We start from the raw sequence: 72,089 nt of genomic DNA on the forward strand, positions 1-72,089 counted from the left end.
TTGTAGCGGTCAATGCACATGACCAAAATTCCTTTGACATCTAGAGCATAGTATTAACTTTTAAGTAATAGGGGGAGGAACCAAGTATTCAAATTGGTACCAAGTGATATAATATTACTACTGCTTCTATCTATCTTTTTTCCTTCATGGTTTAAACTATTCATTTTTTCTTTTTTGCTTTGTGTTTTGAACTATTCATTCAACAACTTATTGTCTTTTTCTTTAGTTCTATATACTTTTTTTATGCATCTTGTATTTGAAAGTGCATCATAACTCACATCCTCTAACATATTTTTCTACTACTTGCATCCTTGAAATTGCATGCAACTTTGCAAATGAATCACTATTTTTCTGCCACCAAAATGAATTGCCACATTGGAGTTATGTGCCTCAAAAAGTAGAAACCATGCCTTGGACACATTCAATTTTGCTCGCCTATATAGTACTACTTTCTTTCTATTTGTATTCCCCATAATTTGAGTCTTTCTCATACTATTTTTATACGCTTTCTCATCGCCTAGAATAATGCATAAAGTTCTATCATAAGCTAGATAGTTTCTCATTGTTGAAAATAAAACCTTTGAATAGTAGCATACTATTTTACCATCTTATAACAAGATGACTCCCATGACATCCTCAGTAGCATTTGTGTAAGATTTAATAAGCAACAAAGAATTAGGTGAGGTCAACATTAGAGCATTGTGATGTAGAGCATCCACCAATCTCAATCAATTAGGGAGATCTTTCTCCCAACTCACCTATTCAATAGGGAACAAACCCCAAGCCCTCACTAGGCTACTAGCCCCTCAAGTTGCTTCAACATCCCAAAGACTCACTCCATAGTGCCATACAACCACTGACATACATCACATAGGACATTCTCACCTTTCCCAAATATATCTTGAGGTCTTCCAACCCTTGAATCACACCAACTCACAAAATCTTACTCCCTCAAGCCCTTCTCTAATTAGGACTCCTAATGGCTTTTGGACACAACTCCTAATGCCAAGTAGGCACACATCAACCCAAGGGTACTCAAAGACATCCCTTCTATTTTGGCTTTGGTTTCATCCAAAAAGATATTCCAATTTTTGTAAAGCACTGTCAAAACCCTTCATAGGGTTAATAGTGACCATAAATAATGTAATGCATCATTTGTAGCAATAGGAGAACCACCAAAACTGGTGGGAACTTGTAAAATAGCACGCCTTTTCATATTTTGGTGTTTGTAGGGGCTCATGAGTAATTTTGGCATGTGCTAGTTGAATGCAAGGGACCGATTTCTGAGTCACAGTCTGAAAAACAGTGATTTCATGGAGTTTGAAGTGGTGTGAATGCATAAATGGTTCTTGGGGAGTCTAGTGAAGGGAAATAGGAATGTGTGAGGGCTCCATTGACAAGGGAAAGGGTCACCAAGTTGAAGAACCAATAACTAAACAAACCTTTGGCTGTCCTAAGTTAACAGTGACTGCGACTGTCTTAGCAAAACCAGTGAGACAACAATTTCTTCTTTGCCATATAGGGTGTGATGGGAAGTTCAGTGGTTGGAGTTTTGGGAAGGTTAGTACGTGGACCCTATAAAGTCCTAGAAGTTTTAGAGGCACGGAGGAGAGGGGAGGAAGGCCATGTTCATGATTGTCCCAAGCTTACATGACTGGCACAAAAGGATAACGGTGTAACAATAAGACTTCCTTTGTACTTTGGTTGGTTGGTGGAGTAGAGACCCCTTTTGTGTATGTTGAGAATCCTTCTTGGGATGCCTATGGAGTATATGTGTTGGGGTTATTCATTGTATGCTTTAAATGGGGATTGGAAGTCCTAATTGAGCATGTACTTGGGTGATTGACTAGTGGAAGGTCTTACGGTGTTGGAGTGTTAGAGGACATGGGGTTTGGATTCATACATGTTGGAGAGGTCTATGTGAGCATATTCCAATGAGTGAAAGAGGGCTAATAAGCATGAGTGTGGTTTTGGATGTATTGTACTTTGTGAGTATTATCACTGCCTCTTATCTTCATCTCAAATAACAAAAGGAATACAATAAAAAACACAATAAAGGAGTTATTAGAAATAGGGTACGTTCAACCTAGATTTAGCCCTTTTTCTTCCTTGGTGGTCTTGGTAAGAAAGAAGTACGACACAATGAGAGTGTGCATTAAATACAAAATATGAAATAGGTATCTACAATAATAAATTGGTACCTAATCCCTAGGATTGATAAGGTAATAAACAAATTCCATGGAGTAATCTATTCCTAAAAAATAGTCCTTTAATTGGGTCACCGTCAAACCCATATCTGAGAGGAGGATATATATAAGACAACTTTAGATGCAACTATATGCACTATGAATATTTATCATTTTATTTTGCTTGAAAATTGTGCCTACAACATTCTACTCTTGTATGGATTGTAAAATATTTCAGGAAATTTGTCCACATTTTCTTTGATGACATTCTCATTTATAGCGAGACATTGGAAGTGCACCTAACATACATATCTGAAGTGTTGGGGTTTTTGGATTCATAGACTATTTTTGATAAAGAGTCTAAATATGGAGTTTCTATGACATAAATTACATATTTAGAGCACATCATCAGTGTAAAGGGAGTGCAAGTAGATTGGGAAAAGATCCAGGTGGTTGTGGGTTGTGGGTTTGCCTCTACCCCTTGACCTATAGAGTTACTACAAAATATTTTATAAAAGTTTATCATAGCTAACCACTCCCTTAACCAACCTAACAAAGGAAGGAGCCTTGGAGTGGATGAAAGTGAAACAATAGAATTTTGACAAGCTAAAGGTGGTAATGAGGTCATATCCTCTATTAGCTATTACTAAATTTTTTCTTCCATTTATTTTGGATTTTTATTATTTTGGAGAGGGAATCAAAGTCACACTCATGCAAAAGTACCCCATTGCCTTTCAAAGTTATAAATCCAAGTAGGCAAAAATGAGATTCTCAATCTATGATAAAGATATTTTGGCCCTCATGCAAATATTGTCAAATTTCAAGATCAAGATGGACCATGAATCTTGAAATATTTCCTCAACCAAAAATATTTGAATGAGAAACAACAAAAAATGGTAAACTAAACTTCAAGCATTTGATTTCGATCTCAAGTATGTGAAGGGAAAAATAAATAGTGTTGTTAATTCTTTATCTATGAGAGCAACCTTGAACTTAATGTCTGACATCTCCGCAAATTGGAAGACTAATGTGACACACAATACACAAAGAATACATTAAATATTGGTGTTCTAGAAGTGAAATAACAGATTAAAAGTACTTAATATCCAATGACCTCATTCTCTAAAGGACAAGATTATAGGAATCTAAGATTAAGACAAAATTTCTAAGGGTATTCCATTACTTGCTTTTTGTGAGCCACTAGTAGTATTTTAAAACTGATAAGAAAATCAAAGATAGGTGCACTTAGAAGGGACTCATCATATTGTCATTGAGTTGAACCCCTTCATGATATTATATGGGTATGAAGATTAAAAATTTTGTTGACCCTATTTATTTTGATAATAGGTTCCAAGGAGCAAGTGACTTGATCCTACAAGGCTACTACATTTCGAAGTCACTCAAAAATAAGCTCCAACAACCATAAAATCAACAAAAATATGTGTCGATTGCCATCATATGGATGAAACATTTGAAATAGGAGAGTTGGTATTTTTTTCATTGTAGCCTTGCAAGCAGTCATTCGATCCCTTTTGCCAACCCCTACCTTCAAACCGCATTCCTCTCATTTTTTATTACCCCTCTCAACCTACCACCCTTGGCATTATGAATACCATTAATGGATAAAATATCAATGTGGCTTCATGTGGGATTTGAAATGGCATTGAAATTCATCCCAGTATACTTGAAATCGAACTACTTGGGTCCATCTAGTAGGACATTCTAAAAGGGAACCAACAAGCACCATTATAATTGGCATGCGTATTTTTATTTTTTTTAAATATAAATCACCATTGGAATTCTGACATCCTCCCAAGTTTGCACCGGCGACCAAACCGTCAGATAAATAGCATCCTTGTCGGTGCATAGTTCCTAGTAGGCATCATAATTCTTATGCCAATTGACGAAACATTCGACGAGGATGCTGTATGTCCGGCGACACTCTATTGTCGGACGCTCGTCGCAATCCTCGTCGGTGCAAGTTCCTGGTAGGCATTAGAATTCCAACATCCATTCGACAAGGATGCTTTATACCTGATGACATTCTCTCGCCGGATGAGCGGTCATGGCCGTCGTCAGAAGAGTTCAAGGTCGTCAAAATTCCAACGTTAGCTGGCACCATCAGAATGTCCGACAACGAGTTTTCAACTGGTTCGTTTGTCGACAGTTCGACGAAAAATAGTCAAAATTTTGACGATAGGCTGTCGGAAATGAGACCCAAATGTACTAGTGAATAGAGGACATGAGACAAGCTTTGGCATCTTCATATTATATATCCAAACCTACCACTCCAACTAAATCATGACATAATTAAGAAAAAAAATGAATAAGACAAGCATATCAATCTCCCCTACATCTCTTCTCACTTCTAAACCTACTAATTTGTGGAAAAAATATAATCTAAGTGAATCTTTTTAGTTGAGTTAAAAATAACTTTTGAATAACCAAATTCATATAATAGATTTTGCACATCAACACTCTGTAAGATTGAAATAATTATTAACCACTGGCATCTTCATAAGTTTAACCATAGCCATTTGATAGAGCTCAAATGCAAAGGCCATGGATTAAATAACTAAAATAACTTTTAGCTATTTAATTAGCTTTTTAAAAGTAGAATTTATAAAACATTTCAATAAATTAAAACTAAGTAAATAAAATTATTTTAGGATTATTATCTTCAAAAGTGTGTATATATATCCCTCATTTTTAATATTTATGTACACTATCCTTATAATGTGTTTTTAAGAGAGAATGATATATAACAATTCTTAAGCAAATAAAAATAAATAAATAATATAGTTAAAATAAAATAATTGAAAGTGAAATAAATTACTTCTTAAGTAAATAAAGCACAAGTGTTTCAAGGATCAAGGGTCAAGGCTACCTCATACCCATATCACTTGTTAAGGATCAAGAATTGAGAGTATGGTATGCTTCACTGTCAAAATAAACAAATAAAGGTACCCACACATCACTAACTTTGAAAGGACATGTGAAGTAAGTTATCAAGATTTGAAGATCAAAGATACCAATTAACTGTTTCCATGAGGCATGTAAATGAGAATAGGTCTGAACTCGCAAACTCAATTAACTATAGTTTAAAATGATGGGTATTAAAAGTTAAGGATGCTTAATAAATCCTTCCAGATATAGCACATTAGAGGTATTCCTACATCTTTGACTTCAAAAAGGTGTATGAAGGGAAATGTCAGAAGTCGAGGATCAAATATACAACATTACTCATGCCATAAAGTATGTGGGTAAATGGATGACCAATTCCGAAAGGTAACTTAGAATGAAGGATCAAGGAGTCGAGGGTCTATGGAAAATCATGTCAATAAGATAAATTTTGAAACTCTAACAAATTAAAAGGAAAAAATGAGGCTTGAAGGAAAGGGATGTCGAGAAGGAAAACTTTGAAATCCAAATAGGAAAAGAGGAGAATGGTGGGGATCGAGGAAAAGGTATTATAGGATGTGAATCTCTACAATCCTTAGAAATTTGAACATAAAATCTCCACACTCAGAACCTTTTTTGTGCTATCATGAATATGGTTTTATCCCACTCACATAGCTTAAGTTTACAAGGGTGGCATTCTAGATATCTTTATAATGGGGCCATATCCCTTTATTAGATATTAGTCACTTAGTATTTAAAATTTTACATAGTGCATTTGATATTTGTAGTAGGTAGTTGGTTGTTAGCTCATACCTCATCACACTTTTGTTATTTATACGAGTGTTTGTACATTTTGCATCATCTCAATTTGATTTCTCACATTAGTGAAATAACATCATTTAAATTGCTTCTCTATGTATTATGAAGGTTATGAAGGTTGTTTGGTTTGCAAGTTGTTCTTATTGAAGTACACCAACATGGTATTAGAGGGTTGAACCTAGCAATCCCTTCCTAGTTGAGAGTTTTCTCTAGTATCTGTCTTTAAGATCTTGGAGGTTTTTGTGTAGGTGGTTGAGTCTATTCGATTGCCGCTAAATGCGTCATTGCATTTGCCACATGCTTTTTCATTCACAATTTGTTTGAGATTTATCATATGTCATTGTGTTTTAACTAATTTGAGGTTAGTTGTTTGCTTAGGCCACTTAGATTTGGCAGCAATGTGAAGATTGTTTGGCCTCACTCTCCATTGGTGTCAAAATGGTAAAATGGTTAAGTAGTGTTTTGCTAACAAGAGGCGGCATATTTTTGTCGGCTACATAGACGTTGCCGTATGGTGATCAGCTATACTGTTTGGAGAGCCCGCAACCTTGATATTGTTTTGGTTTTGCATCAGGTGCATGGTTGTTGCACGTTTTTCCTGGTGCGAAGGGAGTTTTTTGCACAGCAGTGTTTGCCCTAGCCGTAGTTTATGTCTTACTTAAGCCTTATTCACTCGATCCGTATCTTTTGTTAGGTTTGTAGAGTTTCACGACTTGACCTCTGTATTGCACCTTCAAACTCTCTACGTCAGGGTCTTTTTGTAGGGTCTTTGGTGATTGGGATTGGTATCTTGTTCACAGGTTTTGTAGGTCAGTCTGATCTTGAATGTGAGCAAGCTCTCCTCATGCGGGCTCCTTCCTCGCATGTACTTATTTCTTCCTGTCAGGCTTCTGTCCTCCATCATCGACGGCTTTTCTATAGTTTATGTTCATTTGTCTAAAGTTTTTTCATATTAGGCTTCATAGTTTGCAATTTCTAGATTAGTTTGTGTGAGTTTTTGCATCAACCTTTGGGACTCATCATAATAGAATCTAGAGATTGCAAACTATGAACATAATGAATTGTGGAAATCTGATGCCATTCATTTTAAACTTTTTAAGAGTTTGGAGGTGGGCCCACATGTCACAGAGTCTGAACATTTTCTTTGGGGATTTAATTCCACATTGGCTATAAAAGAGTGTGTTCTACTCTTTATATTTAAATTCCCCTACTTTGTGGTGTGAGTTGTTGTGTGGGTTTGTTGTTCTCCATGGAGTGTTGGAGGCCCTTGATGGTGAGGGTTACCTGCCACAATATTGCATATATTTAGATTTTTTCAGCCTAATGAGCCTATTTTTCACCCCTATGATTGGATGTGGTCACATGGAGGAACTAGTCACTTCTAGTTAAGTCCTTAGGTGCTCATATCGGCCTTTCAAAGTACCTAATCTTTTTTCAAACTTGCTCAACTTATGTGAATGGAGGTTTTTTTTGACAAACAAGATATTGTCAAAAAGATACTTTGGCAAACTACAATGTGGTTTTGCCATTTTTTAAAAGTTTATCCAATTTGAAGTTGCAAGTTTCTTTCATTGCTTCTACTTGGTGCCATTTGGTAAATTGGTTTTGAGATTGCAAATTCAATTTTTATCCATTTTGGGGAGTGTTAGCTACACTATAAGTGCACAATTGTCTTTTTATTTATCATATCAAAACAAAATAACATTGAGTTTCTCACTCCACACAATTATCATACATGGATTTTCAAGATGTCACAGTTGTTACGATCTGGGGTCTTTGGCAAATGTTAGATGCAGATCAATCTGAGTTTACTAAGGTATTTGAGAAATTTGTCCATAGAAACGAAATGGATGAGGCAAAAGGACTCATAAGGTTACATGTATCTGATAATTTGTTGTTTCACATTGCAAAATTTAAGACACATATTTTGCAAGACAAATAAGTGTGGGACAAACTTGTTGAGTTGTATGGTAATGTCAATTAGTCTAGGATCTTGTAGCTTGAAGTCGATCTTACTTCTCTTTCCCCATATGCATTTCCCATTATTCAAGATTTTCTTGCATAGTTTAAGTTGATTTTGTCACAATTGAAAGGATGTGGTCATGACAAGTCTAATAATGAGTGTATCTTCTTGATCATGTCTAAGATAAGAGGTGTTTTTCAAGTGCTTGCTTCTAATTTTTATTCTACTATGGATTCCATGGAGAATATCATAAGATGCCTTCCTTTGAGGTGTTTTGCAATTGTCTTACTAGGTAGTGTGCCAAGTTAATTTAGGTGGATGCTCTTCTTAAGAGTCATGCTTTGATGGATGAATCTTCCAAGAGTAAGGGTAAGAATAAGAAGAAGCCCATGACAATTTCTTCTATAGGTGGTGATCATCCCTCTAAGCCTAAGGTGAAGAATGATCAAAATTATACTCCTCTACCACCTCCTCCTTCTAACTTAGGGGACTCATCCTCCAAGTGCAAGAAGGAGGAGGAAAATTGTTCATTTCATGGAAAATCAAGCCATAATGATGCACAGGGTAGGTGCACCAAGATGGTGAACATAAAAGTGGTTACGTGCAAAAAAAAATAAAAATTTTGGTAACCCATGCGTGTTCTGGAAATTCAAAAACGTGCTAGGCTTGGTAACACCAAGCCTAGCCAAAAACAATTAAAAAAACAAAAAGTTCCTCAAAACCCGTATGGGCTTTGAGGAACATTATACTTTATAATAAAAAATCAAAAGTTCCTGAAAACCCGTACGGGTTTTGAGGAACATTATATTTTATAGTAAAAAATAAAAAGCTCCTCAAAACCCGTACTGGTTTTGAGGAACATTATATTTTATAATAAAAAATGAAAAATTTCTCAAAACCCATACTGGTTTTGAGGAACACTATATTTTATAATAAAAAATGAAAAGTTCCTCAAAACCTATACGGGTTTTGAGGAACATTATACTTTTTAGAAACCTGCAGGTTATGCAAAACTATAAGTTTTTGTCTTAGTTTTGCATAACCCATATGGGTTATATAGAACTAGGAACCAGAGAGAGAGAGAGAGAGAGAGAGAGAGAGAGAGAGAGAGAGAGAGAGAGAGAGAGAGAGAGAGAGGAGAGGGAGAGAGAGGGAGATTGGGAAAAGGAGAGGGGGAGAGGGAGAGAGAGGGAGATTAGGAAAAGGAGAGAGAGAGAGAGAGAGAGAGAGAGAGAGAGAGAGAGAGAGAGAGAGAGAGAGAGAGAGAGAGAGAGAGAGAGAGAGATAATAAGATAAGGAGAAGGGGAGGGAGGGAGATTGGGAAAAGGAGAGCGGGAGAGGGAAAGAGAGTTAGATATACAAAGAGAAGGGGAGGAAGAGATGGAGAGAGATAGGGATAGATAGAGAGAGAATAGGATAAGGAGAGGGGGATGGAGGGAGAGGGAGAGAGAGGGAGATTGGGAAAAGGAGAGAGAGAGAGAGAGAGAGAGAGAGAGAGAGAGAGAGAGAGAGAGAGAGAGAGAGAGAGAGAGAGAGAGAGAGGGTGAGAGACATGAGGTAGAGAGAGAACAAGAAGGAGAAAAGGGTGAGAGACTCGACAAAGAGAGAAGTGTGAGGGGGAGAGAGATGAGATAGAACTCAAGGAGGATAATTAGGGCTTAGAATAGACAAATACAGTGATGGGGAAGGAAGATGAGAGAGAGAGAGGAAAATAAGGGAGACATGTATACAAACATATATACATATATCTATATTAATATATGTATATATAACTATATATATGCATATATACATACATAAACACATATTATATATGTATGTCTATACATATGTGTAGTAAATGCTATGTTTACAAGCATACATTATTATGTCTTCATAACCTGTGCGGGTTTTGTGAAACACAAAATAATGGTTTTAGTTCTACATAACCCGTACAGGTTATGTAGAACTATGAATAGTACTTTTTGGTTTTCAAAACTCGTGCGGGTTATGAAGAACTATGAATAGTACTTTTTGTTTTTCAAAACCCGTGTGGGTTATGAAGAACTGTGAATAGTACTTTTTTTTTTTCAAAACCCGTGTGGGTTTTGGCTTGGTAAGAGGGTTGGAAAACGACCCTAAGGCTTGCAAGCCCATTTTCCCCCCATTTTTGTCCCTTTACACGTTTTTCATCTTCCAACATGATTTATCGACTTTGTCATCATCAGGTTTACAAATAATCAAGTGGTTATCTCTAAAATTACCACCATAATCTCACACGTCTTCTCAGTTTTCTGACCATATAATTTTTTCTATTTTTGGACAACATTAGCATAGTAAACTTTAATTTTCTTTACCAGTGCCTTGACAGTCCTTACAAACATATGTCTACCATTTTTTAATAACTTTTGATATACTTGACCAAATTCAAAATAAATTACATACTATTGTTCTACACTAGATTATAAATACTTTAAAAAAAATAAGTTTTCATTTTCAATTATTTTGATGCAAGTTATGCCTAGCGCACAAATAGGTACCAAAATTTTCAGGATGCGGTCACTTCAAAAAATCATAAAAAAAAAAAATCCTCAACAAAAAATTACAAAAAAATACACAAATTCTAGATCTCACTCTTACCTATCATCCTACCAGAGGGTTTTGAAAACTAGTAAATCTAAATATATATTTTGTGCAGCACACGAAAATAGCTATGTTATATTTTTTTGAAAAAATCAGGAACAATTTTTTGTGCGTGAAAGGTTTGACCCTCTTAATCTTATCCAATTTTAAATTTTTTTAGTAGTTTAGAAACTAGATTCAGAGTACTACAATTCTTATTCTTTTCTCAACTCCTAGTTTTTAGTGCATGACCTTCAAATATCTCTTTGAAGTTCAGGTTTACCCGTTTTCAAAAAAAAAAAGTGGCCACCTATACCCCCCTTTTTGTTCACCATCTTGGTGCACTTAGCCCACAATGTTTCATGAGGTTAGCAAATTTGGAGGAAGCTATGATGAATCATAATATTTTCATGAATAAGTCTTCTTCCTTAGGAAAAAGGCAATATGATATAGCTCAATCTTTGTCCTCGACCAATTGCACTTGGATTCTTGATTTAGGTGCTTCACATCACATGACTCATTCTAAGGATCTTCTTGATATTATTTCAGCTAGTAGTACTTCTCGTATTGTAGTTGGGGACTCTTCATAGATTCCATTTTTAAAGATAGACTCAATTTTTAGATTAAGGATGGTTGCATTGATGATGTTCTTCTCATTCCTTGTTTTTTGCAGAATCTCCTTTCCATTTATTAGATTTTTCGTACCGTTGATGGGAGGCTTGTCGAGTTTTCTCCCAATGACATGACTCTTCAAGAGTTATGGGACCCTGATAAGGTTGTTGCTACAAGCATAGTTTATCATATGGGTCATTTGAATAGGTTTGATGGATTTAAGTCTTCATGGAGATCATCCTTTATTGATCATGTAGATATACTAGGTAAGCTTTTAAACAAATGGTTTTGGGCGCTTAAACTACAAATATCTTTAGCAAATGAGCACACAAAACTTGGTGATAGGTCTTCCTCACATCTATTGCACAAATGGAGTTTTTCAAGGTTGTGTGCTTGGTAAACATCATAAGGATCCTTTTCCTAAGGGTGTGGCCACACGTGCTTTGGCACCCCTTCAGTTGATTCATAGTGACTTCATGCCATTTTTTACTCCATTTTTCAAGGGCCAAGTATGTGATCACTTTAATTGATGACTTCTCACAATGCAAATGGGTGTACTTTTTGAAGTACAAGAATGGGATTCTTTACCTTTTTGAGACTTTCAAAGCATTTACAAAGAAGTGGATAGATCTTTCTCTTCACAAGATACACACAGATAATGGGGGGAATATGTCAATAAGATATTTTAAGACTTTTGTAGTGAGCATGTTATTCTTCATCAACACATAGGCCCTTACACTCATAAAAAAAATGGTGTGGTTGAGAGAAAGAATAGGACTTTGAGGTAGATGGCCAATTGTATGCTTTAATCTAGGTCCATGGCTCCAGTACTTTGGGTAGAGGCTATCAATTGTGACAAGTACATTCAAAAGTGCATGCCTCACATGGAAGTGTGGAATATGACTCTCTAGCAGGCTCAATCCCATATCAAGCCTAAGGTATCCTTCTTTAAAGTATTTGGTAGCAAGGCTTGGGCATTCATTCTAAATGGTCGACGTAAAGCGATGAAGATGAAGAGTCAATGGTTGATTTTTGTTGGTCATTGGGAAGGATGTGAAGGGTTATTGTTTCTTTGATCCTAGCATGCAAGGTTCACTTTCATCGTGATGTTCATTTTGACGAGTCCTTAAAACAAATTGAGTCAAAGTAGAAAACAAAGATCACAAATTTGGCACTAGTGTGATTAGAATCAAGCATAATCAAGGCATATAGAGTAGAAATGCTAAAGTGAGGCCCACATGAGTATGAAATTGTATAAGGATACAATTTACGACACTGCACCTACAAAACTAAAAAGACATACATTGAGTAACTTTTTTCACATATCTAGAACATGGATAAGGAGAAAGAGTAGAGTTAGAGGTTTTGCATGTATGAAAATTGATATAATAATACTTTGCTCGATGTGATGATACAATATATGTCATATTTGATGCAGTCATGTGGATAGACTCTACATGATTATAGAAAATTATAACAATTCTCCATGAGATCTGGCAACAAGCCTCCATTCAATGTAGACATGTAATATGAGCAAATCTCCATCTAGACACGATGTGCAACATTTAACTATAGAAAATCATGCCTTCACTTGAAGCCTCCACCTTTATTTAAACCTTTCCTTCATTTGAACCCCATTTTTATGTGGTAGGTATTTTTTCTTTGAATGAAGGACATTCATTTGTAGGTGATCAACAATTTTTGTCTTACAAGCTTTTGTGCCCCATTCCATAAGTGGGACACACTATTGTGGGAGTTCTTGAGAAACCTATAAAACATCAAACTTGTGAAAGGAAATTACAACAAAATATACCATTTCCACATAACTCTTACGAGAGAAACAATTATAAAACAAGTATTTGGAATGTACAATGCAAAAGAATAATAAAATTACCACAAGTTCACATCATATGTATAGATAAGGAAAACCCTCTAAAACAAAATTAGCCTCCAAAAGCACTCACACTCTCAATGTATTATTTTAAGAATAAGATTGAAATACACTTGTAGATTCTCTATGTAAAGCCTTTGAAGCATTAATCACATTAGTTGCATTCCTCCATGTGAATAAGTAAATGATAACCATGTAGCTAGACATTCCAATCCATGCTTAAACATATGCAACATACAATATATGATCAATCCAATCCTAGCCAACACGCCAAAAGTTCAAGAAACCAACCTCAACAATTACTCACACACTTTCTTTTACAAGACAAGATTACTAAAAACCACTTTGTGGTTTTGCATAAACCAGTGCTTGAAAACCATGAGCTCACTAGACCATGACTACAAAATTAAATAATTGGTACTACGTTTTATAGTATTAAATATTTCCCCAATGTGACACCCATATCAAATTATCCCCATGTCTCATACAACATACATGTGTCACCAAGAGCGGCTAGCCCAAGTGGTATCCACATTTCTAAGATGCACACTAATTAAATATTTATTTTTACATTACTAGTATTATTATGTAAGGTGTACAACACACACTTACCAATAAATTGGAGGCAACTAATAAAATTCTATGCTCAAGCTAAGGGTGGAGAGTATGATTAACTTTTAATATTTTTCCATTGATTCATTATATCCGTGGTGGGGGTTAACAATATTGTTGCACTCCTTACATATTTGAGGGTCTTATAAGTCTTTGGCAAGAGGTAATTGTGGTGTGCCATCTATGGAAAATGAAGAGATGAGAGAGGAAGTCACATTTGAGCTCCCCTATAGCCTCCTTAACGACTTTTCTATAAGTTCTCTTCTTGAGATTTGGTTGTAGACTTGTTTCTTTGTCAACAATTTTGTTTAAAGCTTTCTTCTCAAGTTCTACTACTATTACTACCACTCCTTTTTTTCCTCCTATGCATCGTTGTCATTTTTGCACACCTTCACCCTAGCCAAGAATCCCATGTATTAAATAATATACGCAAATTATTAATCAATGACCAATATTATTTAGATCATATTTAATACTATATAATGATTAATAAATTAATATATTTATTTATAATCAAAATAATTATTAATATTATATTAAATTAATTATATTATTTTTATTCAATATAACACATTATTGATTAAATATATATAATTATTTGTATAATTATTAACTTGTAATGAAAAATAAATGCTTTTAGTAAAATTTACTTAGTGCACAAACAATTAAACAATAAAAGAGAGATTTTAAGTTGAGGTTAATAACAAACAATGTAATAAATATAATAAATACAAAATTAAAATAAATAAAATAAGATACTTGGATCAAATCTAGATGATAAAATGTCTTGTTGAAGATCCTAAGACTTGATTCACTAATGTGCTAATAAAATAGCACTTTGTCTAAGAGAGCCTCAAAATCATTGATTTTATTTGATTTTACTTTGATGTAGATTTGCAAATACAAAATTGATCTATTGTGTGGAATTGAACCTAGACTGTGAAGATGAACTAATAGGAAATTTATTAATGTTACAAGATGTGTTTGGGATTGTTGTACTTGTGTATGAAGTGGGGCAATGCATATAGACATTGTTTGAGAACTTACTAGACAAGGATTGATTCTTCTTTGGTCAAGCTCATAAGAAAACTAACTCAACAAATTTGAACAATGATTAAAGACAAAAAGCTTGAACATGCAATATACATAGGTTGATTATGTGAGATAATGATGTAAAAACCCAAGCCACTTGAAACTGCTCCAAAGTGATAAAATGGCAATGTTAGGGCAAGGAGGGGATATGTGAAAACAATGACAATAAAATAAAATAGAGATGGATGGGTAGTGAGTGTACTAATGTATAAATGACCAAAGTTAAGTCTTAGTTCATGATATGACAACTTACATCTTGATGATCTCCTCCCTTATCCTTAGTACATAATTCATAATTCTTAAAACAATTAAAAATATATATTTTGACTTGTCTATGTACTTTTTATTTTATTTTTTTGCTTAGTAATGGGCCGAAGCTGAATCGCTTTTGGTTGGAGCTATGAACCAGTGAGACCATATTTTTGAGGGACCTCATCCTCATTTTTGTTCACTATTAACACCCTTATAGCTACTGATGCAATCCTATCTATTTCTCTGACTTCCACACCCATGCATCACCTTATCTCTCCAATGGTGATAGCACAGACTCCTCATCGCTCCAATGGCACATGCACTCCTTATCACTCCACCAAACTCCATTCTCACCACAGTTGGACGAGTGTGCACCTACCTCCTCATTCCTCCACACACACTATACGCACCTACACCTGGAAGAAGACGCATTCACCTCCCCACTGACAGTCATGGTCAAATCACATGTCCTTAGCTTGCAACCAAGCCACGTCATTTCCTCGCAACATAGCTGGATGGGGTTCAAACAGGGCATTGGCTATGCAGCGGACAAAATGGCCTGCCCCATGCGATGCCTTCTCCATGCCCATCATGTCATTCATTCCCAGGCTCGTACAATCTGTCATATCCGTCAGTTACATTCGTCCTGCCCACTGCAACTTTTACCTTTGTTTTTTTCATTCATTATGTTTTTATATTTTTAAAAGTTATAATGAGTAAAATAATAAATATTATAAATAATGAATTATATATTTAATTTTTTTATAATAATTTATATATTTAAATTTAAATTTTTTAATTTATTTTAATAAAAAGTATATTACAATATATATATTATATATAAATTTTAATAATATTATTTTAATTTTTTAAAAATACTTATATAAGTAAATAATTGTTTATTTTTTCTAAATACTTATTTATTTCTTATGTTAAAATAGTTTATATTATCTTATTAAGTTATATATCATGTGTAGTCACATAAATCTGTCCACTTAATTAAATGAATACTTAGTATTTATTTGATTATTTAACCATCAATTAATAATTAATTAAATTAATATTTATTTAATTCATCTTAACCCTCTTCTCCTATTAATTAAATAAATTATTCAATTTATTTGATTTAATTCACTTAACCAAATTCATACCATTAATTAAATAAATAAATCATATTTGTTTAATTAAATCTTCTCTCACATTTAAATAAATTAATATTTATTTAAATCCCCCAAAATCCCACCTCTCACATTTAAATAAATTAATATTTATTTAAATCCCCCAAAATCCCACCTCTCACATTTAAATAAATAAATCATTTATTTAAATCACCTTTATCCTCCACCCACTTGTATTTTCCTACAAAACCAAGTTGCACAATTATTTTAAATAAATAATTTATTTAAATCACCTTTATCCTCCACCCACTTGTATTTTCCTACAAAAGCAAGTTGCACAACTATTTTAAATAAATTATTTATTTAAAATCCTATTTATCCTCACCCACTTGAAACCTTTAATGGTTTCCCTTAAAGTATTCAAACTTGATGGCTTCCTTCTATAGTCTTCTTAAGACTTTAATGGTTTTCCTTAAAGTCTTCAAGCCTTTAATGGTTCCCCTCAAAGTCTTCAAGCATTTTAATGCTTTATCTTCCTTTTTCTCATTTAAATAAATTAATATTTATTTGAATATTTATCCAAATACAACTTGCACACATTTATTGAAATAAATGAATTTTTATTTTAATAAAATCCTATTTTCCCTCACCCACCAAATCCACTTGCAAAATCTAATCCCCTTCTAGATTCTTCTAACCCCTTCCTAATTAACTTAATCCATCCCCTAATTATTGTCACATTCCTAAGCAAAATGGAGTCACTTCTCAAAGCCTAAAAGTCTTTGATAACCATTAAAGGCTTTCAACCTTCAACCACTAAATGTCTCAAAGTCTTGGATAACCTTTGAAAGCTTCCAACCTTCAACCACTAAATGGCTCAAAGTCTTTGATAACCATTGAAGGCTTTCAACCTTCAACCACTTAATCCCCAAAGTCTCCAATAGCCATTAATGGTTACCTCAAACCCTCCCACATGGTTAAAACATTTGTTTTGACTCAACCTCTACCCAACCCAAGGGTCTCATCAAGCCTTTACTGCTTTGACCATGATTATCTCTTAATCATTTGCACAAAGGTTTATCCTTGCATTAACTCCTAATCCAGTGGGTAATCCTAATTTAGGCTTGACCCTTACCTTCTAGATAACCATGAGGTCTCCTCAGGCATTTAATGCCTCCAACCTCTTCTCTCAACCCAATCTTATGTTGACACTTGTCACCATTTCATTGGTGCAAATTTTGCACATGGATCCCCAACTTTCAAGCTTGACCCTTGATTAAACCTTTCAATCCTGGCCATCCATTGCTCCATTTTTCCTATAAATAGAGCCCATTCCTTCATAATCCAGATCCTGAAAACTTGTATGCATTTAGGCTATAGACATTTTTAGAGAGCATTTAGCATAGCATAACTAAAATCTTGTCTTTTTGGTAAAATCAATCATTTTAGCATCAATAGAATAGTATTTAGCTTTTCATTTCATATTTGAAGCTTAATATTAAATCTCAATCCTCCATAAGCATCCATAGTGCAAAAAGCTGCTGAGAGCTACACTCATTTGGGACTTGGAGAGGAGAGGAACAAGGGAGGAGCAACTATGAGCATCTTGATTAGCTACTTCATTCTATGTTTATATGCTTTCTATTTCATGCTTAATATCTCTCTTGATATGCTTGTTTAGGATAATCTTTTGTTGCTAACACTAACGTTTGTTTCTTGTGCTCTTGTGTGTGTTGCCATCAAACAGATTTTCTAATCCTTTTTGCAGAGCATCATCATGTATGTTAAAACTTAGTTATATGCTAAGATCAGTTAGTTATTTTTTATTTTAAGAAACTTTTATTTTCTATCTTAAGTAATTTTTATTTTTATATGTTTTTGATATTAAAAGCAGCCAAAAAAAAAGGGGGGTTGACCCATAGGAACATTAAGAAGGCCAGTGGCAGGACCACAAATCATTTTGTTATTTCCTTTGTTAAGTAATTTTTATTTTCCATACTAAAAGTTTTGGTGAAATTATTGATTAAAACCATAAAAGCTATTTGGATTATTAGCTATCTAGCATCCATTTTGGTATTTATATTCTTCGACCAACCATTAAAGATAAGTTTCACACCACATCACAATTGAAAATTGAAGAAAAAAAAGACAAATTTGAAAAAAAAAAATTAAAAAATTTATATGTTTATATTATTATTTTATTTGTTTTTTTTTATATAAATTTTTAAATGTGTATATAATATTTTTTATTGTTATATTTTTTTGATAAATATGATATAGAATATTTTTCATATGTTATTTTCTTATTGTGTAAATAAATATGCCTAATTTTTTAATTTAATTATTTTTTATTGTTATAATATTATTTATTTAATAGATTTATTAAATTATAATGTTTAAATTTTAAGGAAACTTAATAAAGAAATAATTTTAAAATTTACTTTTAACTTATAATACTTAAATTTTAAGTAAATTTATAAAATTAATTTTAAGTAAATTTTTATAGTAATTTTTTTTCATATTGGTTTATTTTTATAAAATCTTTGAAATTGGATTACCGTCATTTGATAAATCTTAGGGTTATGTCAATTCGATTAGAGTTACAATAAAAATTTAAGTTATATTTTTATAGATTTACTTAAAACTTAAACATTATAATTTTTATGGTAGCTCAAATTCTATTTGAACCTTAAAATTGACCCTAACCCTAAGATTTATCAAATGGTAATCCCAACTTGAATCATAATTAAACCCTAATTGAACTCTTACTTTAATATATATATATATATATATATATATATATATATATATATATATATATATATATATATAACCCTAGTTGAACTCTAATCTTTTTTAAAAATTTAACCATAGTTGACTTTATCTATTGTATATAGTAATATTTTTTTCCATAATTGTTAATTAAATTTTAAATATGTTTTAAAAATAAACAATTATGAAAAAAAAATTACTATAAAAATTTACTTAAAATTAGTTTTATAATGATACTTAAAATTTAAACATTATAATTTTATAGATTTCCTTAAAATTTAAGCATTGTAATTTTAAAGAAATTTTTGTAGTTATATTTAAAGTTTAAATATATTTTAAAATTATTTATTTTATAGATTTGCTTAAAATTTAAACATTATAATTTAATAAATCTATTAAATAATATTATATACAATAAAAAATATTATATACACATTTAAAAATTCATATAAAAAAACAAATAAAATAATAATATAAACATATAAAAAACTTCATATTAAAATGAACAAATAAAACAAACATAAAAAACAAACTTCCTTTTCAAAACATGGAGTAGTCTGCACAACAATTGAGATATCTCCATTCCCGAGTAAAAAAAATAAAAAACATTTTGATGGGACCGTTTGAATGGAGGGTGATGGCATGGGGGATGGGGATGGGAAGGCATGGCATGGGCGGGCCGTTTTGTTCGCTGCGTAGCCATTGCCTTCAAACAGAGCATGGAAGCTCGAGTAAACTTTAACCCCCAACCTCCTACAAAGGAGTCTCGCAGCTTACCGTTGCGCCGCGAGGTCATCTCCTGACTTGTTTGTGTACTTGTTAAAAATAATTACTAAGACCCATTTACATTGGGTTGCAAATAATTGTAATGCACGAAACCATACGAAAACATGATTAACAATATTTTTGCATAAATGATTATAACATAATAGTGTATAATACACATTCAAACATATGTATTATTATTTCCCATGACAATCAATACACATAGGTGGAGAAGCATGATCACCTATATCCACCAAAAGTTAGCACACATGTACCAATACAACATTCTTGAGCTTACACCATGCACCAGTGAAAGATTTTTTATGCCATATAAGACACTCATTATAAGGGCCAAGAAAGAATAATGACATGTATCAAGCTAAACTAAGGATCTCAAATAAATGAGATGGGGTCTCACTCTATATTATTGATTAAGTACTCTTACCCATTGCCTAGTTACACAAGATACAGATTAACATGAATAGGAATGCACTGTTCATTATATAATTCTTTGGTTAAGTGTAAAAGAGAATGTACATGAATTGAGCAACATTAATTAATTCATTTCAATTCCACAAACATTTTAAATAATGGAATGAAATAACATAAATATTTTTTCTCAAATCCTAATACACGAATAACAAACAAAAATACAATTATTTCTAGCATACTATGACACATACACATGCACATGCTCTTTCTTACCAAAGAGTAAAAAATATGATAAAAGTATATTATATTTGAGCATTTCAAGACATAAAATTAAATATAACTAGAATTATTTTTAGTTTCTCAGATTCCTTAAAAACATGATAAATATTTACCACTTTTCAATTTAGACAGAATGCAAAATTATAACTGACCATTTAACCATTAATTTGAAATATCACACTTTTTGACCCATCATCCTCAATCTCTTGCAACTCACTCTCTTTTTACTTCTAGAAAATATGACCCACAACATTGATGCAAACAAATTTTACACAATTAAATCTAGAAACAAAATATAATAATATGAACAATATTCAAATAAAATGTATTATAATAACTTTTCATCAACCACAAAATAAATTAGGCATTTTCATCAATCCTTGTTGTACTTGTGTATGAAGTGGGGCAATGCCTACATACATTGTTTGAGAACTTAGTAGACAAGGATTAATTCAACAACTTTGAACAATGATTAAAGACAAAAAACTTGAACATGCAATATACCTAGGTTGATTATGTGAGATAATGATGTAAAAACCCAAGCCACTTGGAACTACTCCAAAGTGATAAAATGACAATGTTGGGGCAAGGAGGGCCCACATGTGAAAAACAATGCCAATAGGACAAAATAGAGATGGATAGGTAGTGAGTGTGCTAATTTGTAAATGACCAACGTTAAGTCTTAGTTCATGAAATGACAACTTACATCTTGATGATCTCCTCCCTTATCCTTAGTACATAATTCATGATTCTTAAAATAATTAAAAAAATTATCTTGACTTGTCTGTGTACTTGTTAAAAATAATTACTAAGTCCCATTTACATTGAATTGCAAATAATTGTAATGCATGAAACCATACAAGGGCCAAAATGGAAGAAAACATGGTTAATACATTTTTTTTTGCATAAATGATTATAACATAATAGTATATAATACACATTCAAACATACATATACTGTTATTCTCATGACAATCAATACACATAGGTGGAGATGAATAATCACCTCTATCCACCTAAAGTTAGCACACACACCAATACAACATTCTTGAGCTTACACCATGCACTAGTGAAAGATTTATGCCATATAAGACACTCATTATATGGGCCAAGAAAGAATAATGGCATGTATCAAGCTAAACTAAGGATATCAAATAAATGAGATGGGTCTCACTCTATATTATTGATTAAGTACTCTTACCCATTATCTAGTTACACAAGATAAGGACTAACATGAAAAGGAAATACACTGTTCATTATATAAATTTTTGGTTAAGTGTAAGAGAGAATGCACATGAATTGAGCAACATTAATTCATTCGTTTCAATTCCAAAAACATTTTAAATTATGAAATGAAATAACATAAATTGTTTTCCACAAATTCTAATACACGAACACCAAACAATAATAGAATTCTTTCTAGAATACTATGACACATGCACATGTTCTTTCTTATGAAAGAGTAAAAAATATGATAAAAATATATTATATTTGAGCATTTTAAGACATAAAATCAAATTTAACTAGAATTTTTTTTAGTTTCTAAGATTCCTTGAAAACATGATAAATATTTATATCTTTTCAATTTACATGAGATGTAAAATTATTTTTGACTATTTAACCATTAATCTAAATGATTAGTGACATTAGATTTTCACAATCCATATTGATTATTACATCTTGTTTTTGGACTCAACTGCATAAAATTTGTTTGCATCAACGTCTCAAATTACACTTCATGATCCACCATCCTTAGTCTCTTGGAGCTCACTCTCTTTATACATTTCTACCACTCTCTTTTTAACTGCGTAAAATTTGTTTGCATCAATGTCTCAAATCACACTTCATGATCCACCATCCTTAATCTCTCGTAGCTCACTCTCTTTTAACATCTTGATGATAGATAAAAAAATGTGATTCCAACATTAATACAAACAAATTTTACACAATTAAATTTAGAAACAAAATATAATAATATAAACAATATTCAAATAAAATATATTATAATAACTTTTCATCAACCACACAATAAATTAAGCCTTACTCCAAACATAAAACTAAAAATTTCCACAACCACCACAAGTATGGTATATGTTTCTTCTTCTATTGTAAAAATAAAATCAAAATAACAAAAACAAGGAACGATAAGGAATTCAAAAACCATAGAAAAATCTAAAAAAATTCTGCATTCAGTCCATCCGGAATGTTATATTGAATTGCAGGACGGCGTTGGCAACGAGAGATGTTTCAATGGTGCTGATAACTACAGAGCCCCTTGCATACCTAAATTTGCCGGTGCCCCCAACAATGGCGACCTCGCGCTGGTCCTTGAGAATCGTATCAGCGCCATGGATGCAGAGCGTACTCCCTCTATACTCAGGGGGCTCCTCGAAAATGACGGTGACGAGAAGCAAAACATCGGGCTGCGTAAGGTCCAGAGAGTCGGAAACATACATTCCTTTGGCCCTGCCGAGGCGCGTGGAATTAGGGTTTGAGCTTTCAGTGAGGATGTCGTCGATAACTACTATGGCTCCAAACCCCAGCCTTGTGATGCTTCCTATGTTCACTGGAACTGCCGTTCGGTTGCTTCCCACCACCACATCATGCATGTAAAACATCATTTTTTTTTCTTCCGCCATGCCGAAGCTGCTCATCGCCATGAACAGTACCGTCAGCCGCCAAATTATTAGGGTTTTTGCCATTGTTGCTCGCTGTTAGTGCTTGCTCTGAATGGATCCATGGATTTAAGCAGTAAAAATGGGGAAAGTTAGGCAGCGGAGATCAACTACCAAGGAAAATCGACAGACGATGGAAGCCGATAATGATGATTTGTTCTTGCTGCTGCTCGCTCACCTCAACTGCTTGCTTGACCACGTGAAGCCATTTTTTGAATTCATGCTCGTACGCCACTGTTGGAGTGCTTTGCAGAACAAGACGATTGAAACTCTTTCAACAGAGGAAACTGGGTAAATGATTTTCCTTTTTTCCTCGGAGAGAAGGTCAAAGGTTGGTGAGAATTTGTATTTTATTTTTATTTAGAAGTACTTTCATTTGAATTCTAATTTTACAAATTAGATCCACCATGCATTGAACACTTAAAAAATGATGTAATTTAGAACCTCTTTTATGGAGAATTTAATATCATTCTTGATTGTGTTTTGCAATTCGATAGTGGTTAGAGGTAAATATTGAGGGATATCAATTGTGGCACCAGCTTGACTTCATTCCTTATATCATACAATTGGGAATTTAAATCTTGGTGGATGATGTACTTGAGGAACATATCATCATCTTTGTCAATTGAGATACAACCTTTTGGTATTCAATGATTTTTCATAAAAAACATATTTTCAAAACAAGATATTTTTTTTTATGGAGAATTTTTCATCCACAAATTCGTTTTAGCTACCCAATATAGGAGCACAACCCTTAGGTTGAAACCTTTTCAACTAAGAGCCAAGGATTGGTGGGTACCCATGTTGTCGGATTTGCCCATAGCACAATCTCGACCTCATTGCTTATGATGTCAAAGCCTTGTACTCAACAAGACTTGATCCCTCGCGTGCTCATTAAAAAATCATTCAACTTCACCAGCAAACCAAGATCCTTTTGACAAAACAAGAATTTTGACTTAAAATACAAGAAATAAATACTTGTAAGCTTATTATGTCATCAAACTTTTTCTTTACTTAAAAATAATTTTAAACAAAAATTATTGAAACATTTAAAAATAAGTGAAAATAATTTAAAAATTCTTCTCATTCAATTCACGCAAATTTAATAAAATCATTGAGTTTTACTTAAGAAAGATTAATGTGCTTCATTTTAATTTTTTTCAAGGCATTGCAAGTGAAGAATTGATCAGCAAAACTTAGTCCATTTAATAAAAAAGGTAACTCTTTTTTAACAAAATATCTTCCTTAAGTTGACAACGTTCTTAATAAACAAGTCAACACAAGCTGTGAAAAAGTAAAAATTACCATCAATTATGAACAATCTAGTAATGCAAAACAATGTTCATTATACCAAACAATATGTAGCATGAATAAGGAGGCATAACCACTAGATAAGTTGATGAGAATTGGTGAACGCTTATACTATTTAAGTAAGAGAGTTGATCCTCTATTTACATCATACTCAAGCTCAAGTAGATCACACTCTCCAAGTTGCTATAGGTTGAGGCCCTTATAATCTCTTTGGTAGGAATGACAATTCTGTAGAATATGCATGTAGCATGACTCTTCAAATAAGCTCTCCACAATCAGTGATATGCCAAGCTCATTATCAAAGGCCTTTTACAGGTAGCATAGATCTATTCTCAACATAGGCAAACAATTCTGGTCAAGACAACCTCAAAAGCATAAGAAGCAAAAAAAAAACCAATTTCCTCTTCTAGATTTCTCATGAAACCATAAAAAATGTTCTCATTTTCTCATTGCAAACGCTTCATGCGCTCATTAGTGAGACCTATTGGTTTACACCCCCTAAAGTGTAAAATTTAAGCTCTTTCATTTTGCTTAATCTTTGTAATGGAGTGATAGGATGAGCTCCAAAAATCACGTTGGTTTGGTTAGTCTTATTATAGTTCACATGGCTAAAATTTAACAAACTAAAGCAAAATATAGATCAACTTGTAGAGGGTATCTTATATCCATTGTCCATTCAGTCTAGTGTTTGTTAGAACCCATTTTCCTTTTTGGACCCTACTAAGTAGTTGTTTGAAGTTCACAGTAAAGACTTTATTGTGCCCATGAACTTACTAAACTAGCACTTCACTTCAATGAGATGCAATGGTTATGGCGATAGCAAGATATGCTTTGGGTAATATATTGGAGGGCAAGCAAAAGTTGAAAGAAAGCAACATTGCCTTTGTTGGATTAATTATTTAGAATACAATTGAGTTGATCTTGAAACATGGGAAAAATTTGAATATGAAAGGATGCAACTTATAATTTGATTGGCAAGCTATGCGAAATGTTTTTACGATGTATGAGGATGATTAACTTAGGATATTGATTATATTGAGTAGATTTGTTTTGTGCTATATTCAAGAATGTGATTGTCCAACCATCGAATAAATTACATCACAACCAAATTTGTAAAACACACATAATTATGTGATGTCTAAATGTGTGACATACACTAATTGTATGATGACTGACCAACTCTAATGTGGTTCAATGTCTTCCTGAGATTTCTTTCTTCCTTTAGTTGCCCTATCCACTATCCACAATGAATTTCTTATGAGAGGTACTCTAGTCCAGTGTTAGTATTTTGGCTTGGATTTACACTTACAAGTTATTTGGGTGATAGAATTTTAGCCTGGATTTACATTTACAAGTAATTGGGTTATAGTCTTTTGGCCTATTTTTATATGTAAATGGGTGTTAGTATTCTAACTTGAATAATTTACATTCACAAGTAATTTGTGTGATAATATTTTGGTCTATATTTACATCTACATTTAATTGGTTATATGTATTTTGTCCTTGATTCACATTTACTTGCAATTTGGGTGACAATATTTTTGACCTGGATTTAATCTCACAAGCAATTGCACATTGCTTTTATCTGAATTCTGTTTTGCTTTTGATTTTTATTTGTGAGTAATTTATGGTATTGATTTGCATATACAGTTAATGGTGTTCTTCATAGAATAAAACCCTCTACTTCATTTGGTTTGTCATTGAATTGCATTCATATGTAATTGGTTTAGTCACATATCAAATATGTTTAAAATCATGATTTAAATTCATAAGTAACTGTTTCAATCCTTTATCCCATTATCTTGAATTCGCTTAAAATCTTGTTCTCTGTGTTGATGTTTTAGATTGTGTTTGTTATTCAAAAACTGTAAAAAATCCTCCATCATCTCCCTTCAATTTTGGTGTTTTGGTATATTAGCATGGATTGACATTTACAAGTAATTGCAAGTTGTTCCATCCAGAACTTGTGCTCATTTACATTTACTAGTAATCCTAAGGTGTTCTATCCAAAATTTATTTTAGTGTTCATTTACATTTACAAGTGTTTAAATCTTTTATCCAAGATCTATTTAGGAGTGTTGGTAAAGCAGTGGAAAGTGTGCGTAATGGGGTGTGCAAATTCTTCATGAAGTGGTCAAAACTATGCATCAAAGCGTAAAGAATTCAATATATAAAATTGAGGATTATAAAAGATTTTTTTTGAAAATGTTAAACAAATTATTAAAAAATCTTTTTAGTTTTGGGTTCAATACTTACATTGCTTCAATCACTTTTTTCTAGGTTGTCGGTTCGGGTTCGAAGAACCAGTTTGTCAGTATGACAAAATTTTGAATATATATATATATATATATATATATATATATATATATATATATATATATATGATAGTCAAATGCACCTTGGGTTTGGCTGCTAGGGGGCGACGACTCTCCTAGGCTATTCGCCTACGGGCTCTAGGTCTATCTTGGGCAGAGCCGCCACCTCTACCATATATATATATATATATATATATATATATATATATATATATATATATTTTGAGCAACCTATAAGCACGAATTAAGATTAGCATGTCACATAGCATCATGATCATACCATAATAGTATCATATACATCAAGTTTAATATCAAAATGACAAAATATTCAAGTATCATTAATTCTACTTTCAACAATTTGAAGTTTAATCATCAAATGGATTTTCTAAATTTCTAATTCATCACCCTCCTCCTCCTCCTAATCCTCCTCCTCCCCCTCCTCATCCTCATCTTCCTCATTTGACATTGACATTAGATGAGCCAATGCCACTTGCACTTGCACTATAAGCTTGCTCAGTATCTGAGTCATCAAGTGTTAATGCAAGAAGCTGAGAAGCGGGAGCATCCAAATCAGTATGCTCTAGCTCTATATCCCACATCTTCGTTTCCCCTTGGGTGTAGTCACGTTATTTGTGTGAAAGTAGGTGTAGGTTGGAATGCACATATACAAAATTCTTCACTCTTTTTGATAGCAACCTCTTGCGTTTTACTGAGTGGATGAAAGAGTATGTGCTCCAATTTCTTTCTGAAGCAAATAAACTAGCAACCTATGAAGACAAAGTAAACAATTAAAGTTATACATTTATAAAATTAAAACTAAAAATTACTAGCAACCTATGAAGAGAAAGTAAACTATAAATAAACTTGTGATAAATTTTAATTAATTAAACTTACTTATGATAAAACTTTGACAACGAGGGGTTGTATGTGTTGGAAGTACCACCAACTATGAGCATCCTTCTTAGATCTATGGCGAAGATCATCAACACTTAGACCATTCCCACTTGCAATTTCTATGAACTCATTAGTAACAGTATTTCACAAATCATCATCAAGATATATTCTAAGAAATGCTGCCTTTTACCCATCAGATACTTCGAGATCTCTCCATGGTGCAATCCTTTCTGGTTTATCAAGAAATTGATTGCTATAATACTTTGGTGTCAAGGCATAGGCAAGAAGATGCAAAGGAGTGGTCATCTTATTCCACCTTTCAACAACAATTGCTTCCACTTCTTTGAAGAATTTCTCATTGGGGTCTTTCTCTCTTGCATTTATAGTGCATTTTATTTTTCAAGCTTTGAGTCAATGACATCATAAATCTCACCAATGCAAGGCCTATCCACGTCGGTAAAGCGAATCATGCTCATAATGGGCTCAGTGATACTAAGGAGATATGTCACAAGATCCCACCATTTCTCATTGAATATTTGGTCCCTAATTTTTGCTGCCCTCTCACTGCTACTCTACTTCCATATAGTCCAATTGGTGTTGATCACCATATTGCATAATGCCACTCTAATTTTCACAAGTTGTCTTAAGACGATTGTGTTTGATGCAAAATGGGTCTCAGCAACCTATACCACAAATTAATGCTAAAATGATTAAAAAATAAAGCCAAAATTTAAAGAAGTATACACAATATGCTTACACAATGATATTATGAACATTGAAAATTAAAAAAAATCAGAAAATGTAAAATTAAATTACTATTTCACTTACTTTCAATAGCTCCAAATTCGAAAAGAATCTAAAAATCTCTTAAGACATGTGGTTTGTGATGAACATTTGGATGTCCTCAACCTCTGCATACACATCTCTGATCCATTTTATTAGTTCCAATCCTTTGTAGCATAAGATTAAGTGAATGTACCACACAAGGTGTCTAAAACATGTGTTCATAGCGTTCCTCAACCAACAAATCAACAACTCTACAATTTTTTGCATTGTCCATTATGACTTGGACAACATTGCAGGGTCTTACTGATTCAATGGTGGAGATGAGAATAGCTGCAATAAATTGGTCATCTTTTACTTGGCCCTCACAATCGACAACTTTCAAAAACATTGGCCCTTTAGGGGACATCACTATGACATTTATCAAAGGACGATTTTTAGAATCTTTCCACTCATTTGAAACAATTGATACACCTGTCTCAGCCCATGAATCCCTTATGGGTTTCAATGCATCTTCAACCCCCTTCACCTCTTTCTCCAATAATGTTCCATGTACTTTCTCATAACCTGGGCCCTTATACCCTCTTGGAGCTTCATTAACACTTTTCGACATTTGCTTCCAATATGGGGAGCGAACAATATTGAAAGCCAACCGATTTGCATATATGCACCTTGCTACATCTTCGTCGGCAATGTCTCGACTCTCATTTTGAAATGTGGTTTCTAAAGGCCCCTTTGTTCTTTTGCGTGTCAAGGGTGCTTCACTTTGAGGTTTAGCCGTGAAAAAGAAGGGGTAGTTTTCTACTACAACATCAGGATTAGATGGGGCTTGCATTCCCCTTATTTTCTTTGGTGTGGTTTGATTCAATATGCGGGCTTCTCTCTCTTCTGCTTCTTCACGCTCCCTAATATATTTCATCACCGTCTCATCTGGTATAGGTTTACCATCTTTTCTGAGACATTTTTTGATGCCTCTTCCTTTTATTCCACACAAATGGCATACCACCCAATAATATGAACTATTGCGTTGTATACCACATCCTTGGCATCTCCAGTGAAATCCCCCACCTCCTGGAAGTAGTCTTATAATGTCAACATACTTCCATGGGGGAGAATTTGGATCATTTTTTTGTTTTGATTGTTCATTTGTGCCAATAGAGGAAGAGGTAGATGTCATTCTAGTTTCTATGACAAGAAATAATATGAACACATTCAAAATAAAAAACAAAAACAAAATAATGAAGAACAATTAATGTTTCATGTTTGACAATTTGTGAAACAAAAATAGTTGAAAAATGTTCAAAAACCTACCTCTTGCTGCCAATGGGAGCTTACAAATGTGTGGAAATGATGTTGCAACACTTGTTGAAGCTTAAAAAATCAGTCTTCAACTCCTCCTATTGATCTTGGAAGCCAAATTTTGTTCACCCTTTCTTCAACCCGCTAGCAAAAAACTTTTGTTTGCAACACAAATGAGGAGAAATGAGCCAAGTTCATGTTTTAGAAGTCACTTTTAGGGTTTATTTTTCACTTTTTCATTGGCTGATTTTTAAAAAAATAAAAATTTTGCACATAAAATATCTTTTTGGGTCGGTCGGTCGCCCGAGTTCGACCTGGTTTGAACTGGGTTCACCCGACTTCGACTTGGCTCAAACTCAGCATGTGGAAAATGGATCCCGTCTGAACCACAGCGAGACCGGACCCGAACCCAAGACCTGGACCGGACCAAGACTAGGGGTTTGAGGGGGCGAACCCAGTAAGCTAGACATTTTTAAATATCTTCTTAGAATCCATAAGTAAATCTTATTTTGTTTTGGATAGTTTCCAAGTTTCTAGTATGAATCAATTCATTTTCTCAAATTGGGTGCTTTGCTTTGTTTGTAACATATGAAAAAAGAACAACCAATAATTTGCTTGTAAGTTCTGATACAATCACCAAATCTTATAAATAGGTTTATGCATAACTCGAGATAGATTTAAAACTACTTGTTTGTTTACGGATGCTTTGAAATATAATGAAAGCTTTTTTTTGAAATCAAGACCCACACATTTTACAAAATGAATTTAAAAAACAATCACAATTCAATTTTTATATGTCTTTTAAATCAAAATTAAATATTAATGACTTATGAATTTGATCAAAAAGGAAAATTTCAAAAACACAATAGATTCAATAATCAAAACTAACGGACATAGAAAAACTCTTAAAAACATTATTCTGATAGATTTCACTTCACAAAATTGTCCTGGCATAAAGTTTCTAACACATATTCAAAGATTATCAAGAATCAATTTCTATTGATCGATAACAATTTAAATAAAATGCAGAGTTAATACAAGAGGATTGTTTCCTATTTTATTTTTCCAAGAACTCACACCGATTCCACATAAATCCTTTCATATGTTAATGTGTAACACGAAATTCTCTAATGCATTTTAAGCAGCTCCCAAAAAAAAACATCAAACCCACAAATCTGGATCTCTAAATCACCAGTAATTCGTTCAAACACAGCGGAAAAAATAAAAAATAAAAAATCCTAGTAATAGGTACCCACATCCATATTTTTAAAACTCAAAATTTGAATCCTTATAATTCAAGGATTCTTCAGAAATTAATGTAGATTTGTATTCTCGAGTACTTTTTACAGTGGAAGAATGTAGGAGTTGAGACAACAATTTGTCAAAATGCCTCAAAGAGATATATTATTGTGGACTGCACTATTTGCTGGATATGCACAAAATGGATTTTTTAAAAAAGGCTTTAGAAATTTTCAAGCAATTGCAATTGCTAGGTGTAAAGACAACTTCCACAACCTTTGGCATCATCTCCTCTGCCTGTGCTAAAATGCAACAGGGTATACACAAACATCAAAACATATAGATTAAAGTTGCACCTACCCTCATAAACATGCATACCGAATGAGCAAGCATAGGCAAGGCATGTGAACTGTTTGACAGAATGCCTCAAAGAGATGTGGTCTCATGGAATGACATGATTGTAGGATATGGTCAAATTTGATCTGTGGAAAAGACTTTACGAGCTCATATCGTCCACAGATTAGAACATAAACAACCTATTAGCCGTGCACATAAACAATCAAATTTGGTTTGATGCAATCCTTAATAGTACAGGGCATACCCGAGCTAAAGTAGGCCAAGAGCATAAGTGAACTAAAATAGTCACGATCCAGGCGAAATACATGTCATTAAAACCCCAGATGTAAATAATTTGAAAATCACCAGGAAACACAAGCAAATACGAATTGCATTGATTTTTGTCAAGTACAATAGCATTTTCATTTTGTTGTGTTTTCTTGCTTCTTTCTTTTTTTCCCTATATTTCTTAATGAATGTCAAAGAAAGCAAGATATCCGGGAAAAATAACAAATGAGATTACAGTATAGCAAACATATATTATGCTGCTCGTCTGTGATTTGAAATTACTGAGGGTTTTGATGTTTTTTAGGTCTCAAGGCTATGGCTTTGAATGTAATTGAGCGGATCAGACCGGCGAGAGGCATGCCAGAGAAGATGAATTTTCGCCATAACTTGCACTTGCAATATTTGATCTTGAAAGTTACCTGTCGAACAACAATTGAAATCTTCTGGTGTACAAATACATGTCTAGGGCAACTTTTTTCATACTTTCCACAAAAGTGACAAAGACGAGGCCAACGAGGTATCGTTGGGATTAGCTTACATTAAATTCGTCTTACAAAAGGCAGGTAAATGTATTATTACGCATTTACAGTTTTTTCAGTTTCGTATTGGGAACACCACTACATGTACTGGCGGAGGTGGGGGTGGCGTATATAATGGGCTGGTTTCAAAAAGTCACAATTTTTGTATAATACGAAGGTTAGTCGAAAATTAGGGATCTTGGACGTGCTCGGTAGAACTAGCTGTATCTTTCATTTTTCGGAAATGTGTATAATGCGAAGATTAGCTGTATCCTATACAATGATTTTTATTTTCCATTGTTTCCATCGATTCTGTTGTCCTTTCCCTCAGCATAAGCGATGTCGAAATTTATTGTGATTGTTGATACTTGTTGAACATGTTGCCTGCATTTGCCGAGATGAAAAATAGATGTTGCTTGTGTTCGTCAAGATAAAAACATGACGTGGGACAACGTGATCCCGATGGAGTTTCCACAAGAAATAACCTAACGATTAATTATGTTTATGGACCAAAAATAGTTATAAATCATAATTCTTTTGAGGGGTTTCACAACCCCTTTGTTTCTTATTTGTATCTCAATGTCTCCTAGACTTGAACAAATTAAGGAGTTACTAAGGTCCATCGTGTTTTGAGTTTCAACTTTGATATACATTCTTTGTACAAGTTCTAGCCTTTTGAAAAATAGAAGTTCAAATAAAAATTGAATGCTAACCTACCATTGAATACAATCGCTAGCATGTGGCATATTTGATAATGCAATGGACATGGATACAATCATTATTGATGGGATAGATAAATGGCATGATATAATAAGAATAAAATAGAGCATTGGTAGCTTGCACAAGCAAACATGGAGGACATGGTATGCAATGTTAAAAAAGGGAGAGCAGAGCACAATGAGGTAAATAATTTAAAGACAATATTATCAAAATGATTGCACCCAACAAAAAGGATGAAAATATGACAAATGAAGATGTGGCACATACATTCAAGACTAGAAATGTAGCTTCAAAGCTACATGGAAGTAATTAACTCATGCAAGTGATTTAAATAGGTCATAACATAGCACAATATGGCTTGGCCTAAACATTTAACGAATATTGTCATTTTAAATTAATGATGCAATTTTCATGAATGTTTAGGAGTATCATGTAGACCATATGAACAATGGTGCATGGATTATTACGTTGGCTCCAAGGAATGAGTTATGGTATATCACTACCCAATTTGCGTTTGTGTAGCATTTAGAGGGATCAATAAATGAAAATTTCAATGCATTTTAATAATTGAATGAGATGAAAATGATTCGAGCATGGCAACAAAGTAGGGTGTGGTTGTGTGAAGGTGAGCCCGCTCAATCAGATTTGTGCGCACATCTTTGAAATAGCCTTTATTTTTCTAATGCTAGGAGCAAAACTTCTAACAAAGTTGATTAGCCCAAAGAAGGATTACATGCTTATGATTATCTTGGGTTGAGGGATTAGGTCTATTGCTTTCACTCTTTCAAGGTCAAACCTCACCTCTTCCTGGGACACTCTACTTTCAAGGAGCTTTCTCTCATCTACATCAAATACATTTTCTTAGAATTTAACAAAATTTCATATTTCAAGCATCATTAGAAGACCAATTCTAAATTCTAATAATATGGTATTTTTTTTTTTGGGGGGGGGGGGGCTTTCTCCTATATTATATACTTTGTAATCTTTAAGGAATTAATTTAATGTACAAATTTAAATGTCTTCATGAATATTATATAACCACTTGATGGTCTTGACGAAACCTGGGAATGTCTTAGTTTCATTTGTTTCTTGCTACTTTATCAGACATTTATATGTTTTAATTATTCTCAAGACCATGTATCATATATATATGTGTGTGTGTGTGTGTGTGTGTGTGTGTGTTGAAGTGCAATATGCAATGTGTTTTACTGATCAATATATTGTCAAATGATGTTATAGATGATGATTTGTGTGGATTATTGCCTGTTGTAGGAGACTAACATGCAACTAGAAGGAAGCCTAAAGCGAACCATATCCAGAGAGATATCTGATCCACTCATAGTCAAAGGAGATTCACCCTGTTGGTTCGCTTGGAAACAATCAAGAAATAGAAGGGGTAGTTGCGATCATGTTGAGTTCTTGTTGACTCTGTCTACCCAATGAGCATGGAAGTTTTGTAGCATTGTGGAAGACGATGAGCTTATGCCCCATTAATTCGAACTTAATGCATTGAACCACGTCCCTGATTTTGTGCTACTGTAGAATAAAAGAGAGTGTCTCAGAACATGACTCTTATAAGACTAGTCGTTATTGATAGTTCTAATACTTAATATAAGTACAGATCCAATAGCCAACAAGATGAGAGGGGGGGGGGGTGAATCATACAAACTTAATCTTCCATAAAAACATTAGATTCAACCTCGGTAACATATATTTCAGTAATATAACCAAAACTGTTAAACATGCAAACTCAAAAGCATATAAACATCATAAACCTCATAACACCAGATTTAACGTGGAAACCCAAATAGGGAAAAACCACTGTGGGATTTCGGACCCACTAAGAAATATACTCTTCTAGAGTATGCTCGGTTAAAAGCAAATCCTGTTAAAGATTACAAACACATTGCTAGATGTGACCTAGTTAAGGGATTTCCCTCAGATCTGTTAGGATCTTCACCTTGTTAGAAGTGACCTTATTAAATGATTTCAAACACTTAATCAGAATGTCACCTTGCTAAAGGGTTTTACAAATAAGACTGTTAAGTCCACTCAGTTAAGAGATTTTCTGTCACTTTCACAAAATAATAGTAATAAAATCTATGTGCAACTTCACATCTAAAATGCTAAAGCAGATTTTTATTTGTTCAATACAATCTAGACATAGAATTAATCTTGTCCATCTGCTGGACTTCTATACTCTGTTATTCAAACAGGTCTTCAAGCTTTTGTGCTCGGTAATCACTATGTAGCATCCCTGTGCATACACTTGCCCGCATACATTGTTTATCAACAGTTTCCTATTTATAAACAATTAGGTAACCACTTACCTTCCTTGATCACATTTCTCATGATCAATCATAGCCATCAGATCTTCAATCTTGTCCAGGTTCAATGCATCTTTCGATCTGAAAACGTTTTACCCCGCCTTGGAACTTGCATATATTTCTTGGAACTTGTGCCAGAATATTGCAGTTCAATCTGCGTTGTAGATCTTCATGTCGACTTTCCTTTGCCATAGATTCATTAACAAACTATATTAATGGCATACCAATCATTTAATCAGTTCCAGCTCATTAGCTTCCTTCATTAAATAATGCATGTAACCATTTAATGCATTCTGTTATAGCTTGGTTACAACTTGGTAACAACTCGGTAAATACTAAACTTCACTCGATAGACATTCCACCTTCATTAACCAATAGTGATAACCTTAGGGTTTACCGACTAGGTTCTTTGCTTGATGACATGGTATAGTATTAACCTTCACAATTTATAACATATGTATGATGTTAAAACAATCTAAACATCATGATCTCATCATTGTCTGACTCGGTAATAGTTGCCCATTGAATACCTTATTCATCTCCTTATTCATCATATTCTTTCTTGTGTCTTTTACCGACATCTTTATATTCTTCAAATCCTACTTCTCAAGATATGGCAACATCATACTGAATTAGAAAATCAATTTCTTGACATCAATGACAAAATAATAATATCAAGACAGTAAACATCCTTAATTAGTTATATCCATAATCATCAACATCCTTCTCAATATCCTTATTGAAATGCCAACAATCTTTCATTGTCTATTATAATGCTATATTGCCAACAATCTCCCCCTTTGACATTGATGGCGAAACCAATTGATTTGACCTTAAAAGATTCAGATTGTTGTAATTCTGAAATGCTGAAATGCTCTCTTGCTGTCATCAGACTTTCTCCCCCATACATTAGACTTCTCCTCTTCTCTTCAGTCTTCTTTCCAATCTGTAGTCTTCTCAGTTGTCTTTTAGTCTTCTCCCTCTTTATAGTAGTCTTCTCCCCCTTTGACAACAATGCCAAAAAGTAAAGAACTAAAACATAATTTCTTTCTGTATGAAGTGATTTCCTGCTGTTGTGTATCAATTCAGTCTCGGTCAGAGCATTTTGTCTTCAATTCTTGTTCCTTGTATTGTTCCCTGTAATAATTCCTGCACACCTTTAGAAAATATCCTAAAGTGTATAAATCAACATCAACTCCCAAAAGATATTCGATAGAGTCATCGGATTGATGCTTTCACCGGACTCGGTCAGTGAGTAGAAGATAGGGGTAGGACCCCTAACTTACTTATGAGATATTCAAAAGTGTCCCTTGGTAGTGGCTTGGTGAAGATATCTGCTATTTGTTCATTTGTGCTAACATACTCCAACAACACTTTCTTCTCTTGAGCTTCTTCTCTAAGATAATGATATTTGATAGAGATGTGCTTTGTCTTAGAGTGCATAATGGGATTTTTTGAAATATTAATGGCACTAGTATTGTCACAGAATATAGTTACTGGCTTGGTAACTTTCTCATTTATACCTTCCAACACTTGTTTGATCCATGCAATGTTGGTACAATTCAATGCTGCAACAACGTATTCAGCTTCTGCTGTTGACTGTGAAACACATCCTTGTTTCTTGCTAAGCCAACTCACTGGTCTTTCTCCTAAAAAGAAAGCTCCTCTACTTGTGTTTTTTCTGTCATCAATGTTGCCTGCCCAATCAACATCAATATAAACTTTTAAATCAAAATCATTTCCTTTCTGATATACTAAGCCATAATCCTCAGTGCCTTTCAAGTATCTAAAGATTCTTTTGATTGCTGTCATGTGTGTTTCCTTAGGATCTGCAGAGAATCTTGCAACTATACTTACTGCATGTGCTATGTCTTGTTTGATGTGAACAACATATTGTAGTTTTCCAATCATGGATCGGTAAAGTGTCTCATCAACAGATGCAGATTCATCATTCTTTGATAATTTATAGTTGGTAGTCATAGGAGTACTTACTGGTTTTGAATCCTCCATTCCAAATTTCTTCAAGATTTCCTTTATGTACTTGGATTGAGTAATGAAAATCTCATTTTTCATTTGCAGTATCTGTAAACCTATAAAATACTTTATCTCACCGATTAATGACATCTCAAATTCTTTGCTCATTTTATTTCCAAAGTTCTTGAATAAAGAGTCATTTCCACAAAATATAATATCATCAACAAATATGGTTGAGATCAGTATTCCATTTTCATCATTCTTCATGTACATATTGTTGTTCTCAATTGTCCTTATAAAACCAATCTTAATTAAATAAGAGTGCAATCTTTCATACCATGCTCTAGGTGCTTGTTTCAAACCATATAAAGCTTTGTTCAATTTACATACCTGATCTTTATTATTGTCTTCAACAAATCCTTCAGGTTGTTCAATAAAAACTTCTTCTTATAATATTTCATTCAGAAATGTAGATTTGACATCCATTTGATATACCTCGAAGTTTTTGAAAGCAGCATAGGCCAACGATGTTCTTACTCCTTCAAGTCTAGCAACAGGTGCAAAAGTTTCACCATAATCAATTCCTTCTTTTTGAGCATAACCTTTGCAAACTAGTCTTGCTTTGTTTCGAATGACCTCTCCTTTTTCATTTAGCTTGTTTCTGAAAATCCACTTTGTACCGATTACATTTTTGTCATTTGGTCTTGGGATTAGTGTCCATGTGTCATTTTTCTTGATTTGATCAATCTCTTCTGTCATAACATTTATCCAATCTTCACTGTTAAATGCCTCTTTCACTATTCTTGGTTCAAATTCAGATATCAAATATGTGTTCTGTCTCAGTTTGTTCCTTGTCATCACTAGATCATCCTTATCTCCTATAATTTGACTTGGTGCATGATGTCTTCTGACATACTTGGCTACTACAGGCTCGGTAGGCTCTGTATGATCTTCTTCATCACTCGGTAACTGGATATTGTCTTTATTTTCTTCAACAGTCTTCTCGGTAAGACTTCTCGGTTGAACATAGACAAATTCATCATAGTCTTCTGGTTCCTTGGAATTTCCTTCATCATTTCTTTCCGCAAATTCATCAGTTTTCACATTTGCACTTTCTACTATTTTGTTGGATGATTTGATCAGACATTTAAATGCTTTGCTTCTAGAAGAATAACCTATAAATGTTCCTTCTTCACTCTTCTGATCAAACTTGCTATTTCTATCATCTTTGTGAACATAGCATCTACTTCCAAAGATTTTAAAATAACTTACATTAGGTCTCTTATCATACTAGATTTCATATGGTGTCTTCAAAGTACCTTTCTTCAATTGTACCCGGTTCAAGGTGTAAACTGCTGTGCTTATTGCTTCTCTCCAAAATGTTTGCGGTACCTTCTTTTCAATCATCAGTGTTCTAGCACAATCCACAATAGATCTGTTTTTTCTCTCAGCTATTCCATTCGGCTATGGAGTTCTCGGTGCATAGACTTGTCTTTTAATACCATGATCATTGCAAAATAAGTTGAATTCATCAGATGTGAACTCTCCTCCTCTATCTGATCTAAGACATTTCAGTTGTCTTCCTGTTTCATTTTCAACTCTTGCCTTGTACCATTTAAACATTTGAAAAACTTCTGATTTATCTTTTAAAAACATTACTGACATCATCCTTGAATAATCATCCACAAATAATATGAAATATTTATCACCATAATAACTTTGAACTTTCATAGGACCACATAGATCAGTGTGCACTAGATCTAAAATTCCTTTAGAAGTGTAAGACTTACTTGTAAAGCTTGATCTTGTCATCTTACCCATCTGACATCCTCGGCACATAGCATTCTTAGGTTTTTCAAGACTCGGTAGACCTCTTACTCGGTGCTTCTTGCTTATTTTGATCAGATTATCAAAATTTATATGACAAAACCTTTTATGCCATAACTAGGTATCATCTATCTTTGCATGCAAACACTTGTTACGAGTTGAGTCAAGGTGAAATGTGTTACCTTTTGTTTGTGTCTCGGTAGCAGCTAACTTTCCATTCTTGTCATGAACTTTGACAATTCCTTTCTGAAATTCTATTCGGTAACCTGTGTTGTTTAGCTGTGCTACACTCAACAAATTGGTTTTTTTGTCCAACCCAATAAACATCATTGCATCTTGCATTGTCAAGAAGTGTTATAGATCCTTTACCTTTCACCAGACATGGTGCATCATTACCAAATTTGACATAACCTCCATCATAATCTTCTAATATAACAAACTTGTGTTTATCTCCTGTCATATGATGTGAGCATCCACTGTCTATGATCCAAGAATCATTAGTGTTTATGTGAGATATTAGGGCTTTTTCTTCATACCTTTCTTCATCTGATCCATCTTTGATAGCCACATAAACTACTTCTTTTGTATTAGTCTCATCTGATTTATCATCATTAGATTCCTCATCAGCTATTAAGCATGTCTTCCTATCTCTTCTTCTGAAGTCTCGGTGTCCTCTATAATGATTATCTTTTTGTCTGTCATCTTGGTAATCTCTCTTTTCATTAAAATCTTTGTCAGGACAGTTAGAAGCCATATGTCCTATCTTATCACAATTAAAACATTTCAAAGGTAGCTTTCCTTTATACTTACCTTTGCCTCTCGGTAACCTTTTGGCTAATAGTGCTTCAAACTCTTACTTTCTGATTTCCTCATACAGTTTGTGTACTTCTTCCATGTTCTTACCAAATCTTTCACTTGCTCCACTGTGATCTCCTTCAGAGTACTTATACTTTCTTTCATTGAAATCATTAGATTCATCAAGATGAAAAGAACTAAATGCAGATTCAACTTTATTTACCGAAGATCCACTGTTATCAAAGTTACTTAACTCAAATGCATGTAGCTTACCAATAGTAGCATCTAAAGAAACTGACATATTAGGTACAGACCTCAATTCATTGATTGCAGAGACTCGGATTGCATAAGCCGATAGAAGGGTTCTTAACAACTTACTTGTTATATCCTTTTCTTCAATAGTTCCACCTACTCCTTTGATTTGATTTACAATCTCCTTTAGTCTTGTACTGTACTGAGTTATGTTCTCACCTTCATTCATCCTCATAGATTCAAGTTGTCCTCTTAGACTATCTACTTTTGCTCTTTGAACATGTTCATCTCCTCCATATACTGATATGAACTTATCCCACATTGCCTTTGCATCATTGCAGCCTTCTAGATCATTAAACTCTGAATCGATCAATGCAGATGTTATTTCAATCATTGCTTGAATATGTTCTTGCTTTGCCTTTATCTCTTCGATAGTCAATGGATAGGTGCTCGGTGTAACAAAATCATTCTCCAGATAGTATACATCATATTCTCCAACTCCTGATAGATGTAGCTTCATCCTTTTCTGCCATGTAGAGAAACTTGACTTGTTCAGCTTTGGTGCATCCCTCTTATACATCTTTGGATCTTTGCCTCAAGTGCCTTTAAACTTTTTCTTCCAGAGTCCAATGCTCTAATACCAATTGATAGTTCTGATACTTAATATAAGTACAAATCCAATAGCCAACAAGATGAGAGGGGGTGAATCATACAAACTTAATCTTCCATAAAAACATCAGATTCGACCTCGGCAACATATATTTCAGTAATATAACCAAAACTGTTAAACATGCAAACTCAAAAGCATATAAACATCATAAATCTCATAACACCAGATTTAACGTGGAAACCCAAATAGGGAAAAACCATTGTGGGATTTCGAACCCACTAAGAAATATACTCTTCTAGAGTATGCTCGGTTAAAAGCAAATCCTGTTAAAGATTACAAATACATTGCTAGATGTGACCCGGTTAAGGGATTTCCCTTAGATCCGTTAGGATCTTCACCTTGTTAGAAGTGACCTTGTTAAAGGATTTCAAACACTCAATCAGAATGTCACCTTGCTAGAGGGTTTTACAAATAAAACTATTAAGTCCATTCGGTTAAGAGATTTTCTGTCACTTTCACAAAATAACAGTAATAAAATCTATCTGCAATTTCACATCTAAAATGCTAAAGCAAATTCTTATTTGTTCAATACAATCTAGACATAGAACTAATCTTGTCCATCTGCTGGGCTTCTATACTCTGTCATTCAAACAGGTCTTCAAGCTTCTATGTTCGGTAATCACTATGTAGCATCCCTGTGCATACACTTGCCCTCATACATTGTTTATCAACAGTTTCCTATTTATAAACAATTAGGTAACCGCTTACTCTCCTTGATCACATTTCCCATGATCAATCATAGCCATCAGATCTTCAATCTTGTCCAGGTTCAATGCATCTTTCGATCTGAAAATGTTTTACCCCGCCTTGGAACTTGCATATATTTCTTGGAACTTGTGCCAGGATATTGCGGTTCAATCTGCGCTGTAGATTTTCATGCCGACTTTCCTTTGCCATAGATTCATTAACAAACTATATTAATGGCATACCAATTGATGCCTCCCTAAATGGCACAAAGTTAGCAAATGATAAATAACACGAAAGACACAAAACCATTAGTGTTAGTCAATAAAAAACTAATCTAAAAAGGCATACCAAGAGAGACACTAAAAACATGCAAGCATATTTAACTATCAAAGCAAACATGATGAGGCATCTCCAAATACCTCCTAACATGCTCTTAGTTTCTTTCTCCCTTGTTCCTCTCCTCTCCAAGTTTCAAAATAGTGTAGCTCTCAGCAACTTTTTGCACTATGGATGCTTATGGAGGATTGAGATTGTAGTATAGCTCTAAATGTGAAATGAAAAACTAATGCTATGCTATTGATGCTAAAATGATATATTTTAACAAAAATAACAAGATATTAGATTGCCTATGCTAAAATGCTCTTTTAAAATGCCTATAGCCTAAATGCATACAAGTTTTCAGGATCTGGATTATGAAGAAATGGGCTCTATTTATAGGGAAAATGGAGCAATGGATGGTTGAGATTGAGTAATCTCAACAAGGGTCAGGATTGAATGATTTCAAATCCATGTGAGGGCTTTCAACCCAATCCCAGGATGACAAGTGTCAATGTGAGATAGGTTGAGAGGAGAGAGAATACGCATTAAATGCCTAATATGACCTTGGGATTTAGAGTCAAGGTTGGTTGAATGAATAAACTCTTTATTCAAAGAATAAAGCTTTTATCCAATGGATAAACTCTTGTGCAAATGTGAAATGGATGAATATGGTCAAAACAATAAATGTTTGGGGGGACAAGTTTGAAATAACCATAAATGGTTATGTAAGAGCCATAAATGGTCATGTAAGAGTTATTAGTGGTCTTGGAAGACTTTGGGGGTTAATTTGTTGAACACACAAAGCATTAAATGCTTTTCAAAGACTTTGGAGTCTTTGAGAAGTGACTCCATTTTGCTTAGGAATGTGACAATAATTAGGAGATGGATTAGGCTAATTAGGAAGGGGTTAGAAGAATCTAAAAGGGGATTAGATTTTGCAAGTGGATTTGGTGGGTGAGGGAAAATAGGATTTTATTAAAATAAAAATTCATTTATTCCAATAAATGTGTGCAAGTTGCATTTGTAGGAAAATGCAAGTGGGGGGGATAATGATTTAAATAAATGTTTTATTTAAAAGAGGAATAGGGGGATTTAATTAAATAAATAGATTTTATTTATTTAATTGATTTGAATTTGATTTAATGAATTAATTAAAATAAATTGAATAATTTATTTAATTAATAGAAGAATGTTTGGGGATGAATTAATTAAATATTAATTTAATTAATTGATGGCTAGTGGATTTTTAATCAAATAAATAGCGAATATTTATTTAATTAAGCTGGACAGATTTGTGTGACTACATTTGCCCCTCTTTGAGATGGTGCGGTTTATCACGTCGTTTCAAATAAAGAAAAACTGGTGTGAAGAAATGCCCCATAAAATGTAAATTTAATGGGTGGTATGCCCCCTCGAGAGATGGGCCGGAAAATTTCAGAAAATTGGGCGATCTCTCGAAAAAGAATGAAAATGGGCAGGGTGGTAGAAGAGAAGGAGTTAGCCATATGGGTGAAAAATAGAAGAAAAGGGGGGAAAAATGGAGAAATAGGAGGCTCGGGAAGTTCACGGGGACCACGGCGGTGAGCGGGGAGAAGTTACGGTGACAACGAAGGGTATAAATGGGGTGAAAGGGGTGAAAACAGGATCATTTGTGACCACGACCAGTTGAAAACGAGAGCTCTGATAGTGACGTTTGGAGGAGCGAGTAGCAGCGACGATGTCGATTCCGATCACCGAGCATAGATTCGAGCGGGTCTGACGGTTCCAGCGCCCAGATGACTACGGACCAGCGGTACGCAAATTCGAAAACTTAAGTTTTGTGCATTTTTGATAGGTTTTTAGCTGAGTCTAAGTCAAGTCGGAGCAAGAGCGTTGGAACTGTTGTTTTGGCGCTTTTGCTCCATAAACTAGCGCTATTGTGCCGCAATAGCGCTATTGTGCCCTGGTTTGAGTGCTTTTGCCCTACATTAGCACTATTGTATGCAAGTTTTAGCGCTATTGATTAAGTAGCGCTATTGCTGGGTTAATTGAGCGCTATTGTGTTAAAATAGCGCTATTGTATAAGGGTTTGAGCGCTTTTGCAGTTTGAGCACTTTTGGATAGCTTATTGAGCGTTGTTGTTAGGGTTGTAGCGCTATTGTTGAAAACTAGTGCTTTTGTTGGTTAAATAGCGCTTTTGTTTTAGGATAAAGAAATGCCCCAGTTTGGATGAAGAAAATCTCCCGATGCTTAATGATGGATGGTTGGCGATGTGAAGTGGGAGTTGTTTTGAACCATAGCAGCCTGATGAGACTTAGGTCATTTGTTAGGATAAATGCCCGTTGAAGTCTAGGTGGCCATGATTGCTTACCTGTTGAGACCCGAAGATACTTGATCAAAGTATCTGTTGATAGTCTAGGTTTAAACTTAAGAAAGTTTGAAAACAAAACAACTGATGGTGATTGATGAATGTCCATGTGCAGGAAGATCTGCGCGTGTTGCAGTTATGCGAGCGCCATCCTGCGACACAGGGGTTGCGAGACCAATTGACTTAGGCGGAGATAGATTGCATTGCCGCGACTGGATTATACGAGGTGATGCACATGCCCGTGATTCGCATGAATCACAGATTGATTACAACATTAACAGAGCGGTGGCACAGTGAGACGTGCACCTTTCATTTGGCACAGGGGGACATGACCGTGACTCTAGAGGATGTGTGGCGCATCCTGCAGATCCCGATTCGAGGGGAGCTGGTCACATACGATAGATCCTGGGGGACTGTGGCAGTGTAGAGGATTTTTGATGAGGATGTGTTCATTGATGATGGCTCGATCGCGTGGGAGGATATAGCGGCACTGTATGAGCCTCTTCCAGTAGTGTTGTCAGGGATTGTGGGAGGTCTGCTATGTCTAGACAGGCGCTCACATGGGTTGACAATGGGATGGGGACAGGTTATCGAGATGATGATAACTGAAGGGACCCGATTTGCATGGGGGTCGTGCGTGTTGGCGCACATGTATCAAGAGCTCCATGAGGTAGTATACTGGGGGAGGGGTTCCTTAGCAGTGGGCATGACGCTGCTACATATTTGGGCGTGGGAGCACCTCCCAGTGACTCGACCAGTAAGTCTGAGATTCCGTGCAGTAGACCAGCCGTATATGTTTATGTATAGCGGCATGATGAGTTAGCCCCACTTAGGGAAGTTAGAGTGGTGGCGGCGGGCATTGGATGACCTGGATGCAGTGATATGGCGGCCATACCTGGAGTGTGAGCCATGGGATGATGATGCAGAGGCACTACCTTATGTCTTCATGACCCGATTGCTCATTGGGAGGACCTCCTACCATGTAGAGAGACAGGTGCCTGGGCGAGTGATGAGGCAGTTCGGACGGCAGCAGAGACTGCCCAGTGGATCTGGAGAGTATGCTCGAGTGATTCGAGAGAGGTATGCATGGGGTCCAGTGCTACCTTATGATCAGGCACTGGAAGAGTTTCAGACACTGCAGGCGAGGCCATGGGACCTATGACCGAGGGTCGTTGATGCAGGGGTGACAGAGGAGTATACGCAGTATCGGGCGGCGCACCCGATTCCACGGATATCGGATCCAGCAGAGCCGATCCCAGCATTTGAGGATGAGAGGGGACGGAGACGGAGGAGGGCAGGAGGTCAAGGAGATGGGGGTGGAGGAGGTGGAGGAGGAGATGGAGGTGGTGGAGGTGGAGGAGGTGGAGGTGGAGGATTGGGGATGTGGAGCCAGCGGAGAGGGAGAGGTGGACTGCCTTTACAGATATCCCAGGGACCATTGATACCGAGAGGAGTTCAGCTGAGTGGGAGGGGAATGGAGAGGGAGATCCCGATGGATAGAGGGGAGGGGACTTCTGGAGAGGGAGGTGTAGGGGAGGCAGCTATGGACACCGGGGAGGGAGCCACTGGAGATCTGCGGGACCACATTATAGTACGCTTGCAGATGCGGATAGAGGATTTGGAGGCAGAGGTGGCAGCTAGGGATATGCAGCTATTTGCACGAGAGTTAGAGCTGATGGTGGTGCTGCGGGAGAGAGATACTGCAGTGGAGAGATTGGCGGAGTTGCAGGAGAGAGTCCGGGTTGGAGTAGGAGCACAGGGGCCTATAGGGGAGGTGATGAGGGAGATGCGGCTAGCTCAGGCGGAGATAGAGTACTGGGGGGGGTTATATGAGCAGGTGGTGCCAGTGAGTCAGCGAGCTCTCAGTTATTCGCAGATGCGGCAGGCGAGATCAGAGCGATCACAGGATGCAGAGCAGTGGGGGTGTGATGGGTCCTTTGAGGAGGGAGAGATCAGGGGATGCAGGAGGGAGTGGTGGTTCGATGAGGCCTCCACAGAGAGATGGATCAGGTGGTGCAGGCACCAGTGGTGGAGCAAGGGGAGGTGTTGGGACAGCATCTGGCCAGAGTGGCATTTGAGAGAGCATTTTTGCATGCATATATGTATTGTATCATTGTCTATTTTTTGGACTGTATCTTGGATGACTCTTGGTAGCCGATTTTGTAGACTTCATTGTACTCTGATATATGAGATGATATATATGAGGAGATCCCATATTTTGATGATATGCATTTGAGTTATATGGATGTTTATGCAGGATGATGAGTTTATTGCTTAGATGGATGTGTGTACATGTATGCATTTGATTAGATGTTTCCTATATGCATGTTTTTATGATGTTTTATGATGTGGGATACTGACATATGAATGCAGGTTTATGTATGATTTGTTTTTTTTTGTTGATGTAATGCTTTTATGTATGTAATGCCATGATGATGATGTATGCTTATGATGATATATGAACAGGATTTTGGTGTTTCCTATTTTTGATATAATGATGAGATGATTTATGTGATGATGTTAATGCAATGGTCTAATGAATGATGTTTATGGATGAATATGCATCTAGATGTTTGTTAAATAAATGCAATATGGATAAACAAAATGTAAAGTACAAATGATAATATGTTGATATTATAACTTATGGGTTTAATAACTGCACCTTAATGCAATTAAAAAGATGATAATGAATGCAATGTGAATGAATCCTAAAATGAACATAATAAGATACTTAGTAATGAATGAATGCACTTTCTTAACTAAATGGATAAATGAATGTATACCATAATAAATGATAAATGATAATAAAAATGATGATGGATAATCGACACTATATAAATGCCTATTAAATGATTTAAAACAATCAAAGACAATTTGATCCCACGAATAAATCTACTTATTTATGATTGATGCAATGATGCAAATGATTAATGAAAACTAAATGTCAAGAAAATGAACTATATGCAAAGTTAAAAATGACATGAATGTTTAATGCAAGATGCAACTAAATGTTTAATGCAAGATGCAACTAAATGTGAGGATGATATGATCATGAGGAATGCAAGGTTTGTAAGACTTTGCATGATGCATTGATGATGTATCAGAGTACTCGGTCGTGATTGTATCCAAGACCAATTTTAATGGTCACTTTTTGCATATAAAGCCTATATATGAATGAGCGAATGGATGAGTGATATGCAACATAATGCAATATATAAACAGATGAGATGAAATGACGATCCATAGTGCTCTATTTTCATCATTGAGCTTTAAAATGTTAGAAGAGAATACAAGCATCTTGACATAATGATTCAAGATGACTTGAGTATTCCTTTCATGGATTTTATATAGCAAGTTAATACAAACGACTTGATATAATGGTCAAGCCGACCAGAGTATTGCTTGCGGAACAGACAAGGATTATCTCCGTTCATGCATGACTTGGATCGTCCTCCTTGATCTTAGGCTGATCATATCCCGAGACAAGTGCATACCGTACTAAGAGATAAAAACCTTTATCCAGTTTGGATGAGGGAGGAGGAACCAAAGGAAGAGCATTGTACCTGCAAACAAACAATATATATATAAAGAATAAAGAATAAGGATCCTTGGTAATGGTTCATGCTCATATGGTCGAGGTATATGCTGTAGTTAGCAAGCTGTAGTGATCTATGACCGTATTTTGCATAAGATCACATAGCTTAGTGAACTTCCCACGTAGACACCATTAGTACATGCCCCAGAACTTCATCGGAATAATGCGCAAACGATACAAAACAAAGCGAAAAGATCTCGATACAGATAAACGAATGATTGTACTCACAAATCAACCAAGTATTTGATAGCTTAACATAATTTTCTTGTCAAAGAAAACGTCACTTTTGTCTTTGTTTTGGTAAGGAAGGATGCATCCTTGTTGAAGACAGTTTTGAGTGTTGATGTTGATTGTGTGGTCGATTGATAAATGGTCATTGTGTGAGTATTTTGTCAATGTTTGTTTCAGTATCTGCATGGATGAGTATGTACAAAGTGTTGCCATGTTTTTGTTGGTTTTATCGATGTTTTCTGATGTTTTTGGATTTTGTATTGTTTTGAATGTTTTTTTGGATTTTGTGTTGAGACATTTTTTGAATTTTTTTGGATTTTTGCGAGATATTTTCCAATGTTTTTGGTATTTTCGATGATTGCTTGAATGAAGAACTTAATGAATCATAAGACAGTGTAGAATCCACTTCCATCAATAGGTTAAGGGCATTGCCCCCAGTTTTAGACATGACGATGAAAAAGCGGGATGCAGGATGCATGGAGTACTATCTTAATTGCAGATGAATAACAAGCCATGGTTTTGGATGGATGGATGTATGTATGAAGTAGATGTGATCGCAATAAGTCTGAAAGACAATGGAGCCATAGCCGTTATGAGTGGCGCCTGTTTGCCAGGTTTTTACCATCGTACTTACCCAAGGTGCCACCGGGGTGGTTGTTCACCGTTTCGATGCATGATTTTTCTTTACTTTTTTTGAATGTTTTTGTATTTTCTTCAGGACATTTTTTTCTGAATGTTTTTGGTATTTTCTGGTATGTAGGGGAGCCTGATGCTCTATACACCTTAGGTATAAAACCGTTTTAGGTGCATGCTGTTGATTGGATCTGCAAGCGGTTCTCCTTCTGATGTAACCAACTGATATGCCTTGGACCCGAATACAGCAGTGACAACATATGGGCCTAGCCAGTTTGATTCGAACTTGCCTTGATGTTCTCTGTTTGGTTGGTTGCGAGGATTCTCTCGAAGAACAAGATCACCTACCTCAAATGTACGAGGTCTAACTCGGTGATTGTAGCCTCTGCTCATGCGCTGCTGATAGGCTTTGAGATGATTGTATGCAGCTTGTCGCTTCTCATCAAGTAACTCTAAGTCCTGAAGACGTGAGACTCTGTAAGTTTCGTCATCTATCAGATTATGCAAGGAAACCCGTAATGAGGGTATCTCGACCTCAATAGGCAAGATAGCTTCTGCACCATAGACTAATGAATAAGGAGTTGCACCTATATGGGTTCGAATGCTAGTTCGATATGCCCATAGTGCTGGATTCAATTGAATGTGCCAATCACGACCGACATCATTGACCGTCTTCTTTAGGATCCTCAATATGTTTTTATTGGATGCTTCAGCCTGACCATTGCCTTGCGGGTAGTAGGGAGTGGAAAAGCGGTGTTGGATATGAAATTTCTCACAAAGTTTGTAGACATCCTGATTTTTGAAAGGAAGACCGTTATCTGTGATGATGGACATGGGTACACCATACCGGCAGATGATGTAGTTAAGGATGAATGAGGCGATCTGCTTGCCGGTGACTTGGGTAAGTGGAATAGCTTCGATCCACTTTGTGAAATATTCGGTGGCGGTAATAATGAATTTATGGCCATTAGAGGAAGATGGATGAATCTTACCCACAAGGTCAAGGCCCCATTGATAGAAAGGCCATGGTGTCGTGATTGGTTGCAGTTCCTGGGCCGGTGCATGTATCAGGTCACCATGAACTTGACATTTCTTGCATTTTCTGACAAAGTAGTAGGAATCCTTTTCCATAGATGGCCAATAATATCTAGCTCGTATGAGTTTCTTGGCTAGTGACGGACCACTTGAGTGAGTCTCGCAAATTCCTTCATGTACCTCTTCCAAAGCCTTTGTTATCTCATCTTGTTCCAGACATAGAAGGAGAGTACCATCAAGACCGCGTCGGTATAGGGTTTTAGCAATAATGGTATATCGAGCAGTTTGGCGAATGAAGGTTTTTCGTTGGTTATTCGATTGGTTGGGAGGAAGGGTATGATTGCGTAGATAGGTGTAGAACTCACCATACCATGGGGATTCGGAACTGACAAGGCGACATATCATCTCGGATTCAGGGATATCATAAGCAGGGATCCAAAGCTGTTCTACCAAGAACTCGTAGCGTGTTGAATTCTGTGGAAGATCTAGTAGAGATGCGATGGTAGCCATGGCGTCAGCAGCTCGATTCTGATCTCTTGGTATTTGCTCAAAAGTGATAGTAGTAAAGGATGTCTTTAGATTGTCCACCATTTTCTTATATGGCATGAGTTTATCATCCTTTGTCTGATATTCATCAGTTGCTTGTCGAATGACTAGTTGTGAGTCGCCATATACTTGCAGTTCTTGTAATTTCCATTGTACGGCTAACCTGAGTCCCGTGATCAAGGCCTCATACTCTGCGATGTTGTTGGTACATGGAAATGTGAGCCTGTAAGACTTCGGGATGCTGTCACCTTGGGGCGTGATAAACAGAATGCCTGCCCCCGAGCCATGCCTAGTGTATGTTTCCATGGTCGTGCTGTTGTGATCATGAATATCTCTTCATCTGGAAAATTGGAAATAAGAGGATGATCGCCTGTGAGAGGTGCATCGGCCAACTGATCTGCAATAACTTGACCTTTGATAGCCTTTCGGTCCACATACTCAATGTCAAATTCACTTAGAATCATCACCCATTTGGCCAAGCGGCCTGTCAATGCTGCTTTGCTGAGTAAATACTTGAGTGGATCAATCTTTGCAATGATCTGTACCTTGTGTGTCAACAGATAGTGCCTCAATTTTGTGGCTGCTAAGATCACTGCTAGGCAAGCTCGCTCAATAGGTGTGTAATTGAGTTCATAGCCAACCAGTGTGCGAGAGATGTAGTAAACAACACACTCTTTTCCTTCTGCGTTATGTTGTGCCAGTAATGCACCTAATGCTGTACTTGTTGCTGAGATATAGAGTAACAATGGTCTACTTGGATCTGGTGGCATCAGCAATGGTGGATTCATGAGATAGTCTTTAAGCGTCTGAAATGCTTGCTGGCATCGGGCATCCCACTGAAAGCGGATGTTCTTGTGTAGCAGATGTGTAAATGAGTGACACTTATCAGCTAATTGTGCAATGAATCTTCGGATGGATTGAAATCGTCCTTGTAATGTCCTTAGCTGACTGATATTCTTTGGTGGTGGCATATCCATGATTGCTTTTGCCTTTGCTGGGTCGACCTCAATGCCTTTGCTTGAGACAATGTACCCTAGAAGCTTCCCGGAGGTTACTCCAAAGACACATTTCTTTGGGTTGAGTCGAACACGGTATTGTTCCAGTCTATCAAAGATTTTATCTAAGATGTGGAGATGCCCTTCTCTGGTGAGTTATTTTGCTATTAAGTCATCCACATAATCTTCCATCATGGTATGCATCATGTCATGGAAGATGGTGGTCATTGCTCTTTGATAGGTTGCTCCTGCATTCTTTAGACCGAAGGGCATTACATTCCAGCAATATGTGCCCCATGGACAGGTGAAGGCTGTCTTATGTTGATTGTCTGGTGCGATCTTTATCTGATTGTATCCTGAAAAGCCATCCATGAGTGAAAGCATGGCATGTCCTGCTGTCAGATCTACTATGATGTCAATATTTGGAAGGGGGAAGTCATCCTTAGGACATGCCTTATTCAGATCTCTGAAGTCAGTACAAATGCGGATGCCCCCTTTTGGTTTGCCGATAGGCACAATATTGGAGATCCATTCTGCATAATCAATTGGCCTAATGAAACCAACATCTAGCAGTTTCTTGAGTTCTATTTTGACTAGCACTGCAATCTGGGGATGCATTTTACGAAGCTTCTGTTTGACAAGTTTGGCTCCTTCTCCTACGGTAAGGTGATGCATGACTAAATCAGGATCAAGCCCAGGCATGTCTGCATATAACCATGCAAAGTTGATCTGACGCTTCTGGAAGAACTCTATAAACTTAGGCTGTTCCTCTGGAGTGAGAAGAGATGCCAGATGTATGATATGAGGATTTTCAAGAGTTCCCACATTGTATTCTTTGGTTTCTTCGATGAGAATCGTTGATCATTCCTGTTGTGTACTATCAGGGAGAATGTCAAACCCTTCATCCTCAGGCGCCTCAGAGAGGTTTTCACCATTGGATACGCTCTTTCTTTTTACTTTTGTTGGATCAAACAGTGCCACGGTGTGGTTTTCACTGGAAGATCCATGTTTTATTGTTATATTTTTGTAGCTGAAAGGTTTGGCATCCGCCCCGAAGTATGCGGCGCTATTAAGTTCAATGGCGAATCCAGCTTTGTGATCCCCGCTTGGTAGGTTATCCCTTAATTCCAAAAAGTCAATGATGGCCTCATCATTTTGGAAGAAGTCAAGGCATGGGGAATTTGGTTGGTTCCATTCGATGAGTTCAGGGTGGATAATGGGCATTACTTCATCGATTAGGTTAAGTGCGTTAGATGTATCAGTGAGGGTTAAGACATTATGGTGAAGGTCGTTAATGGTACTCTCCTTGTCAGAATCAGGCGTAGGATGAGATGTAGGGTCTATGGAAGATGTTTTCAGTTCAGGAACCCAAGTGGTCTTTATCTGTGCTTCTCCGTAAATAGGGATGTCTTTGCATGGCGGAGGCGGTGATGTGTCTTCCTCATCTGAAGTATTAAGCTGTACAGAGTCAAATTCCCATTCATGTGAGTCGGTCTCTGAATCACTTTCCGGCATCCGATTACTATACCATACTGGGATGTCCTTTGAGTTAAATACTGCAGGTGTGATTGGTTGATGTACCTTTGTAATGATCGGTGCTGCAGGAAGATTGATGGGGATTAAAGGATTTGGTACAGGGAGTATCGGTAATGTTGACTTAGTGGCTTCTGCTGGAACTGCTGGTGCTATAGATGTTGCTGCGGGTTCCGACACAGTTGCTACTGCTAATGGTGCTGCTGATGGGATTACTGGTTCGTTTGGTGGGATGAGTGGCATTGGTGATGGTTGTGTTGGGGTTGTGAGCCTCGATGGGGCAGTTGGGATGGTGCTTTGATTATGAAAGGTGTCCTCTTTGCAGTAGGTGGACAAAATGGTTTGTTGGGTTTTCCTTTGAATCTGAGCTTAGGAAAGATCTCTTTTTCAAAGCCTAGGCCTGTGTTATCTTTGGGCTTGAATTTTGGTAGCAGAGGTTCATGTCGTCCTTGTTTGCAATATCCCAAAGCACTCTGACCATCATACCCCATTCTTTGCATAATGAGGAGGCCTTTGCCATACTGATCTGTAGGAAGTATAGCTCGCGGTATGTCAGTGGTGATGGGATCCTTATAGATCCATTCCGCTAGGTCCTCATCTTGTGTTTCTTCCTCTTGACTCTTTCCAAGAATGAAAGGCGTCAAAGCACATGCTAGTATGTTTAGTGATTGCTGGAGTACCTGCTGTGGTTTACCATGTGTTCTAGGAGAAGTGGGCATTTGTCCCACACAAAAGAGTTGACTCAAGTTGTATTCCCCAGGACCTTCCTCTGCTATCTTCATCTTAAGCTTTTCTTGCTTGGGTATAGTGGTGTTTGAACGGGTAAGAGAGGCGGGACTGATATATGATGTGGAAGAACTAGCTTCTCTATTATTAGGAACGGTAATCTCTGGTTGATGGCTGATATTATGGCAATATGCAAAGGGATTTGCATCGCTCAAGATTGTGATCTCTACACCGTTATGTGGGAACTTGATACATTGATGGTAGGTAGATGGAACGACTTGCATGGCATGTATCCAAGGTCTCCCTAATAATAGATTGTATGGCAGAGGAAGGTCCAGAACCTGACAAATGATGTGTTTTACCACGGGCCCCACTCGGATTGGGAGTACCACAGCTCCTTTGGATGAACGCTCCGCATCATCATAGGCTTTGATTGTGATCTTCTGACGAGGATCCACTGATTCTACTGCATATCCCAATGCTGTGACTAACTGTAGTGTACAAATATTTAGGCCTGCTCCATTATCGATCAAGACTCGCTTGATCCTATGCTGGTTAATAAATCCTTCGATGTGGAGTGAGCCATTATGCGGTTGCTGGAAGGAAGAGTTGTCACTTTCGGAAAAAGTGAGACAAGGTGATGACTTTAGACTTCCAACCATGGCTTGAAATTAGTCTGTATTCAGATTTGCAGGGACTGATGCCTCTTGGAGTGCTTGATCCAAGATAGTTTTATGAGAGGGCAATAGGCGCAAAAGCTCTAAAATGGATATAAGCGCAGGGGTTTTGTCTAATTGTTCCACAAGATTGTACTGCTTTGGTATGGAGGTGGTGCCTTGTGGAGCTACCTTTATGGTAACTTTGCCGCGACGTGTAACAACATTGCAATTTGAGTTGGGATTTTTGAAGGTTATGGTTGCAACTTGTTCATTGGCATCATACAGGTGATTTACAGTGTAATTATACGCAGCCTGTGTATAATCAGTGGTATTAGTGCCTCGCCTGGAAGTGGAAGGACCCCTTTGATCTTGTGATGGAAGTGGATTTTTGAACATCAGATGATCATTATTTGTTGTTTTTGGGTCATGTCCTTCAATTTCAATTTCTCCTCGATCAATAAGATCCTGAATAAGATCTTTTAATCGGTGACAATTACTTGTCTTGTGCCCTCTTCTTTGATGGAATTCACAGTGTTCAGTATCTCTCCACCATGCTGGTTTGATCTGAGGCTCATAGTTTGATAGTTTAGGCAGAGTGACCAAATTTTGAGAAATGAGTTGTCGCAATACTGTTTCAATGGGTTCCCCTAAGGGAGTGTAGGTGCGTTTCTGTTTTTGCTGACGAGGTCTAGGTTCATCATGAGATGTGATGTGACCTTGATTGGAAGGAACATTTGTGTTATTCTGAGGTGGAGGATTTTGCCCTGCAAACCAAACCACAGGTTGTGCATTTTGGATAGTCCGGGCATCCACAACCCCATCGTTGACGATATTCTTGTTTTTATTCTAGAAGTTTGGTTTATCGCTATTGAAGCGCGGGCGAGGACCATCTTTTGGTTCATTAAAGATTTTGATGGGTCCTTTCTTAATGAGTGCCCTTTCACATTTCAAACCCTTGGTGATCATATCATTAAAAGAGTCTGTGTCTTTGACATCCAGGTGAAATTCCATTTCTTCGTTTAAGTTGGAAATAAATATTTCCACTAGTTCTCGTTCAGGTAACTGAAGAGAACGCTTGCTAGACATTTGACGCCATCATTGCAGGAATACTGAGAATTGTTCACTTGGTTTTTGTTTGGTGTTGCACAGATCAGCCATGGTAATGTCGCGTTCAATGTTATGAGAGTAATGAACTAGAAACTTCTAGATGAGTTCCTCAAATGTTCTAATGCCACCTGATAGTCGGGAAAACCATGATGTGGTTGGTCCTCCCAAGCTTTGGGGAAAAAGGCGCATTAGGTATGTGTCTTCATATGCCACTTCAAGACAAGCGGAATGAAATTCTCTAACATGATCACGGGGATCTCCCTTTCCTCTATATTTTTCAAATTTGGGTGTTTCAAATCCTCGTGGAAAGGGGGGCATATAAAGATTCCTATCAAAAGGATAGGGATAGATTTCATTGAGGGAGAATTGGTTAGTCTTGACACCACTATGAAGCTGTTGGGCGAGATTCTCGACTTGTTGCCGCAACATCTCCATTTCATTTGGAGGAGGAGGTGGTGGGTTACCTCGAGGAATGTTATATCTGATGGGATCTCTACCTCTTTCCTCTTCATGGCAACTTTGTCTTTCTGATGCTTGTCTTAATTGGGCAAGATCAAAGTCTGAGGGGAGTTTGGCTCCTTCTTGAGCGAGTTTTAAGAAGTGAGCATCCGCATTGCTCCTGAGTATTTCATCAAACAATCTGTTAAAGAGAGGGTTATGCTGAGCCCTTTCGATTGTTGCAGGAGTAGGAGTACTTGGGTTGTCGTCATTCGCATTTCTCCCAAGTTCTTCTTGAAATTCATTGAGATTTTCCTCTTCTTCTTCTTCTATTTCTATTTCTTGTTGCCTTGACCGTGATCGGGTTTGAGCCATTTTGTTTATGAGTCTTTGTTGAAGTTGAGTGAAAATGATGATGAGTTTTTGATGAAATGAGAGATTGATGATTGGTGAATTGTGTTGCATGTGGATCTCTAACACTTTAAGGTGGATGTAACCGAAATTACTTCTTTGAATTGCTTGTTTGTTTGATAAGATTTGATGTGATAAGGTGTAGAGAAATCTGAGATGTGTTACAGATTTAACTACCTAGTAATGAGAGGATTCACTCATGAACTAGTTTTAACCTGCGTAGATGTGTTTCTTAGGATGAGCTTATCCTAGATGTAGAAACAATCTAAAAAGTGATGTGATGTGTTTGATTTCAAGCAATATCTAAAAGAGAACTTGGGACAAGAACCTCTTAATGTTTTGAGAGTTGGAACGGTTTGATGATGAAGTGATGATGGATGAAGTGGATGGTGAATGAAATGTTTTCAACTTCAATAAAAACTTTGTGTCACAAATGAGACAAACTCTACCTCTTCCCTTTCAGGTGTTGATGGTATTTCTCGAGCTGTGTTGTAGGTGATGCAGATGTTTGGGAAAAAGTTGGGATTAATCTTACCTCCTTGGTTTTTGTGATAACTCAGAGCTCTATATTGTATAAAAGCTCTGCGGTTCAATGATTCAGAATCAAATTCGTTTGTTTTTCCTTGAAGGTAGAGACGCATGCGATGCAGAAAGACTCTATGTGAGACAAAGATTTGTCTATTGATATAGAAGAATTTCCTTCTTTTGATCAAAGCCTTTGAGCTTAATGGTCTTCTTTTCAAGTTGATATTCTGATGACACTTCTTCTTTCGCAAGATGTGAAGAATGGTCATAAAGTTTTTGACTTTTTGTTTGCACTTTTTTTTGATGTGTTTGGTTGTTTTTGAGAAATGTTGGATGAATACTTTGTTTTTGGGATTGACTTTCTGATTTTTCTTTGACAAGAAAACAAAGCAAGCACACAAACACCAAAATGTTGCCTAAAAGGCACAAATGAGTATGGATCTAGATCAACCCAATCCTTGGACTTGTATATGACCCTTCCTTTAGATGTATTTTAAGGTTATTTCCAAAGCCTGAAGTCGGCTCAATTTGCACTTGGTCTTTAAAACGAACACACTTCAAACACTTTTTATCCCTAAGGTCAAATGGCCAGTTGTGATAAATTTAGCCCACATCTTGATATTTCTTCGACTTTGGTACTACATACCTTATGAATCCCGCCATGGCAGGTAAGGATGTGATTTACTAAGTCTTGCGCGAGCATAACAAATAGATGATCCCTATGATGGGGGAGTCACCACTTTTATCAAGCCACAAGTGACTTTTCAAAAAGCTATGTTTCTACTCAAGGAAATATGTATGGTGAGTATCTTGGGAGCAAAACCATCTATGCTCTTGCACTAAATTATATCGCAAATATTCTCAATCAATAGAATGGGTGGGCTACTACTTAAAGGTGTCTAGTCATGTTCGATGTTTTTGGACATAAGTTCATTCTGCAGTGACTCACTTAAGAGCCTTGTAACTGGTGGTGGGGCCCATTTGTCCTTTCGACCAGTTACATTGTAGGAACAACTATACCCAAGGCTACAGCTTTCGCTCTCACCTGATTTTTATAGCGGCTCGAAGGATTTACCGCTCGAGGTCGTTCCCAAGAGTATCGATCCCTTGGCAGGCCTCTCTTAAAAAGATAAAATTTTGAGTGTTACTAACACTTTTCTCCTGCACCTAGGACCATGAGAGCCAAGGGAGAGGATAGTGTGTGTTAGAGGTAGGACCACTCGACTGACCTTTGTGCACAAGCGTGCCAAACACGTAAAACACTTATTTTTTTAATCCATCATTTCAAAATGTGGTCTAACTATTTGGAGATGTTGCTCCAACAGCCATGGTGTTCTTTTTAACTTTCAAAGGCAATGTGGTTTGTAATCTAGAATTCAAAAATTCTGGTCAACTTAATGAAACACACGTTTGCTTGAAGTAAAATTTGTTTTGCAAAAATCTAAACAAGTGGATTGTTCTTTTTATTTGCCCAAAATTGAAGTGTGGCTTGTGATTTTTAAGTTTGATGCAATAAAAGCAAATTTGTGTGTTGATTTTAAGCACCAAAAGACAATTTATCCTAATCTAGAAAGCAATACAATTTTGTGTTTTGTCAAGTTTTTAAGCACCAAAAGACAAGTTTGTGATTTTTAAGGTGAGTTTTTAACCTGCACAAACAAAAATGTGTTAGTAAAATCGATGTTCAAGGGGGGCTTCCACAAGCCTAAGAATTTTCATTTTTGTGGCTACAAGGCGATTTGGACGACATTCTGTTACAATAGCGCTAGTCCGTGTTTAAGCAGAGGCGCCACTTAACACAAAAGCGCTTAAAGAAGGGGAGAGACAGAGAGGCAAAAGCGCTATAAGTTTTCCAATAGCGCTAGAATAACTACGAAAGCGCTAAAACAATTGCAAAAGCGCTGAAATTTGGTCAATAGCGCTATTGTAAGAACAATAGCGCTAAAAGCATAAATGATGGTAGCGCTGAAACGTGTTCAATAGCGCCAAAGCGCAACCTGTGTGACAATTTCAACAATCAGACATGTTAGTAAAAAAAATTGATATGTTTTTGGTGGTTCGATTTACGTCGGGTTCACCAAATGATGCCTCCCTAAATGGCACAAGGTTAGCAAATGATAAATAATACAAAAGACACAAAACCGTTAGTGTTAGTCAATCAAAAACTAATCTAAAAAGACATACCAAGAGAGACACTAAAAACATGCAAGCATATTTAACTATCAAAGCAAACATGATGAGGCATCTCCAAATACCTCCTAACATGTTCTTAGTTTCTTTCTCCCTTGTTCCTCTCCTCTCCAAGTTCCAAAATAGTGTAGCTCTCAACAGCTTTTTGCACTATGGATGCTTATGGAGGATTGAGATTGTAGTATAGCTCTAAATGTGAAATGAAAAGCTAATGCTATGCTATTGATGCTAAAATGATATATTTTAACCAAAATAACAAGATATTAGATTACCTATGCTAAAATGCTCTTTTAAAATGCCTATAGCCTAAATGCATACAAGTTTTCAGGATCTGGATTATGAAGAAATGGGCTCTATTTATAGGGAAAATGGAGCAATGGATGGTTGAGATTGAGTAATCTCAACAAGGGTCAGGATTGAATGATTTCAAATCCATGTGAGGGCTTTCAACCCAATCCCAGGATGACAAGTGTCAATGTGAAATAGGTTGAGAGGAGAGGGAATAAGCATTAAATGCCTAATATGACCTTGGGATTTAGAGTCAAGGTTGGTTGAATGAATAAACTCTTTATTCAAAGAATAAAGCTTTTATCCAATGGATAAACTCTTGTGCAAATGTGAAATGGATGAATATGGTTAAAACAATAAATGTTTGGGGGGACAAGTTTGAAATAACCATAAATGGTTATGTAAGAGCCATAAATGGTCATGTAAGAGCCATTAGTGGTCTTGGAAGACTTTGGGGGTTAATTTGTTGAACACACAAAGCATTAAATGCTTTTCAAAAACTTTGGAGTCTTTGAGAAGTGACTCCATTTTGCTTAGGAATGTGACAATAATTAGGAGATGGATTAGACTAATTAGGAAGGGGTTAGAAGAATCTAAAAGGGGATTAGATTTTGCAAGTGGATTTGGTGGGTGAGGGAAAATAGGATTTTATTAAAATAAAAATTCATTTATTCCAATAAATGTGTGCAAGTTGCATTTGTAGGAAAATGCAAGTGGGGGGGGATAATGATTTAAATAAATGTTTTATTTAATTTATTTAAAAGAGGAATAGGGGGATTTAATTAAATAAATAGATTTTATTTATTTAATTGATTTGAATTTGATTTAATGAATTAATTAAAATAAATTGAATAATTTATTTAATTAATAGAAGAATGTTTGGGGATGAATTAATTAAATATTAATTTAATTAATTGATGGCTAGTGGATTTTTAATCAAATAAATAGCGAATATTTATTTAATTAAGCTGGACAGATTTCTGTGACTACACCAATCATTTAATCAGTTCCAACTCATCAACTTCCTTCATAAAATAACGCATGTAACCATTTAATGCATTCTGTTATAGCTCGGTTATAACTCGGTAACAACTCGGTAAATACTAAACTTCACTCGGTAGACATTCCGCCTTCATTAACCGATAGTGATAACCTTAAGGTTTACCGACTAGGTTCTTTGCTTGATGACATAGTATAGTATTAACCTTTACAATTTACAACATATGTATGATGTTAAAACAATCTAAACATCATGATCTCATCATTGTCTGACTCGGTAATAGTTGCCCATTGAATACCTTATTCATCTCCTTATTCATCATATTCTTTCCTGTGTCTTTTACCGACATCTTTATATTCTTCAAATCCTACTTTTCAAGATATGGCAACATCATACTGAATTAGAAAATCAATTTCTTGACATCAATGACAAAATAATAATATCAAAAAAGTAAACATCCTTAATCAGTTATATCCATAATCATCAATATCCTTCTCAATATCCTTGTTGAAATGCCACCAATCTTTCATTGTCTGTTATAATGCTATATTGTCAACAGTTATTTCTATTTTTATTTTATTGAATAATTTGTCTTAGTGTTAGGGAAGAGCGACATCTATTTTAGGTTTAGTTAGAAGAAGTAAATGATCCACTCCCTCTGATTGCTTTAAAAAGGGGAACTGTTGTTTCAGTTGGGATCTTAATCTTCTTCCATAAATTATGTTGTTTTTCATTTTTAGTTAGTTAATGGTAAAAATACAGACAATGCAGACGATGACTATTGCTAGATCTTTTGTGTATTTGTGAATCTTGTTACCTTTTAACATGAGTTTGATAAATGAGAACAAGCAATGATTATTACTTTTTGAGTTAGTGTACTGTTGTTTTCTAGCAATTACACTCCTCAAGCAAGAGCCACTTGAGCTATTATAATTCTCTCTTTCTCTTTACTACTACCAATTTTTTTATGGATATAGTAGATGATTGTTGTTGATTTCTTAATTGTGTCTTAATTACTATTATGATCATTTTTATGATTTGTGTAGACACCTAAAATTGTCATGTCTAATTAAATAAATATTTTATTTATTTAATTATTTAAGCTTAATTCTTCTATTAATTAAATAAATCTTTATTTATTTAATTAATTCATTTATCCTCTTCTAGCCTTATTTCTCATTTAAATAAATACATTTATTTATTTAAATTATCCTTTTCCTAAATTAAATAAATATTCTTATTTATTTAATTATCTTAATTCTTCTATTAATTAAATAAATATTTATTTATTTAATTAATTCATTAGCCTTTTCTACCTATGACACATGTCATTCATCTCTTAATTCATACACTACCTACCCCTTTCATTATTTTATTATTTCTTTTACCTACCTTCTAATCATAGCCGACCTCCTTTTACACCTCTCAATCTTATCCCTCCATTTCATATAGTGTCTTCTATATAAGGAGATGCTTCCTTCATTATCAAACCCTAATCAATCATCCTAATCATTTATGCTAATCATCTTTTATGCAATTGACTACACTACGATCCTACTTGCAACCACATTCCGTTCTTTGTTGAGTTCTTGTGCATATAAAATCTGAGAGCAAATATATCAAGCAAGATCAATGGAGATAGGAAGAATGGAGATCAAAACCCTATTGGACATGTGATGGTATAATCTTTGTGATTTCATTTGATTTTCATTGTCTTAGGTAATCTTCATATGTTATGGTGGATCTTTGTTGATTGTTAGGCTAGGGTTTTGTGGTTGAATTCATTTAGCCTTTCAATATTGTTATTACTGTTATCCATTTTCACCATATACATTTTGGCACGCCCCGTGGGACATGGATTTTTCTTGGATCTATGTTTTTTGCAGATTTTTCTAACCCTATATTGCTATTTTGTAAAACAATTTGGAGAATAACCTTGTGCAACTAGGGTTTTGGACACAAAATCAAGATCTTGGAGAGATTCGATCATATCTCATAAACGGCTTGAAAATTTTGCACCAAATGTTTTTTGCAGGTTGAAAAAAGTATCAGGAGCTCTCAATCCAAAATTCAAAATTTTTGAAGTACATTTTCATTTTCTATTAATTTTTTATGATTTTTCATAAAAAATTATTTTTGAGAGCAAATGAGAGAATTTTTTGGATTTTCTTATATTTTTGGAAATCTCTCATAATTATACATAGGATCTGTTCTTTGTGAATTTAATTTTGATGCAAAATATTTCCCTAAGAATCCGATCTTTAAAAATTAGGGGTTTTCTTTATTTTGATCAGATCTCACAAAAAGCTTTGAATTTTGATATCAAATTTTTTGTGCAGGTCACGAAAAGTATCAGAAAGATTCAGTAAAAATTTTAGATTTTTTGGATTGATTTTGCATTTTATATGAAATTTTTATGATTTTTCATAAAAAATTAATTTTGAGAGAAAATGAGAGAATTTTTTGGATTTTCTTACATTTTTGGAAATCTCTCAGAATTATACACAGGATCTGTTCTTTGTGATTTTAAATTTGATGCAAAATCATTCCTGAAAAATTAGATCTTTAAAAATTAGGGTTTTGTATTATTTTACTCATATCTCACAAACTGCTTGGATTTGTTGCAAAAAATTTTTTGTGCAGGTTTGGAAGACCATCAAGACTCTCTAGTAAAAATTTCAGATTTTTTGGAACGATTTTTCATTTTATATGAATTGTTTATGATTTTTCATAAAAAATTAATTTTTGGAGCAAATTAGCAAATTTTTTGTATTTTCTTACATTTTTGGAAATCTCTTGAAATTTTATAAGTGATCTTTTTTTATGATGAATCAAATCTTTGAATTGGTCAACAAAACGCATTGTTGAAGGCCCCTATTTCACAAAGTCTTTTGGATCTAAAATTTACCTAACTTGTGTGCTTGCAGGAAGGGGCGATCATTTGAAACAATCCAAACTACTAATAAATCTTTGTTGTAGGTCCTTGGCAAGGGTTTTTTGGATTTTTATTGTGTGCCTTGTTTTCATAGACTAGCAAACACTTCAATTGGTGCACTAAAATTGAATCATTGTCTTTTATGTCTTGAGCAATAGGCTCTTTTTGTTTAATCTTTAGGGGGCCCATCTTCCCGTGTGGTCATTAGGACTACTAGTGAGAAGAGAACGACCCAAGTGGTAGTGAGGAAAACCCACCTCTTCCGAACCACTATAAACAACTGTATTCATGGTGAAAACTATGGATAACTTGTGCTGATTAGTTCATACCGACACTATGTCTCCCCAAAAACCCATTTGATCAAATTTATTTGATCATTTGTAGGGCGTAACTCCTACCGACTGGGAGCCTTCTGTATTTACAAAGCTGAAAGTACCGCATGTATGGCCACACGAGCGGATGCCCTTACTAGCACCTTTTTGTTTTAGAAGCCCAAATCCTTCTAGTTGTTGGGGCAGGAGGTCGGACCTTTGGTAGCGGCCCACACACATACGGTTCTTAGTAGAGATACAAAGTTCACCACGGGGAGTTTTCGTGGGGACTGATGCTTGGCTGACTCGAGAAGTGAGTGCCGAGGGTGGAGCTAGTGAGGTCAAGCATCTAAGTATCCGCTCTGAATAGCGTAGCCTCGGGGGTAAAACCTCATGTGGGATCAACAACTATTGTCTTGGCCAGCCATAAGAATTGTGCTTGACTTATTTTAAACATTCAAAGCATTCAAAACCAAACAACAAAACATTGTGTTTTTTGTGTTTTCAAGTGTATGCAAACCATTTTTACATCAAACAACACACTTTTCTTGGAGAGTCTAAACACTTGCAAACATTGAGTCCTCATCAACATTGTGTCCTCTTGTCACAAAAAACAGTCAAACATTCAGATTTGGTCACAACTTCACAAATTGAAAAAAATTTATAGTCCAACAAACAAGAGCAATCAGTTTTGGAATTCTTGAGCTTCCTAGGTTGTTTCTCCAGGTTTTCATCTAGCATTCAACTTTTCTTTGGGTCTCACAAAATCCATCATTGCTTTACACCTTACGTTACATTCACATTTGTCTAAAATTTAGTCAAAAGGTCACTTGCTTGTCCTCATCATACTTTGTCAACACACTACATACAACAACACTTTGCTAAGTGGTCCCTCATCAAGGTTTCTTACCTTTGGGTCTCATTTGGTCTTACTTAGAGTCAAGGTTAACTTACCTCATCAAGAGAAATTATCTTCTCTTTGGAAGCCACACCTACTCTACTACATACATACTTGGTCTTACACTTTGGACATTGCAAGTACACCTCAGATTCATTTACATTCCATCCAACTCTTGGTCTTCCATACTTTTTCCATTTTTCATCTAGTCTCACACATCTCGGTCAATACCTAGTTCATGGTTGAAACCCGTCTTCAAAAATCTAGGAGAGAAACTAAAGAGGCTCAAGAGTCTGCAAACATGAGTTCTTATGAGTATGAGAATGATATCTTTTTCAATTCTGATCATACTACATTACCTGACATGGATGCCTATAGAAACATTCCAAATGTTGAGAACTTGGACACTACAAACAACAATGCTACCCACAATGACAATATGGACAACTTTTCAGTACATTCAGCAGATGTGGAAGAATCCATTATGAATCCCCATTTAAATCGATTGGTTGAGGAAATAATGAGGAGGGATAGACAATACTTCTTACAAATGATGGCACAAAGTGGAGCCAAGATACCTCATGATTTTGACATGTCTCAAATAATAGAACATAGACCTTTGCAACAACCTCACTCCAATATGGATCAAAGGAGACCTAATAGTGGAGGAAATAGAGGACCACATATGGTACCTGAATCACCATCAGCTTTGCTTCAAAAACCAGAGGTCCCACATACACATGGTCAAACATATGATACCCACCTTCACAAACCATTATGGAAGTCTTATGCAGACAGATATGCTCAATCACATACCAATGCTAAGGATCAACCACCAAAGCAATTGGATATTCAAAGGCATGCTCAAAATTTGGACACAAGGAAACCTCGTGTCAAATTTGGGGGTAACACATTAGAACATGACATGCCTGTAGAGTATGGTATACATGGACAAAATAGATTATTTGTTCCTCAACATGAATCTATACCAAGTGCTCCATATATGCAGCATCACTATAGACCTCCTCCATATGAACATGTGTATGATCAATATCATCCATATATGCAACATGCTCCTCCTCCAATTGGTGCCTCAAGCATGGGGTATGGTCCAAGAAGTCGATCTCCACCTAAGAGCAATTTGGAGCAACAAATCAGGGACTTACAAAAGAAAATGGAGGACATAAATACACTAAAGCCAACATACACAATGAGAGACATATGTCCTTATCCATTTGACAAGAGCATTCCAATGACTCCTTTTCCTACACACTTTGTGACGCCTAAATTTGATAAGTATAGAGGAAAAGGGGATCCTAAGGCACACATAAGACAATTTTTCACAGCTTGCATTGAGGTAGCAGCAGAAGAGACATATTTGATGAGATTATTCCCACAAAGCTTAGGTGATCAAGCTATGGAATGGTTCTCCCAACTTCTACCTGGTATTAAGTCATGGGGTGATCTAGCAGAGGCATTTATCCAACATTTCTCCTACAACATAGAGACAGACATATCAGTCACTACTTTGTGCAACACTAAGCAAAAAGAGGGAGAATCTTTTGCATCATTCTTACAAAGATGGAGAAATCTAGCTAGCAGATGCTCTTGTGAAATTCCACAAAAACAAATGGTAGAAACGTTCACCTAGAATGTTAACAAAGACATTGGCTATGATCTAAGGAAAGCTTGTTTGTCCACCTTCAAGGACGTCATTGAAAATGGCTTAGCGACATAAAAGGTCCTAATTGAAAAAGGAGTTATTAAGATATTCAAGGAAAACAAAGATGACTTTAAAGGAAAAGACAAGCCAAGATTTTGGAATAAAAATAAGAACATAGTCAATGATGGTGTTGTTGATGCCAATACAGTGCGACCCAAATTCATCTTTTCTGGATCAAGTTCTACAAACAATCGGGTGAATACTCAAACAACTTCCAGATCACGAAGGAAGTACACTCCATTGGGAGAACCACTTGAGTCAGTTTTCAAGAAGTTAGTGGCAAACAAGGTGATCATAATTCCAGATTTCCCGCCATATGAACAAAAGGTCAAACCAAATTGGTGGAATGATGATGAGTATTGTGAATTTCATAAGAGCAAGGGTCATAAGACAGGAAATTGTCATCGACTGAAGAACATCATACAAGATCTCATTGATAGAGGTGACATTGAGATTGAGGGACATTCATCTAATCAAGAACATGAGATGTTTAAGGAACCATTCCCAATACATGACAAAGGAAAAGCTAAAGCCACAGAGGATCAAACCAACTATACCAGAGCATCCTATAACTATGATTCAGCTATCAATCACATCTCGATAGACAATTATGTCTCTACCATTATCATCAAAGACAAAACGCCTGAGAATTCTACCCAAAGACCCAAGATTGTCCTAAAAGGCATTGGATCTTCTTCCGAACCTACCTCTGAATGTAATGTTACAACTCATCGAGGTAAATTCACTTTGCAAGGTGCTCCAGCTAAAAACACCTCTTCCTCATCAACCAAACCTGAGTATGACCTTGTAGAACAGTTAGGGAAGACACCTGCGCTTATCTCAATCCTTGAGCTCCTACGCGTATCCCCCGCACATAAATCCATTCTTGATAAAATATTGAGAGAAACTTTCATTCCTACTGATCTGAATGTGGACCAGTTTCAAGCCATGGTGGGATACCTTTCCATTCCACACTCCCTTACATTCACTGAAGCCGATGATGCCTCCGTAAGTCAGCCACATAATGCACCATTACACATTGAAGCCTTCATACATAAACATAGAATCAAATGAGTCCTGATAGATGGAGGAGCAGGTCTAAACATTTGTACATTGAGTACAATTAAACAATTGGGATATTCTGATAAAGCTATGAATTCTACAAATCAAATCACCATTAAGGCATATGATGATGAAGAATGTTCGTCCAAAGGCACAGTCACCTTACCTCTCAGAGTTGGGCCATTTACGAGGGATGTGGTTTGTCAAGTCCTAAACATCGATCTCACATATAACATACTCTTGGGATGCCCATGGATTCATGAAATGAGCGCAGTCCCATCTACATATCATCGATGTATCAAGTTTCCACACAATGGAGTTGAAGTGACCGTCAAAGCAGATCCAAATCCATTCATATATTGCAACAATCTGCAACCTCAATCAGAAATAACAATCCTAGTCAATCGTGAAGCTGTTCCTTCATCGGCATACGTGGATCCTGAATCCTTAAAAGCTTCTACATCTAAACAAGCAGAGCTAAAAGAAAAGTTCAAGATTAAAGACCTAGGATGTGGTGAGTATATATTTCATGTTGACCAGCTCCCATTATCTCCTAAGGTATTCTGTCAACAGGAACAACCTACAAGCAATATTCAAGACCAAGGAATTGGGTGTGAACCACCTAGTGTTGTGGCTACTAAGTCCGAATGCAAATCTCCTCTAGCGGTGTAAGCAACTCTTGATATCAATAGTCCTAAGAGTGGTTCCAACAAAGAATCTATTGAGTCTATCGCCAACCCTCTTGATAACTCACATAGCCTTACTATTTCATCTGCTCATTCCATTTCCACTCCACTTCTAGACTTGGATCAACAAGAATCACAAAAGCCCTTAGTCATTGGGGATCAAGAATCAAGCTTTGAAAAGAAAAATATAAAAGTCAATAATAAAGAAAAGTCCTTTAGTTCAAATCAAAATCAAAAGCTATTGGACTCTGGAAAAATCAAAGTCAAGGATAAAAATCCTATGAAGCAAAAAGAACAAGAGTTGATCTCCCCTAATATCAAAATAACTGGGGGCAAAAGTTCTACAATTCTAAATCAAAAAGCATACTTGTTGATCCTAAGTCTCCATCATGCTATCCTACTTTCACTTCTTTTCACAATCATAAGCCTTCATCAATCATCCACTTGTTCCACACATCCTTTACCTTCTGGCGATACATCATGGACCTTTAATGGAGCTTACTCAAAGGACTTTGTTATCAGGGATGCCCAAACTTCTTCAGGTGACACGCATACGGGCCTGTGTAGTCCACACACTAGTAATCCTATCTCAGTTCCTTTATCAAGGAAGACAGACACTCAAGCTACACATCATTCAGTCAAGAAACAATGCAACTACAATCACAAAGTCAAGCCTCGCACATTTGAGGTAGGTGACTTAGTTCTCAGAGAAAATCCCAAAAATCAGCAAGACAGAGAGAAGAGGGGCAAGTTCGAACCAAACTGGCTTGGTCCTTACATTATTACAACAGCATATGGATCTGGTGCATATCAGCTCTCAACTATAGAAGGTGAACCTTTGGAGGATCCTATCAACAACATGTACCTTCACAGGTTCTACACATAGCTCTTCGGAATATCCAAAAAATTCAAAAATACAAAAAAAAAATAAAAAATAAAAATTTTATATACAAAAAAATCAAAAATTTCAAAAATACAAAAAAAAAAATTTATAAAACAAAAAAATCGTTACTTGGTGAAAACCTGGCAAACAGGCGCCTTGTGACACAAAAAACATTGAAAAATCGAAAAAAGTAAAGAGAAATAATTTCGTCCAACGGTGAAAACCACTTCGGTGGCGCCCTGGGCAAGTACCATGGTGAAAACTGGGTCACCAACGCCATGCGTAGAGACATTGCTCCTCCCTCCTTCAAGATTCTCTTTCATCATTTCACTTTGCACACACTCACAACCTATTCGTTCATAACAAACCTACCCATTCCCATCATGGCTTGTCAATTGATCTACCCAAGATTGGTTAGCCATTCATAATAAATATTCCTTTTCATCCCTTTCCATCCATAATAAATCAGATCCTATCTGTGGCTAAGGCAAAATCCTACGTCTAGTAATGGGTGTGGAACTGAGAACATCACATGTTTTGAGGAGTACAGTTTCTTCCAGCTTTCTTCAGTTTATCCACGCACAATCCGCAATAAAGCAACATTTTCATCATAGATCCGCAATAAAGTTTCATCTTCTCCGCAATAAAGTATCAGTTTCATGGATTCAGTCAATTTTAGATGAGACACAGCAACAATAATGGGCTTCAACAAATCAAATCTTTCAACAGACTCAGACAACATTATGGTTTAGTGCTATCTATCCTTTCTGTGAAAGTAAACATTGTGACCACAATCAAATAAGACTTATACAAGTGACAAGAGACACTAAACTTGAGGACTACAGTGGATGTTGGTGTCGAGTCTTGGTTTTCTTTTGATTTCATCTTTTTTGGTGACATGTCTTTTAGCTTTTCCGGGATGTCTTTGACTAGAGATTCTATCTCCAGGATGTCTTTGACTAGAAAGGCGAGGATGGGGTATCGTCACCTATTTGTATTTTCTGTCTGTGGATTGTCTCTTAGTAATGCTATGACTTGTCCAAGGATATGAGGACACTGTGAGTCTAGTGTGAACTGGGGCATTCCTTGTTTGTGACTGTCTTATCTCCATGCAAATAGGTACAATGACTTTCTGGGTCGAACATATGCCTCGATTGTCATAACCTACTTGCCATAATAAAGCTCAATGATGATAACGCACAAGAAGCTCTTTCACTTTCATATCTTCTGTCTTCCATCCCCCTTTCTTGATTGACTTCCATCATCCTTCTCGAGTCCGCGTAGCCTACTATCACATGACTGAATATAATGACACACCAAAAACATTTGCATTTCATGTAGTTGCACCTACATTACCACATATAAGCATTTCATACATACATATAGATATCACAACTGCATCACATCCTGCACACAACACCTGTTAGCACAATTTACATTTGCATTGTCATATTCATCCACATTTCATACATTCACATTTGCATCATGCATACACATATAAAACATAAAAGAACAAAAATATATTGCATTGCATCATATACATATTTGCATCCATATCATAAGCATCACATAAGAACATCTCATCACATAGGTACACATGCATATAGCTGCCGCAAAGATGCATCATCTCATATATATATATATATAAAGTGTCATGATACAATGATGTCAAAATCATATGGCTACAATCACCCGCAGGTGTCTACATCATTATACAAAATGGTACAAAACTGATACAGAGGAACTCACTGATCACTCCTGCCAACACTATTGGTAGTGCTAATCCTATCCATGTCATGGTATCCCATGCCACGTGTCCCACCCTCATCTCCAGTCTTGGATCCTAGAACACTCATCTAAGGGCATCCCTGTCTCTGTCTCAATCGTATGGAATCAGCTCCCCATCAATCGGTATCTGCATAATCCTATATACATCCTCTAGGGTGACTGTCATCTCACCCATCGGCAGATGAAACATGCACGTCTCAGAGTGCCATCTCTCAGCCAGCACAGTCAGCAAACCCATGTTTGCCTGAAACTCAGGCACATACAACACATGTCTCAAACCCATCTCCTCGATGGTAGCTCTGTCCTCGAGCAACAACTCAGGTCGCAACCTCTGCGTCGATGGGAATCTCTCTCGTGACTCTAGCATCGGCAAATACTCCTGTAGTTAAACAACTCTATCATGTCAATTATAGTGGCATTCACTGTTTATCACAAAATGCTACTCGCTATCTAAATGCATATGGCTATCTACCCTAGTGACGCTCACTGTTCATCACAAAGTGTTTCTATTTATCCTAGTGGTACTCACTGTTCATCACAAAGTACTACGTGTGTGACACTCCCTGATCATCACAAAGTGTTACTCACATTTACACTCCCTGTTCATCACAAAGTGCTGCTCATATTTCAGTACTCCCTGTTCATCACAAAGTACTCTATCTTGGTACTCACTGTTCATCACAAAGTGCCTTGATCTATCCTAGTCTTCCTAGAGGACCTGCTTGAGTGTATCCCCTCAGCAGCTTATCCAATCGACAACATATGTTCATCACAGAACTGCCGATTCGACCTAGAAGATGCAAATTCATATTTTTCAAACGCAAACACGCTTACATGACATAAACGCGCTCAAAGACTGCATAGACGCGCCTGAAAAATACAGACGCACCTTCTTGACACAGACGTGCCTATGCTCTGCACAGACGTGCCTGGATGTTTTTTGACACTTTTTGGACCCTAGTCTAAGCGCATTTATTACCCTATTCGACATGCATTAATGACAAAATTAAATGCGTCAAAGTACGAGGAGGTTTGGTGGTACTTACCGGCTCTCCTGCCTCTGCTGGCCTCTGAAATCGGCGAACGCGGTGGAATTTGTGAGTGAAAGCCATCGCTGCTGACTGCTCCTGCTCTATTTTCGCTCTGTAATATGCTCTTGTGAATGTGTAGATGACAATGAGGATGTATTTTCCCCCGTGGTCTATCTTATAGCCTACCCTAGCCCTCACATTCATTTCCCGAGTCAGTCTTCGTTATCCCGTGACTTTGTCACTTTATCCGGTCAATCCATTCTATCTTGTCTTTCTTATCGAGAGATTGTCTGCAATCTTTTCAGACATTTTCATCCAATCTCTCAAAGGGGCATATCATTCCCATTTTGGGGCAACTCTGTATCAGTTCATCTTATCTTCTTTGAAACAACGCGACAAGCCGCATTGTCTCAAAGAGGGGCAAAATGTAGACACCTAAAATTGTCATGTCTAATTAAATAAATATTTTATTTATTTAATTATCTAAGCTTAATTCTTCTATTAATTAAATAAATCTTTATTTATTTAATTAATTCATTTATCCTCTTCTAGCCTTATTTCTCATTTAAATAAATACATTTATTTATTTAAATTATCCTTTTCCTAAATTAAATAAATATTCTTATTTATTTAATTATCCTACTTCTTCTATTAATTAAATAAATATTTATTTATTTAATTAATTCATTAGCCTTTTCTACCTATGACACATGTCATTCATCTCTTAATTCATACACTACCTATCCCTTTCATTATTTTATTATTTCTTTTACCTACCTTCTAATCATAGCCGACCTCCTTTTACACCTCTCAATCTTATCCCTCCATTTCATATAGTGTCTTCTATATAAGGAGATGCTTCCTTCATTATCAAACCCTAATCAATCATCCTAATCATTTATGCTAATCATCTTTTATGCAATTGACTACACTACGATCCTACTTGCAACCACATTCCGTTCTTTGTTGAGCTCTTGTGCATATAAAATCT

General features: G+C 35.9%; 1 protein-coding gene across 1 annotated transcript; it reads right to left on the minus strand.

Annotated features, from left to right (window-relative positions):
* Positions 1–22,346: 22,346 nt before the first annotated feature.
* LOC131036085 (dirigent protein 15) lies at positions 22,347–23,256 on the minus strand. The gene has a single exon (XM_057967886.2). The coding sequence runs from the start codon at positions 22,994–22,996 to the stop codon at positions 22,484–22,486; it is 513 nt and encodes a 170-aa protein (XP_057823869.1). The 5' UTR covers positions 22,997–23,256; the 3' UTR covers positions 22,347–22,483.
* Between the last annotated feature and the right edge of the window lie 48,833 nt (positions 23,257–72,089).

The sequence above is a fragment of the Cryptomeria japonica genome, chromosome 4, assembly GCF_030272615.1.
Source record: "Cryptomeria japonica chromosome 4, Sugi_1.0, whole genome shotgun sequence".
In the NCBI taxonomy this organism is placed as follows: Eukaryota; Viridiplantae; Streptophyta; class Pinopsida; order Cupressales; family Cupressaceae; genus Cryptomeria; species Cryptomeria japonica.

Excerpts from the sequence above, each read along its gene's own strand:
- LOC131036085 (XM_057967886.2), bottom strand. The coding sequence starts at position 22,996 with ATGGCAAAAACCCTAATAATTTGGCGGCTGACGGTACTGTTCATGGCG.